Source organism: Dendrobium catenatum, unplaced genomic scaffold, assembly GCF_001605985.2.
Source record: "Dendrobium catenatum unplaced genomic scaffold, ASM160598v2 fragScaff_scaffold_483, whole genome shotgun sequence".
NCBI lineage: Eukaryota > Viridiplantae > Streptophyta > Magnoliopsida > Asparagales > Orchidaceae > Dendrobium > Dendrobium catenatum.
This window is the reverse complement of record NW_021318945.1, coordinates 408,706-480,794: the sequence shown is the minus strand read 5'-3', so window position 1 is coordinate 480,794 and position 72,089 is coordinate 408,706. Positions and strand designations below refer to the sequence as shown.

The window sequence follows — 72,089 nt, the reverse complement described above, 5'->3', positions numbered from 1 at the left end:
TATGGCCTATTTTAATGAAATTTTTCAAAACACGAGGTTGGATTTTCATATATAAGATTAGGGGATATCACAACCCGACCTGATATGATCTGAAACTGTACAGGTCATATTGTGTCCAATTGTGGCAAGATTAACCTCAAGATCTGGTTGGATTAGAGACTGAAATAAAACTTTCAATTTATATATTATAGAGAGCCAGTGCGGAATGCAATTTAAAGCGGAAGACTACTGAATCTTAACATGATTTTCTATATCATCCAAAATATATAATTTGAAATATATCTACAACAGCGCTTGGCAACAGAGAGAGTTGTAGCAGTTGAAAACAGTGAGAGTTGTAGCAGTTGAAAACAAAGAGAGTTGTAGCGCTTGGCAATAGATAGAATAACAAAATAAAAGTCAAACCTGCAAAAATCAAAACTAACAAAAACATACCTACAACATAGATCGTAGTCAGCTATCCGAACTACTCAGGTCACTCCTTACCCTTCCCCCGGCCTAAAAACAAAAGCAAAAACAGGATGAATTAACACAGCTCAATAGACTATCATAACCTAAAACAGAAATAAAAAACTAAAACAAAAAGAACTGAGAATATTGTGTTAAATCATATACTAAAATTAAAGACAATTAAATAAATAATGAAATGAATTGAATTATAATCAAGCACTTTATAACAGAATACCAACTCGATTGTCCATTGGCTCCAGCATAACAACACTTCGATAATTAACAGAATCCTACATCAATCACCCACAGGCGCTAGCATGATAGAATCTCACCTCGACCGCTCGCTTTTCTTCAAGAATGCCTCTGGACTTTGCATTCATCCCTTGAAATGCTCCATTATTTTTTTTTTCTAAACAAACCCCTAATCAATAAGGGTATCAAAACAGTTCAACGGGTCAAGTTCGGGTCCAACCCAAATTGACCCAAGTCTAAATGGGTTGACCCTAACCCAACACGTTTTTGTAAACAGGTCATGAATTCCAACCCGGACCCAGCCCGAGGGGGTTACTAAGTTGACCAGACCTGACCCGTGAAGGCTTCTTCCTCTTCCTCGAATGATCTAGATCTGTCAGGCTTGGAGGAAGCTTCCACGATGGTGGCAGCTTGTAAGGAGATTTACATAGTGGATGTCGGCGCCTTAGATAGCGCATAGAGTAGCCCGTCGTGAAGAGCCTGATGGTTTCCTTGTAGGGGTACTGCAAGAACCCAGGCCGAAACCGGATGGTCCGGACACGAGTGCGGGACATCAAATGTGAGGCACCATACGTGGACGAGACGATGCGGAACACCGAACGTGACACGAGACACAGAATGTAGGACTGGTGCAGAATGCAGCCCTAGAAGCTGAGCGGCAGACCAGAACCCGACTCGGGACCAACTCACTAGCACAGATATGTGGCCCACATGTCAAATCTGAGTTGATTTTGGGTTGTCAGGTCAACCCGAACAAGACCAGAATTTAAAAACGGGTTAGAAACTTGAACCTGAACCCGACCTATATGGTAAACGGGTTGACCAAAACCTCAAATTTTTTGTGTCGAGTTCGAGTTGGTTCAAGTTTTGACACCTCTAACGATCAGAACCCCTTGCTTGACTTGTTTAATATTTCCAACATCACCAATATATTTACTTACCTAGGCACCCCTATTGCTACTAGAGTATATTACATTTCTTATTTTCAATTTTTATTAGATAAAGTTGTATCTCTGCTAGATGGTTGGAAAGCCAAGTCCTCTTTTGCCAGTAAAGCATAATATCTCAAGTTCATCATCTAAAACTCAATTGCTTATAGATAAGAGTCAGTCATACCTAAAGCTTTATTAAATTCCTCAATAAAATTTGTGGAAGAATCTGATATTATGGTGAAATCAATGCAAAAAAGCTATGTTTGATATCCTGGAAAACCCCTTGTAAACATCATAGTGTTGGTGGGATGGTTATACCAACATGTAAAGACTTAGTCATTGCATATATTGTTCTTTAATATGAAAATATCTCTCCTCTGATTGTCTACTATTTGATTGGTGGAAAATCAAATATGTATCGGAGGCCTACTTCCTACGCTGTAACTGAGGCTTCATTTGGGATGACTTTTTTATTGAGAAGCAGTTTTATAGAATTTTGTACTATATATGAAGATGCTTTAAGAAGCAAAAAAAAAAAAAAAACCGTCCCAAATCAAACCTTTTTTTTTTTTGGTAAACCCGGGGCTTAAAGCCCATATATTAAGAAGCATAAAACCAAATTACAAGTAACCTATGAAAAGAAAACAAAACAACAAAACTGAACAAAATACACAAAAATTGTAGCAAGAACCCAAAAATGGACAATAGGCATAACATAAGACTCATAATGTAGGCACAGTCTCATTCATCAAATGTAATCTGTATTGAGTAAGATGAATTCCAGGAGGTTGCACTGGTTGCCCAATAAACCAAAAACTGAATCAGTTAATCTGGCCGTCGCAGCACATCCAACCTGCCAACGAAATTCCACAAAAGCGAGCCAGGTTGCCACGTAGGCCCTCCAAGGCTCGGAGAGACTGGACTTGCTCATCATTGTCTGTATGCCGATCGTCCACCCATCTTGCCAGCTAAAAAAAACCTAAATTTTACAAGTCTCTCTATGTTGGGGCTAGAAAGTAATAGGGTTAAATCCATATAATGTATCTTAGGCTTCTTTGTAATTACCTGTTACTTATTTTGTCTTTTAGTCTATATATACTTCACCTTGTAACTTTATCACATCAAGTAATACAATTTACATTTTTCCTATCTGCTCCGTTCATCCTCTTCACCTCTTCGTTCCCATTCTATTATGGTATTAGAGCAATTCCTGCTCGATGGCTGATCAAGAATCCGTCGTTTCTCCCACCTCCGCCCCTCGCTCCACCTTCGGCGACACCTCCGTCTACACAGCGATCCCTCCTCTCAAATTCTTAATCTCAAATCTTAAAACTCTTGTTCCCAACTCCTTGTCGGCAGACAACTATCACGTTTGGCGCATTCAAATTCTTTAGCACCTCTCCGCTAATGGGTTTGCCGGTTTTCTCACCGGAGAGACTTCTTGCCCCTCCGACACTTCGAGCGATGATTTCTTCAAATGGAACCTAATTGACAAGAACCTTATTTCGGCTCTTTTCTCCACTATATCCCCTGCCATTCTTCCCTACGTTCTGACCGCCTCCAACGCTCACGACATATGGCAGATCTTGGAACGGCATATGCAACCGAATATTCGCTCTCGTGTCATCCAGCTCAAGAACGAGCTTCACAATATCAAGATGAACAACTCTTCAATGCAGCAATATCTAATGCAGATCAAGAATCTGGTGGATAACATCGCCGTTTCGGGTTCTCAGATCGACACTGAGGATATCCTAATCTACATTTTGAATGGACTTCCCTCCAGCTACAATTCTTTCAAGACTTCTATCCGAACGTCTCTGCATCCCATCGATCTCGACACTTTGTATTCCTTGCTATGCAGTGAGGAAATCGCTCAACAGAGGGAGCATCAGAAAGACGTTGCAGCAAATCAAGATAATCCGGCTTTCTATGCTAATCGGTCCGTCTCCAACAAAGGAAATGGCTCAAACCGAAATTTCAAGAACAGGAAATCCGACAACTCCAACTTGCCGGATCTGTCTTACTCCCATTCGAACCAATCTTCCACCAGATCCGATCGCCCAACGTGTCAAATTTGCGGCAAACAAGGTCACATTGCCCTGAATTGTTGGCACAGGAATAATCCTAAATACGAGCCTACATCAACTAATTCGCGTGCTCATCTTTCTCATCAAACTCCGACTTCCACCAAGGATTGGATTCTTGATTCCGGTGCAACAAGCCATCTGACTTCTGACCTCAACAACCTTCAAAACAACTCAATCTATCACGGTCCAGATACTATCTCCACAGCTAATGGTGCTTCTCTTCCCATCCAGCATGCCGGACAAGGAATTCTTCCTCTACCGGATTCGGCTCGTAAGCTCTATTTATGAAAATTATTACATGTTCCGTTACTTACTCACAATCTCCTTTCGATTTCTGCTTTAACCCGAGACAATAATGTCTCGATTTCCTTTGACGCTAACGGCTTCGTCATTAAGGATGGACAGGATCACCGCCCTCTTCTTCATGGTCAAATGCGTAATGGACTCTATAGCGTGCAGAACATCATCCCGGCGTCTCCAGCTGCTCTGCTTGCCCGACAGCAATCCACCCGTCTCTGGCACGCTCGACTTGGTCACCCGCACATCGGCGCTCTCTCCAGCCTCAGACACTTATTACCTGCATCTGATTTTGATTTTAATCTCTTTCATTGTAATTCTTGTAGTATGGCAAAATGCCATAAGCTTCCATTTAATAAAAGCTTGACTGAATCTAAGCATGTTTTTCAAATAATTCACTCTGATGTTTGGGGCCCGGCTCCTACACAATCTTTAAACGGTTTTTACTACTACGTTATTTTTGTTGACGATTTCTCCAAATTTACTTGGCTTTACCTTATGCGTTCTAAGAATGAAAATTTTTCAAAGTTTAGTCATTTTTGCTCTATTCTTAACAATGTCTTCAACGCCACACCAAAAAATTTTCCGCTCTGACGGCGGCGGTGAGTTCAATAGCAATCAGTTTAAATCGTTTCTCGCAGAATGTGGCATTCTTCATCAAACTATCTGTCCTCATACACCCGAGCAAAACGGGCTCGCCGAACGAAAGCATCGTCATTTACTAGATCTTACCCGTGCCCTTTTACACGAAGCTTCTCTACCTAAACAACTGTGGACTGAAGCTGTCACAACAGCAACTTACCTAATAAATAGACTACCATCCAAAGCCATTTCCAATCAGATTCCCTACAAACTTGTCTACGGTACCAATCCGACGTATGATCACCTACGAACCTTTGGTTGCCTCTGTTACCCGTGGCTTCGTCCGTATGTCTCCGACAAGCTCTCGCCCCGCTCTCAACCTTGTGTTTTCCTCGGCTACTCATCTCATCAAAAAGGGTACAAGTGTTTTAATACTAGCACTAATAAAATGCTAATCTCTCGTCATGTTACTTTTCAGGAACATATTTTTCCATATCAACAATCGGCGGACAACTTTTCCATATCGCATGATACTTACGCTCAATTTGTCTCACCACTTCTGCTCACGCCCACACTACTTACGCACACTATGTCTCAATACAACTCTCGGTTAACTCAACACACTCCTAACAATACCATGTCACCTTCAGCCGAGCCTACTCCGATCTCTCCAACTTTGCCTGGACCACCTCTGCCCTCTCCTACTACCCGTCCAACACATCATATGCAGACAAGGGAAAAATCTGGCATACATAAACCTAAACAGATTTATGATCTTTCGGCTATTCAGTCAAATCTGATCACTCCCACTACATTTGCTCAAGCCTCCAAAATCCCGCATTGGATGTCAGCTATGGAAGAAGAATTCGCAGCTCTCATGCGTCAAGGCACATGGTCATTAGTTCCACCACCTGACAACACTTCTATTCTTGGCTGTCGGTGGACGTTTAAAACTAAGACTCTACCAAATGGATCTATCGAGCGTTACAAAGCTCGACTGGTTGCGCAAGGCTTCAATCAAACGCTCAGCATCAATTACACTGAAACTTTCAGCCCTGTTGCGAAAATGCCAACTATTCGGGTTCTTCTTACTCTGGCTATTCATCGGCACTGGTCTATTCTTCAACTCGACATCTCAAACGCCGTTCTCCATGGCGATCTCACAGACACGGTATACATGCGACAACCAGCTGGCTTCATCGATCCCAAATATCCGCAATATGTATGTAAGCTACACAAATCCTTATACGGTCTTAAGCAAGCACCGAGATTGCGGTTTCACAAACTCACATCTCTTCTTCTTCAATTCGGGTTCAGGTTTAGTCGTTCCGACCCCTCTTTACTTATATTTCAACAACATAACGTTCAATTATACTTTCTAATTTACATTGATGACATTCTTTTAACAGGTAATGATCATTCCATGATTCAGTCACTTATCACCTATCTCCGATCGCATTTCGCTCTTAAGCAACTTGGCAGCGTATCACTATTCCTTGGAATTCAAATTCTTAAAACTTCCTCTGGATAAATTCTCAATCAACGACACTATGCTATTAAGATACTTCAAGATGCCGGTCTTCACGACTGCAGTCCTGTTCCAACCCCAATGACGCCGACTCAATCTACCCAGATACCTGACAGCGAACTCTTTGCTTATCCTCATCTCTACCGCAAAATTGCCGGAGCTCTACAGTATTTATCAATCACGCGCCCTGATATTGCTTTTGCAGCTAATCAAATCTGTCAATACATGCATGCTCCGACAAACTACCATTTCCAGCTTCTCAAGCGCCTGCTCCGGTACATCAAAGGCTCACTCGACTACGGTCTACCAATCTCCCCAGGCAATCTCTCACTCCGTACGTATGAGGAAGCTGATTGGGCTTCCGATAGCTCCGATCGTAAGTCGGTATCTGGCTTTTGTACATATCTCGGCAATACTCTTATCTCTTGGTCTGTTAAGAAGCAGACCACAGTCGCAAAATCATCTACTGAGGCCGAGTATCGCTCTCTTTCTGCTGCTGTCTCCGACGTCCTGTGGCTGCGACGCCTCGTTCAAGAACTTCAGCTACCACAGTCGTCTCCTACCACCATTTACTGCGATAATACCTCGGCGATTAATTGCTCTGGCAAGAAATCCTATTTTTCACGCTCGCACCAAACATATTGAACTGGATTATCACTTTCTTCCCCAACACATCGACAACAGAGCTATTATCATCAGTCACATATGTTTTGCTGATCAGCTCGCCGACATCTTCACTAAGCCTCTTGCTATCATCAGATTTCAACTCCTACGCGACAAACTCATCCTTCCTTTACAGACGGATCAGTTTGAGGGGGGATAATAGGTGTAACGGTTAAATCCATATAATGTATCTTAGGCTTCTTTGTAATTACCTGTTACTTATTTTGTCTTTTAGTCTATATATACTTCACCTTATAACTTTATCACATCAAGTAATACAATTTACATTTTTCCTATATGCTCCGTTCATCCTCTTCACCTCTTCGTTCCCATTCTATTAGAAAGATCAAGCAATATGCTACTAGATTCTCATCATATTCATGGATGGCCTTAGCTGGTGGCTTTTAAAAAGTAATGATCTTCATTGCTCGCAACATTTTCTCTCTCTTTTGTGTGCCCTATGTAACTGCTTTACCTAAAATGCAATTCATCTACTTATTGAAAGCGATATCCTCTTTTAGGGTTCTCTGCAAGATTATTTATAGATTATCTTCTTTTCTGTTAAGGCCTAAGATCAAGCAAGTTTTTTATTTTATCGATGATTTGGGCTCTACTTCTGGTTTTTTATTACAAAAAAATTATTAGAAAAATGCTTTAAAAACAGTAATAAAGTCGTCCCAAATGAAGTCTAATAATAAATTTTTGTACTAAAAAGCTGCATTGGAATACAGTAAGAAAACTGTCTCAAACGAAGCCTAAGAGTCGATCAGAGAAAAACTCTGTTGTTGATGGCACCGATTCTTCTCTAGACGAGGATGTATAGCCATGTTGACAAGTTTTTGTTGTCCCCATGGATGGTCTTCATTCTTCCTAGGCAACTGGGAGACTTTTTGTTCCTGTCATTTGTGATCGTGATGCCATGATAATTATTCTTTGCTCTCAAGAATTTTTGTACTAAAAAATTAAAAAAAAAAAAGACAGTTCCAAACAAAACCCGAGTTTAGTTCTCCCCTTCTTCCTGTTTTTTCCTTGTTTTTTCATCTGAGACATGTCAAGATTTTTAAATTGCAACTCTTATAACTTCTTTTGGTCTTTTGGTTTTTTGTGAGTTGTAATTAAGCTGTGGCTGACTTGTAATTATTTTATAGCAATTATATTAGGCTTTATTCTCATCTTCCCCAAAAAAGAGTTTTTCCAAAAACTTTTGACAATTAAAATGATTATAAGAATTTAAAGTGTAATAATAAATTAATTAATTAAAAATTATATTACACTCATATTAAACTAAAATTAATGATTATATAATTTAAAATTCTACCACAATTTCTTTTCCTTTCAAAATAAATAATAACAAACACTAACAAAATTGCTTTGTTTTATCTCGAACACAAACAACTTACACTGCCTTACTATGGCTTCGTTTGGGACAGTTTTTAACAACTATTTTATTTCTATTTTTAAAAAATTATTATATTAAAGAATAGTAAAAAAAAATTGTCCCAAATGAAGCACACGTCAAAGTGAGGGACTATATTAATTATTGAAAGAAGTTTGCGATTGTAAAACTCTTATGATTAGAGATTTAGGCTTTGTTTTGGACGGCTTTCTTGCTATTTTTTGAAGTAGCTCTCTAATATAAAAAATAAAATTTTTATACTAAAGAGCTGCTTCAATAAGCAGTAAGAAAACCATCCTAAATGAAGCCTAGGCATCATTTGGAACTACTTTAGAAGTAAGATCCTTTGTTTATATTCAACATGTTCATATAGATTGTGTGGAATGGGAGAAGCGTTAAGATGGATTCCTGCACTTGTTTACGTGAATTTTGGATTTTAGAGATAAGTTGAGCCTTTTCTAGGAAATTGGCTAACAAAGCATGAAAATAAAGAAGAAAAGAAGAGAAAAGCCTCTAGATGCCAGCAATTTATGCGACAAAGAAATTGGACAATAATATATAATGCATGAAACAACCGAGACGTTTAAGGGGATATTTAGTTGCCAGTATTTTAGAACTCAATAGCATCTTAAATGCAGTGCAAATTAAATCTAGTGTATTTGATATTTAATGTGCGAGGCAGCTGCAGTGATGGCATCTACTCTCTGTTTGATGTCTGAGAGATATTGGAACATTAGTTTGTCCTGCATTTTAAGTTGATGTAGCTCGTTTTTTAGCTGAAGGATACGAGAATGGTTCGTCGCCTGTAGACAGCGTTCCAAGGTAGACCAAATCTCATTACAGGTTTGAAGGTTGAGGACATAAGGTATTAGAGACTGTGAGATGGAGGAGAAGAGAGCAGCAGCCAGATTTTGATCAATTAGATGCCAAGAGAGATAGACTGGATTGACTGTAAATGAATCATCTGTACAATGTTTTGGGGTTGACGAAGAGAACCATCTAGGTATCCGGTGTAGCAGTTGGCACCGAAGAGTTTCAAAACCTGAGAATGACAAATAGGATAGTTGGTAGCTATGAGCTGTACATTTAGCATAAGATTTGACATTAGCCATTAAAATTTTGAGCTAAGGGGGAATAAAAAGGGTCGTGGTGGGGGAGGAGGTGGGAATAGCTGGGGTTGAAGTTGCCATTGAGAGGATTGGAACAAGAACTCATTTGGGGGAATGTATTGATGGAACTATAACAGATTAACGAGAAGAAGAGATGTTGAGCTTGTTCGGGGCATGCATTAATAGGATTGGCGATGTGTGAAGGAGAAGAGGAGTCCATGACAGAAGCTCGTTGGACGTGGCATCAATTAGGTCGGCGGCAAATGAAAGAGAAGTCTGTGTTAAAAGCTTGTTAGGGGAAAATGAAACAACGTTCAGGATCTCAATAAGCAAATATTATTGTTTTATTCGGATGCTTTAGAAATACACCAAAAATAAATGTAATGATCGTTTGTGAAATGGGTGATCGGGTTCGGGTTCAAAAAACCGACCCGTTTCAAAAATCGGGTCGGGATCGGGTTCTCATAAACCCGAAAATGACCCGCCCGCGTCTCTACCCGCACTACCAGCATCCAGTGCCCGGCATGTCGTGTCACTTCATGTATTGCCACTACTGCTGTCGTTGTGCTGCCGCTAATTTGTCGTCGGCTTTGAATCAGAACTCCAGGAACTGGCGACGAGAGCTCAGCTCACTCTTTTTCAGCCAAATCTCCTAAATCCGGGTCGGGTCATGTCAACACGACAACCCGTGCGGGTCACATCCGGATTAAAATAGCCGCCCATTTGCAAAAATGGGTCGGGCTTAGGTTGACCTGTTTAGAGCCGGATCAACTCGGGTTCAACCCGAACCCGACCCATGGACCCGAATTGACACCCCTAATGACGGCTTAAATGATTATCCAGTGAAAACTAAGATAAGTCATTGCATAATTGAATTTTTTTAGCTGAAGATAATTTTTATGAACATCTATTACATTAACTTGTTGCATTATTACTTTTGCAAGCATCTGGCAGATAAATTAATGGCCAACCTGAGGAGTATTATAGATTCACAACTTATTGTTAATTAGATTGTCAGAATTTGCAATTTGCAAGCTTCTCGAGCAGAATCCCATGATACACGGGATATCCCATTAAAGGAATTCTATCGTGGATGCCCTATCAAAGCTCACAAATGAATTAGAGATTCGCAAATTATTGTTAATCAAGTGGTCAGAATTTACAATCTTGAAGCCTAAACTACTGCCATATTATTAGTACACGATCAAGCTCTCGAGCAAATTCCCATCGTCAGTTTATACAGGATACTGCATGAAAGTAATTCTATGATGAATGTTCTGGCAAAGCTCACAAAAAAATTAGCTTCTCCAAAAAAAGAATCAATCCCTATAGAAGTACAAAACCGATAGGTTGTGTCCAGCAGATTTAGAGTACTTGAATAAAAGATATCTTTCTAAGGGTGAGATTGTTCTTACTACGTACAAGGAAGCGGCAACTTGGAGATAACAACATAAACTTTTAGGGATCTAGGGAGAAATAATTATTTCACCCCTTAAACTATAGATCAATGCTTTTCTCCAATATTGTTTTCAATTATAAAATTAACCAAACTTAATAAACTCACATTCAATCAATTAATTACACAAAAAAAAAGTAAGATCTTCTAGAGCATTTAATGAATTAATGTTCCTTTCATGTTGCAATGCTCTCCTAATCAATATTTTTATAATAATAACAACATCAAATCTTTATCCCACTGCGTAAGTTCAACCTAACCAATCTTTATAAACAAAAGAATTTAAACTTGCACTAATGCTACTACCATATTGATGCTATAATCTAGTTCTACTAGTATAATTTACCAAATCTTCTTAAGCCCAACATCTATAATTTAACAAAAAAAAAAGTTTGAGCCATTGAGTTTGTCAAGGAGTTCATCCATAGTGAATGCTTAATGCTATTACAAGCTGCAATTTTTTTGGTTGTGCAATTGAATACATTTAGCTGTTGGGTTAGCTTAGCCACACAATTAAAATTGATTCTCATTCCAAACAAATTTCATAGTAAGTGTTTTGTTTTGTAATTGGTTAAAGCATCACCGAGCCCTTCTAAACATCGCCGACTGCGACCTTTGCTAATCCATTGATTGTGCTATGGAAGAAGGTAGATGATGGTGGTGAATTTGATTTTAATGTCCGATTCAAAATAGCTTTGCAAGAGAGCTGTATCAACTTCCGGCAAAATATTCATTAGTTGCTCAAAACATTGTGGATAGTCTTGAATTGAATATGATTTTGTAAACTTCATTAATTCACCCTTAAGGTCTTAGTACTGTGCAATAGAGCAAAACGTGCATGGAAAAGTTGAAAAAATTACTTCCATGTAGAAATATTGTTGATTAAAGCTCCAGGTGAATGGAAGAGACAAGACATAGTTTATCTGAATTAGAGAGTTCATGGAACCCATAAAATTGATCGACCATAAGGATCCAATTTTCAAGATTCTAGGTTTAAAATTTTGGCATTCCAGTTTAACATGATGAAATGGATTAGACTTAAGATGCAAGAAGGCAACCAAGATGCAATCGAAGAATTACCAAATGAAATCGCAATGGTTTCATAGATTACCTGGTGGTGTTTGGAATCCAATATTGCTAGCTTTGATTTTGATTTCTTGTCAATAGACTGAAATTATTCATCGTGATGAGTGAGACGAGAAAGGCAGTTGGCTAGGGTTTTTGTGGTTGAGCGGGTGTTTTCGGCCATGGCAAAGCAAGGAGGCTCAACGGAGAGCACCAATTAAAAGGTTTCTCCCCCTATTACGACCTCACGATTTACTATTCTGGTCAGAGTTCGGAGGGCGTCCGGAGACCAATAAAAAAGCGCCACGTCACCCCAAAAAATGTACCGCGCTCGATACCGAGCTCGGTACCCGAACTCAGTACCGCTCGGTACCGAATGCTTAACCGGATGAGAGAACCGTCCAGTGTCCGCACAGAATAATAGCTACTAAAAAAGAGGGAAGAAAACAGATAAGGGAAAGAAGAGTAACAATAGGGAAGAATTATTTTCTTATTACTCTCCGAAGACTATTACATTATTATTTATACTACCCTAGCACATCTTAATCAGCTAATATGACTAACTTGAACCAAAAACCTGCTAGATAAATTAAGACTTATTAAACTCAATTAGCATGTAATAATACAATAATGCTGAAGTTTAAGAGAGCTCCTTATGCCACTATAGCAAGTAATGCCTGCTCGATCGGCTTGGTGGTGGTTGATGTGCCGTAGCACTATGGCAAGTAATAAAAGTTATATGTTTCATATGACAAGCTAATCCACCACATGCCAGTATAACACGCTCTTATTCTTTATGCATGAACAAATTTCTGATCTTTTGGCTTTATTTGACACTGTGCATGGTATTTTCTAGTTCAACTAGTAATCTACACTGCACCTTTTGAAGTATATGAGCAAGCTGTTCAGCTAATCTTAAGTCATAAAAGGAGATCAAGCAAGAAATAAAAACTAAAATAAGAGGGGAGGGGGGATGCTGTCATGAAATAAGTCATGCTTAATTTCTCATGAAAACCCAACCGGGCTTAACTGAGTTGGTGGGCGAGCGTGGTTGGGAACCCCCAACCCATAATCGATTACTCTCTCATGTGGCGCGACTCCTTAAATTGGGAGATAATAACTATGTGGCCCTGCACCTATGGGGTTGGTTGCTGGTAGGCCCACCGAGGGATTAGTTACGCCGCCATGCACGTCCTTTAGGGGTGGCAGCGGGTAGATACTTCCGTTCCTAAAAAAAATTATCATGAAAGGCTTTCAAAAAGACCATGCCTAAAAAGGAATATTTTCTATATGTTCAATGTTAAATGTTTATAACGGCTCAATTAGTTGTTCGGAAAAAAAAAAACTGTTATAGAAAAATTACTTTATTCTCATTTACTTTTGTGTGTGAAATCTCAATCAGTACCTTCGAGGGGTTTTGAAGGGTTGTGCAAAGTTCAAACTAATATTACTTGATTTCTAACATCTAAAAGAATCTAGCACATTTCACCATTTTTATAATAAGTATTCTAACTTCAGGCAGCCCTAAGAACAATCCTGTTTTGTAGCTCATAGTACATTTGAAAATCCAAGCAATATCAAGGAGTGTTATTGAAATTAAGAAGGTCATCAAGAAATATAGAGCGCAAAACTGTCATTTAAAATAATTAAAAAAAGGCAATGAATCTAGAAATCAAGATAATTCCATTGGAGAGGTCTCATAAAGAATTTTTGGTAGCCTTTCCACAGGTAGAAGAAGAATTGGACTAAATAATAACAAGAGACATACACCATCCACTCAGAATAGTAGAAGAAGATACCATCACTTAGTCTTCTTTTTTCCGGCTACCGCTACCTTCTTACCCTTGAGCGTTCTGCAATTGTTCTTCGTCCTCTGGCCCCTGCACGGAAGCCCCATCTGGTGCCTAATCCCCCTGTAGCATCGGATCTCCTTCAACCTCTCAATCGCCAGCCGATTGAAACGTTTCTGCTCCCCAATTTAGTCGCCAAATATCTTAAAATGACGAAAAAAAGTAGTCCAAACAAAGCAATTGAAACAAAAATGAAAAAGATGAAAGCTTACGAGGTCTCCCTCGATCATATACTTGGAAACTTCATCACGGAGTTGGATGAGCTCATCTTCAGAGAGATCTTTAGTGATTTTATTCTCCATTCCGAGGTCGCAGAGGATCTGACGAGAACGGCTTCGGCCGACGCCGTGGATGTGCTGCAGCGAGAACTCTACGCGTTTGTTGTTAGGTATTTCCACACCTCCGACTCGAACGCATTGGATTCTGATCCCTCTGAGCTGAATCAAAGAAAAAGGAGGAGGTTGAAGAGATTAAGAAGATTAAGGAAGATGCGATTGAACGTTTCGGAGGGGAAATGGGGTTAACCTTTGGAGAAGTTGAAGAATAGTTAGAGAGGGAGAGGGGGAGAGAGGTCGGGAGAGACGAAGAAGTGTTCTCGCCTCGGATGAAGGTGGATAGAGAGGAAGCAAGCGGAAGCATCATCGCCGAGAGGGCCGCCATTTCCGGTGTCCCTGCGCCGGTAGCTTGAGCTCAGTCTTTGGTTTAGTTCTTTCGGATAATGGCCGCAAGGATGTGTAATAGGGTATCGTGTGGTATAAGTGTAATATTAATAAATGAAATTTTAGATATATAAAATTATAGATATAAAATGGTAAGCATGTAATTTTTTTTTTTTTTTGGAAAATTGCAAGGAGGTTGTTATAATTTCTCTCTAAGAAAATTTATGTTATTTACCGGTGTGTCGCGTTTGCTCATTTTATCCCAGAACAAAGCATATCATTTATTCCCGTCGAGATACCTCACGCCATCGTCCCTTTCTGTTCCCGTCGAGACACCTCACGCCATCGTCCTGGTGTCTGCTTTCTCGGCAATACCCTGCATTTCTTGGTAATACACTGCACGCCATCCCTGATTCTGTGTTTTGAACATTTTCGGTAATACACTGCCCGCCATCGTCCTGTGTTTTTCAACAAAATTCCATCCAGCTAGTGATATTTGTGAAGAAAAATCTTTCAAATAAAAATAGATAAGTTTTTTGTATTGCTGGAAGAACGAACTGAAGCTTGTTTAAATAAGTGATAATAGGAAAATTGTTGAAATTTTCTGATTAATAAGTATTTTAGCATAACTTATAATTTTTCTCATTTTACTTTTGTGCTAGATATGGATTTCAATAGTTTGTGTTATATTGTGTTCAAATATGGAGGATATTGGAGTGCAGTCAAGGGACGGAACAGGCTAAAATATGTTTGTGGTAACCAGAGAACTTTAAAGCTTCGGATAAGTGATGTCAATTTGTGCTTACTGAAAGAACGAACCGAAGCTCTATGCCCGTGGCTAAAGGGTCATGCTTATGACCTACACTATCACATTAATGGTACATCGCCTAAAAATTACATGCCCATTATAAGTGATATTGATGTAATGGACATGCTTTCCTACTCTTCTGGTTCCCATAGAATGGAGGTTGTTGTCGTTGTGAAAGAGCTTGAAGAAAATATGGGTATGACTTGTGATAGTGACCATATTGAGATGCATGATTTTAGTGGCAACAAAATGACAAACCATGATGATTTAGTTGGTGGAATTTCTGATGGTGTTATTAAAAGTCCTGATTTAGAGGATAATTCCCTAGTTGTGGGATCGCGTTTTGAGGATTCATGCAGTTTCAAACAAGTCATTCGTTCCAATGTAATAATACATAACTTTGATATCAAGATTAAGGCTAGTGACAAAACAAGAGTTATTGGTACATGCTCATATCGTGGTTGTCCTTGGAGGATAAGAGCTTCGTTATGTTCTGATAGTCATTCTTTTGAAGTGAAAAAATTGCATCCTATACATTTATGCCCAGGGGTGAATAGAGCTGGGAACAAGCAAGCAACTACAAGTTGGGTTGCACAAGAAATCCAAGACATTGTCAAAAGAAATCCTGATATCACACCAAAGGACATTAGTAATACCTTGGAGACTACTTATGGTTTGAGTTTACCTTACATGAAAATATGGCAGTCAAGGGCACTAGCAAGAGATCAAATGTTTGGATCAATAGATGAGAACTATAAGTGGGTTCCAATGTTGAGGTCTAAATTACTCAAAAGAAATCCAGGTTCTCATATTACATATCAATGTGACAACAACAACAAATCCTTCAAGAGATTCTTTGTTAGTTTTAAAGTTTGCATTGATGGTTTCCTCTCTGGTTGTAGATATTTAATTGGTGTTGATGCCTGCCATTTGAAATCAAAATATTTAGGTGTTCTACTATCTGCGAATTGTCTTGATGGGAATAATGGCCTCTTCACAATTGCAATTGCTGTTGCTGAATATGAATCGAAGAAGTGTTGGGAGTGGTTTCTAAAAAATTTGTCAGAAGCATTTAGTTCTGAAATAGAACATTTGGCCTTCATATCTGATATGGAAAAAGGGCTTGGTGAAGCTATAAGGGTTGTTTTTCCAAAAGCCGAACATAGGGTGTGCATGAGACACCTATGGAAGAACATTAAGAAATTCTTCCGCTGTGAAGATGGGAAAAAATTGCAGAAGTTGGTTTGGACAACCACAAATAGTTTTAGTGAGCACATTTTCAATGCATCTTTTGAAGACATCAGAAACCTAAGTCCTAGAGTATATTCATACCTGGTTGGCTTGACATGTAAATGGTCTAAATCCACTTTTTCACACCATATTAAAAATCATTACAGCACAAATAATATGTCAGAATCTTTCAATTCATGGGTTGAAGAGGCTAGGAGTAAGCCAGTTGTGGATCTAATCGACATGGTTAGAGGAATGATGATGGAGCAACGTTCCCAAAGGAAGTTAAATTGTAGTTCTTGGAAAGGGCCACTTGTTCCTTGCGTTGAGGAATACCTACGAGATGTCACAACAATGAAAGATCACTTTATTATTCGCCAATCAACTCCAACCAAGGCTGAGGTTGAAGGAAGATACGAAAGACATGAGGTTGATATTGAGAACCATATTTGTAGTTGTGAATTTTGGCAAGTGAGTGGATTTCCATGGGTGCATGGTGCATCATTCATTGGATCAAAACAGTACAATTTATGGCATAGCTATGTGGACGATCACTACTACACATCTAGGTTTGCAATTTATTAATGATGTTTTCATTTAAACAATTTAATTATTACTGTTTCCACTTTCCAACTTTATTTATCATTGCTACTTTCACTTTCTAACTCCATTTTATCAAGTAGATATAGAATAACTTATGAAAAAGCGATAGGAACACTACGAGGGAAGGATCAATGGTCGATACTTAGTGATGGAGAGGAGGTTGGACCTCCAATATCAAGTAGGCCTCGTGGAAGACCAAAGAAGAGAAGAATGAAAAACTTATTGAAAACTACAAAGAAGACAAAAATGAGTCATAAGTGTGGACGATGCAACTCGTGGGGACACCATAGAAGCACATGTAAGAACCCTTTAAATGGCGACGGACCTGGAAATGATGATGCCTTTGAAATGCCGACAATATCTTCTCCACGTGAAAAAATCCCGATTAGGCGTGTTGATCGTGGCTGATAATCAACTATTTCGTGCTTATATTTTGCTTCTAACTTTTGTATTTTAAAGTTAACGTGCTTTGGCTTTACCAAGTGTGGACAATATCTGCTTCGAGCATTTTGGCTTTACCAAGTTTTTTGTTACTTATAAGTAAATTCTGGCTCATAGATTTTGAAGCTTGTAAACGAGCTTCATTTTGAATCAGAATTAATATTATGCGATTTTTGTAATTCAAATTTTGGCTCATAGATTTTCTGACGTTTTAAGTATAAGCTTGTAAACGTGCTTTATTTTGTAGCTTAGAAGCAAATTCTGGCTCAGTTTTACTAATTCAAATTGAGATCTAAACAAAACTGTAATGAGCTTATACTACATTGTTCCATTTCAACTGAGCTTATACTCATTCTTAGAATTAAACAGGAAAAACGATTTTTGTTTTCCCATATATTGTTGCATTTCAATTGAAGAACAGAAAAAGCAATTTCTTTAGAAAAACAAACATATATTGCATTCAACTCATTCTTAGAAGTAAACAGGAAAAGAACACAAATATCTCATTTCAACTGAAGAACAGATATTGCATTAAACAAACGTTTTTACATTCATCAAAAGTTGGTACATTGATCAAACAGATCTGGTACACGGGACATAGAATGGATGGCAACAGCAACAAGTAAAATTATGATAACCAATAAGAATTTAATTTGAATCAACTCTGATATCACTGTGCCCGCATGTTTCAAGTGAAAGTCTGATGCTTTTGTGCTCCTAAAGTGATTGACATCTTCTACTTCACAATTCTCTTCGTCAATCCTTCGAAAAGAGTGACAATCATCTTCCGATCTATTCCGGGGACATCGATAGAACTTTCTGCCGCGATTATTAGCTTTGTAGCAAGTATAGATTTGACATTGCATATTGCAACGACAGTAGATTGGATTGTGTTGACCGGCTTGAACTCATATCGCAGATCAAAATTTACTCAAAGTAACAGAAAAAAAAATTCACCAAAACAGAATATCAAATAAAAGTAACATAAGATGTCAATAAAGGAATCATACAAATAAACTGAAATGAATTTAATCAAACAACCTTCAGTTCAATGTATAAAATTTCGCAAGAAACTAAAGCATATCAAGATGGAGAAGATTAAAGCAGGAAATTGAAGCCAAGAACCAAGCTTGAACAAATATTCGACGAAGAACCAAGCTTGAACAAGTTCGGGCTTTGACAAAGATTCGGCGAAGAACCAAGCTTTAAGGAGTAATAACGAGCAAAAGAAAATGTTCGAACACCAAAATCGCATAGCAAGATGGAGAAGAACATACCTGTCGGAACAGATTAACGAGCCGATCTAGCGAGAGGAAGAGGAGGTAAAGGCGTTTAGGGTTAATACACCAAAACGGCATAGCAAAATGAAGAACATCATACCTGTCGGAACGGAACGACGAGCCGATGGAGCGCGAGGAAGAGGAGGTAAAGGCGTTGTGAGAAGCTCGAGCGACGGTCGCGGTTTCTTTTAACGAGAGTGGAACGGAGTGGTACGTTTGATGAGAGTTAGGGTTTTTAAGTGGTGTATATGTAAATAGGAAAGTTTAGGTGTTAGATATGTAAGTAGGCTTGTTTTAAGTGTTATGTATGTAAAAATCCCTTTTAGAAAATGCATTCATTATGTTTTTTGATAAGATTAGCGTCGGAAGTGTACACCCAAATAGGCGATTTGATGCAAATTGGCCCATCTTACTACGTCGAGTACTCAAGTTCAAGTAGCCAAGGGATATTTATATCACTAACAAGTTCAAGTTGCCAAATTTATTTAGTTTAACCAGTATTATTAGCACACTCGCTAATGCTTTTTGCCTAACTTGCCATAGCTATTAGCCCGAGGTCTCAAAAGCCACTCTCTAGAACTTAGCAAGCCTTAGTCAAGTTGGTAGGCAAGTTCACATGAACTCGTCTGTAGAAATCAAAATTTGTATCCTAAGTGATCAAATAGAAACTAGCTATGTTCATTCCTTTTAGAACAAGCACCAGTTAAGCCCTACTTAAGCCCTACTATATAATTTTACATTTTTACTAGTTAATCTAGTTTTACTCAAATGTAATATTTCCTACAACATTAAATCTCAAACCAAATCTATAAATAGAGATTTAGAGGGTGAGGCAGATCCCATCATTTGCAAAAGTCTTACAATTTTGACAATTTAGTGAAATCTCAAAGCTTTGTAATCTAAATTCTCCTTTCTCTTTTAAACTTATCATGCTTTTGTTAGTGAAGTCGTGGTGTCAATCATGAACAAATTTGAATTCAATATGAGGTATGGAAGTTCAAAATGATTTGCAAAGCATAAATTTAACACTTCTTAGAGCACCGTTAGGAACAAATGAAAAATAATGATTATAATATAAACCATAAATAATTGGCATAAGGCTAATGATGATAATGCTGTGGAATTCCTCTCAAATTGGTTGTTAAATGGATAGATTCACATTCCTCCCTAGTTTTCTATACAAGTGGTTTGAGCTTTCTTTCAGTAGAAAGGATATATAAGCCAAAAGCCCAAACACACCGCATTCCCTTTTTCTTTTTTTAAACACATCGCATACCTTAGGCCTTGAACCCTTATTTGGTACCACTTTCATGCTGGAATCATTTATATTAGCCACCATATAAATTTTGAATTTCATATAAAAGACATGTGACACCTCTAAGATCAGAGTGCCATTCAAACTTGTCTAACCATATCAGAGGTCACGTAATGTATTAAATTTTGTATTTTAAACTTTTTTGCATAAGTTTAGAAATAATACGTATATATGAAAAAGTTCTACATGTGTTCTGAAGTGAGTTCTAGGGGTTTAAATGCTTATTTGTAAAATTTGGAATTTTTTTTAGAGTGCCCTAATGTCGTGCTTTCTAGCGCCCTGACACTTTGAATTTAAAAAAAAAATGAATTAGTAACTCAATCGAATAGTGGGGCCTAAGCATTTATCCAAATTCTACACTTAAAAATATATCTTTTTTTATTATTCATTCCACTCGTTTCATTTGTGCAATCAGTTAGTGAGAGAAAAAGAGGAATTTTTAGAGAGAAAAAAGAAAATTTGAGCCACTTTGATCCGGTATTTATTATCGGGTAGGTGTGTAAAAATGAGTTTTGGGGTTGGATTTTGGTCAAACTTGAAATTGACCTAAGTTCAAATGGGTTGACCACATCTTGACCCGATTTTATAAATGAGTAAAAAATTCAAACCCAAGCACGACCTGTCAGGTTACCGAGTTGACCTGATGTGATGCCTCATAATCTAAATTAAAAGAATTATTCAATTAATCTTTTAATAAACTATAACCAAAGCTATCTAATTTTATTTATAAAAAATAAACAAAAATAATAATTTTAGAATTCAAAACATTTATATATACATATATATTCAATCCCAAAAATCACATGAAATACTTAGGATCTATACAAATAATTAATCACATATTTATCAAGTCTTGAGTACAAAAGAATTGTTAAAATAAAAAGAACCTAAACCTAAAGGAATCCTAACCAGCCTCACACTCTTGATTCTCTACCCTGATCTGAATTATTTAACCACATATAATAAGCTAAAAAGTCCACAAGTCACCAAAATCTATAACTGAATTCAAAGTATTGCAAATGAGCAATATGCATGTCAACAATCAAATCATAACAATTGCATTCATATGATCATTGAATTAGTACAAAAAAAATCAAATTGTTTTGTATGAAATATATAAATAAGTATGAGTGTTAAATTACTAAAGCTATCGTCATATCAATACTACAATTAATAAAAAAATCGTATAAAGAGATAAAATAAAATTATTAATAAAGACTGTCGAAATCAAATCAATATAGTAAATTATATTGGAGTGTACACATGCTATCAATATATTTCATGTCAATATTAAATCAATATCTTAATCACATGCTCAATATATCTTATATGTCATGTGCTCATTGAATATATCATTCTTTTTGTATCAATAAATCAATAATAGTGTCAATAATAAATCTTTACAGTAATATGAATAATGTTTAAATAATATTGATTTCAATAGTCACACTAAACAAGTAAGAATTATAGCTATCACAATATTTTTCAATATCGGTGTCAGTATTAGTAATCGCTAGCTCAGTAAATTGACTCGTTACCCTTTTGCCCATCGGCACAGTAATCATCTCCTTATAACTTTCAATTAGAGTTTCACGTGAATCAATAGATGATAACATCAAAGCATATTATTTAAAGAAAAACTTGTAGGCTCACTATCCTGTAAAGGTCAATCAGTCTCTAACCATTAGTCAAATAATATTTACTTGTCTTTTACACATACACATTATTATCACATTATTATAATAGTAATAATGACTAGTTGTTTCTCAATCACATATACACATTCATTTTCAATGTATTCAATGTATTGCAGTAAATAAAACATATATTGAGCTTAATTCACAAAGTGTCAAAATGTCATAACGGTAGACAACAAAATCATACTAAGCAAAAATTTATATTTTTAGAATTTAACAAAATTATCAAATATTGCATAAAATAATATTCTTAAGCTTTGGTTGACCTAAATCACTATTTTTATATGTCAAAATAAATTTCCGAGAAAGCAAAAATAATTTTATTTTCAAAATCATCTGGTGAAAAATCTCTAATAAATACTGATATTTTTCATAAATCTCAGTCTCTATAATATATTAAAAGTTACTCGGTGAAAGCTTTACTAATACAAAATTATCATTATTTTTTAATAACGAAAATACAAATTTGATTATAAAAATATCAAAAATAAAAAATCTTTGAAATAAAAAAAATAAAACAATGTTTCTTTACAGTGAGATGAGTAAATTTTCTGACTGGCTTGACTGACTAAAATCATTGCACAACCTCTAAATCCAAGCTTTTCTTTTCTTTATCCTCTCTTTTCTCTCATTTTCTCAAAATGCTCTATGTTGCCAAATTATTAAGGGAAAATAGATTCTTAAATAATGCATTAACATATTTTAATATAATATAATATAATTATTTAATTTAATCATTTTTTTTCATATAAAATTCATATAATTATTTTGGGCTTTACAAATTATTGAAGAATATCCATAAAATAAACCATTTTATTTAAAAAATATTGGTGAAATCAGTTTTCAAAAAGAACACCTATCGATCTCAAAATCCCCACTTGTATCGATATATTTCTTAAGGATTTTCACTAATGTCCATGTCCAAAAATTACGAAAATATTATGTTATTAAAATACTACAATATCAATGCTACAGTGAAGACGGGTTGTGATTTAGACTTATATTGACTTCAAAATATAATATTTGGTAGTCAAAATATGGGTTATTACACCCGACCTGACTAGTAAACGTAGAATGAATCCAGCTCAAGCGAGTGCGTGGTACGGGAGTTAGCCTGCGTGGGGTGTGCGAAGTGAGACTTGCGAGGGGTGCGGAAGAGCGCCAAGTGCGGCCTACACGTTGTGCAGGCATGGGTCTGGGTGCAGGTCAAAGGTAAGCATGTGCGTGGTGGGAGTGCTACGGGTAAGCGGGAGCTTAGGAGAAGTTTTCTAGTCAGGTTTCTTGGTCATTCAGGTTGATTTTGAGTTTCCATATCAACTCAAACCCAACTCATATGGCAGACAGGTTAACCCAAATCCTAAATTTTTCACGTTAGGTTTCTGTTCGGCTCAAATATTGACCTCTACAATTGGCCCAGTTCTCAATATTATCTAGATCGAAGTAGAACATATTTTGTCTTTATTGATTTTTAAAAATAGAAAGTTTTCTAAATGTTTTGATTAAATCTAAAATTTTGTTACAAAAATGTGAAAATTTTTTTTACTAATAAAGCTTTCGCCGTGTAACTTTTTATATGATATAATGATCGAGATTTTAAACATTTTGAATTTTTTTTTTAGAATTTTCATATGAAAAATTTTGTAGTTTATAATATTTAATAAATGATTATCTAAAAAAAAATATTATAATACAATTAAAGTCTTAAAATAGTATTTCATATGATCTATAGTAATTTGGTTATTTTGTTTGAAAAAATATGCATTTTTACTTAGTAAGATTTCATATTACCTACCATTAGGCATTTTGACAAATTCTAAAATATGTTTATTCATTCATCAACCATTACAATGAATTAAAAAATGTGTTTAATTAGATGAGTTTTTATAAAGCATAATTAGCAACTAATTAAGCAGTTGGAGCGCAACTAAGATTAAAATTTTGAAGGAGCAAAAACGTAAAAAATGATTTAGTTTATTTTTTTAATTAGACTTTCTGTGATCGTGGATGTTCTTACTGGACATTTACAAGATAGTTTATCCTGGTGTATGCTTTTTGTTAATGATATTCTTTTTATTGATAAGATTAGAGATATGATGGAAAACTTGAATTATGAAGGCCAACTTTAGAGTCTGAAGCTTTTTGTTTGAGTAGATATAAAACTGAATATATGAAGTATAATTTTATTAGTAATAGATTTCCTGGAGGGGGATTGTGACTCTAGGCGATCAAGTCATTAATAAGCGTACACATTTTAGATATATTTCATCTATTGTTTAAAGTAGTGGGGAAATAGATAATGATATATTAGTAGAATTAAAATTGGATGAAGTAGAGGAAGTAGAGTAATGCATCAGTCTTGTTATGTGACAGAAAAATACCCCTCAAATTTAAAGAAAAATTCTATAAGATGATGGTGAAACAAAGTATTGGTCATTAAAAGACAATCATAAAATTAAGTGTTGTAGAATGAGGAAGCTCAGGTGGATGAGTAACTTTACTATTAGAGACAAAATATGAAACAAGCATATATGTGAAAAGTTTGGAGTAACTCCACTGGTACATAAGATTACAAAGAGTTGCATGCTGGCCTCTTTGGCGCCGGCCGTGCACACCACCAGTCTCGCCCCATCGCTTGCCTGCTCAACGCCTGGAGCGTGTCAGGTCGGGTCGACTCGGGTTTGGGGTGTAGCGGACCCGTGATCAAATTTCTGACCAGTTTTTAGAATAGGGTCCGATTCGGCCATTCGGGTCCGGTCATGACGGTTCATAATCGGATTGTAACCAACCCGACAAAAAAACGATTTTGACGCCCCTGAATCGGCTCTCATGGGCAGTCGGACACCGTTTTAATTCCGCCCAAAGTGAGAATGTCGTGCGGTGGCAGCGGCGGCGGAACGTGCCAATCTCTCTGCCGCCGAACCAAAGACGACGAACTCCAGCCTCCGCCACCGTCCGTATCAACAAAGGACGGTCGAGATGAGCCTGGTTCCAAGGTGGATCAATCGCTGTGCTCTAAGTGTGGGGAGGAGAAGCCGGCTTGGAACAGCCTCTGCTTGGCTTGCTTTCGTTCCTCCCTTTTTGGCAAGTTTAAGCTCGCTGTCACCTCGAATGCCATGATCTCCCCAAGCGATAAAGTTCTCGTCGCCTTCTCCGGTGGCTCCGCCTCCAGGTCTCGCTTCCTCTTCTCCTGCTTATTGTTTTTTAATCCTTGATTCAAATTGTTTAAGGGGTTTTTTTAACGGCTGTAGATTTGAGTTGAAGATGGAGGATCAGCTTGAAAATTAGATCAATTTTTATTTTATTTTATTGTTGCTTAGATCGTAAATCACAAACATGCTGGGCAATGTTTTGTATTCAAATTTTTCTATGGGTGATACTCAACCTCACTAGCAGATAAGCTACGAAGGTTAGGACTTGAGAACCTGTGGTAATTTGGAAAAGAAAAGAAGAAAATTTGGGGGAAAAATATCACTTGCTCCAAAATCCCTTTAGAAAATGCCAATAGATCTAAAATGTGCATCTTTATCATTTATTTGTAGGGATCCAATGAGTATGAAGAAGGCTACATCAAAAATAATAAAAAACTTATATTGGCACAATAATAAATAACTTCTAGTACTAAGTGCTTAGGACAAGTGTCATGTTCTAATAGACCCTAAATGGAGTCCTTTGGAGGCATTGGTGACCTCTTAAATGGAGTCCTTGGACTGCTTTAATATGAAGGGCTTGTCTGCTTAAGTCGCAGGGATAGTTGGACTCCATGGCCAATTGAGTATGGCGAGGTGAGCTTGCATCTTATCAGAGGGATCCTTACTTATAGTTTGGATGATAGATTTTGTTGATAACCCTCTGCCTGAGTGAAGATGAGTAGCTATGAGGGCATGCTTCTCGTTGGAAGGCAAATCTTAACCTGAATGGTTCGTCGGAACCATTGTCATTTCTTTGAGAAGTGACTCCTTTTTTATTATTTTGCTGAATTGGGGTTGATGGCCCCTAGGAGAGTCTTCTTGCTGAGATCTGTGAGATATGAGCTCTCCTATTATAATTTGTTAGCTACTTGTTATATAACTGTGAAGATATATGCAAGTGCACATTTTGTTCCTTGATTCACTTAGCTTTTTGGAGGGCGAGCAATGAAAAAGACAAGTAAATTAATAACGAACATTTATTATGGCTATTGAATGGTTAAAAGGAAAGTCAATGCAAATTTATTGTTTGATTTTTATTGTAGCCTCGATTGTCATGTAGATTCCTCATGATGATGGTGGTGTCTTACCACTTATATCCTGCTCCTATAAGAGGCGATCTCATGCTTGAGGCCCTTACACCTTTAACCTTTTAGTTGAACCACAACGTGTTATGTATGAGATAAGATGATCTTGTCGAGCTTATGAAGTTAAGTGTAATGCTTATGAGGGTGGCACTTTGCCTTTCCACGGGCGAGAGAATCGGGAAAAAGACAAGTGGACCTCTACGAGTATAGAGAAAGGTGCTGATGTGGGTCCTCATATAATCCAGGGATCAACTGGCCCATCGCCCATCCTCCAGTAAAGAGATAAGATCTTAGTTGCCGATTAAGAAATAAGATCACAGTCGTCGAGTTGAGGCTAACAGGGGCCATGTGAATTTCTCTATAATGGAATATATTCACTCTGCTCCCCTTATGGTCTTGCTAATATAATAGGATGTCCTTTTTTTCTTTTCTTCTTCCTAGATGAGTGCAAAGATGATTGCGTCCTCACATACTCCTAGGTAAAACAATAAATCCACACTTAATCTTAGACTTTGAAGTAGAGTCAACGAATAGAGGAGCTTGAGTTGTTGAAAGGCAGACTCACATTACTCACTTCAGACAAACTTCTTAGTGTTCCTCGACACTTTGAAGAAGGGCGAGCACCTTTTACCTAGCTTGGATATGAATCAATTTAGCCCTGTGACTCACTAATGAGTTGCTACACTTCATCGACGATCCAAGCTGATGGCATATTCAAAAAGGCTTTTATCTTGTTTGGTTTAACTTTGATGCCTTTAAGTGTGAGGAGGAAGTCTTGAAATTTACTGAGCCTACACTAAAGCTACACTTGGTACACTTTAGCATATTAAATCGCATGTTGTACCTTTGTAGTGTTGTGTAAGCATGAGTGCAGTCTTCCTAATCTTTAGTTTAATGGGTCTAACATACCTCCTCACATTGAGTCTATGGTAGGCGACTTCTTCATCAATACCAGACATCTCAGCTACCATCCACGCGAAGACATTGAGGTCTTCTCTAGGGACTTGGATGAACCACTCTTTCTCCGTCCTTTTAGTTTCTTTTCTATTTCATTATTTAGAGTCTTATAAGGAACATAGTTATGTGTTATTTTGGTGGATGAATCAGGATTATTGCTAATTGAAACTAAAATTTGGAGTCCTTCTAAAGATGTTGAGACTCGGTGGCTATTCATGCAAAAAGGAGACTTGCTAGTCTTCCTCAACATATTTCTTTAGTGAGTGGTAGTTTCTCTATTATACTTGCTATTTTTCTCATTTCTTTCTTTGGGATCTTTTTCTACCATCCCTTTATCTTTCCACTAAGTTCCACAATTTTTTCTACACAAAACCCTAACTTAAAAGACATCTTAAAGTGTTCGGCTAAACTTTACCCAAATAAGTTCTAATCTTATTCCAGATGCATTTGATCCATCAAAACCCCTTCAAAAATCGAGATCAACTCTAAATCTTATCTACATACACCCCTTTAACTCCAAGAGTTTTCCTAATTTTTTTCTAGCCTCAGCTCTTTTCCAAGCAAAGATTATGCCTTGGATGGAGTACTCTTACAACACCGGCCTAAACTCCATTGGCATATTATCTTAAAAAAGCATAAAATAAAATAAAAAACTCACTTTGAATATATTTTGTAGGCATGTGTATAAGTTATAATTAATAAAAAATAACATGAACTTAATTCTGAGGTGTGATGCAAACATTTGATAATTAATTATCTTTGGTGCTTCTACAATTGCTTATATATTAGTCAACATTACATCGTATATATCTTTAATAACATCAGCATCTATTTGACATTACCCCTTGCTTTCATAATGTTTACAAATCAATTCTCATTATATGTGATTATATTCTTTTTCAAGAACAATAAAATTCACATAAATATCTTCTCTTTATTTTCTAGTCTTCTCCATTATTTATCTTAACACCAAAAAAAAATCAATTTTATGATGGATCTTTATGGTATGAAATCAAATAAGTTCTTTGAAATTGATGTAATGTTTCTATGCTTATATTCCCTTACAAAACAATGCTTCTTCTCCTATTATTTGACATTTTTTTAGTATTTGAAATTCTATTGAAAGATTCATTAACCTAATTATTTTAATATCTCCCATAATTCTTGAAATCTCAATATGTATTTCATTTAGACGTAACGCCTTATTGTTATACATCTTTTTTTAGTTTGATTCTACTTCACTTTTTTGGATCATTCTATAATGTACTTCATTCTCTTCAAAAATAGTTTTATCCATAAACATTTTCATTTATTTTTTTTTTCAGTGATATTTTTATTTTTCCTTGATCTCTTCATCTTTAATCATGATCATATTATTTTATTTAACCATCGAACTTAATCAAAATTCCTGTCTCTTATTTTTTGCTCAACTATTCTATGTATCTCATTTTCTCATTCCTTACTTTTGATCTATTATTAAAAATAGTAGAAGTTACAGCCTATTATATAAATCATCAATAACTGTAGCTTTTATATTAGAATTCTATTTTTCTTATAATCATTATGAGTTTTAGCATATTTACTTTTGCCACCTTTTAAACGTGCATTTCTATTCCTTAAAAATTCTTTTGTACCTATTACTACCCCACAAAGTCTGTTTATCGCTGTATGCTTTATTATTATATTATAAAAAACATTCTACAATACTATTTAGCCATATAAGCTTAAGTTTTAATCACAATTTTGATTATCACAAATATAATTTGATTAATGCTAATAACTCTACTTAAGATTGGCACGGGTACAAGCTAATTCAATTTCACACGGGCTTCAAGCAAATATATGTATTAAGCACACTCAAATTAATTATGACTTAAATGAAGCTAGTCAAATAAGCTCAACTGTATCAAGATCATCAAACATTATGAAAATCATTTATTTATTTTTTGAGTTATAAATTACTTTATCGAAAGTGTTTATGAAGTTTAGAATAACTTCCAAACACTAAAATATAAAAAAAATTCTGAATAAATTTAATTGAAGGATTAATCAATTTAAAATTTATAACTAAAACTCAACAACTAACTCTTTATCCCACTATATGGGATAAAAAGTTATAACTAACTCCACATTTTTGTCTCAGATGTCTAATATGTCCAAATTAGTTTCTTGATTATGCAATTTTGATCCAAAATAGTCTCCTAACTACTCAAATTTTATCTAAAATAACATAATAAAATGACCAGTTTGGATTATATTTGTGAAATCAATAGACCAAATTAAACACATTAGATCTACAGTAGCCTCCATACAAATAGTCCAAGAACCAATTTAATATTTTTTTAACACTGCCGTTGCCAGGTCCCAAGTCCTGGATGAGAAAAGTGGAGGGTTGCGTTAGGTAGTCGACAGCCAGCGTAAAACTTGTCAAACAATAATGACATGAATCCTTTAAGAAATTGTGTTAATGCTAGGGCGTCCCCTGGAAGCGACGCGCTGTATGGCCTGAATACAGTGACAAGTGTGCAAGGGCCGCTGCACCGGCGCCAATAAAATGACCAGTTTGGATCATTCATACAAATAGTCCAAGAACCAATTTAATATTTTTTTATAACTAATTATATCATATGATCAATGATCGTATGTGTTAAGTTTGAATTGAACCAACCAAAATAATCAATTAAATTCAATTTAATTTGATCCATTTGTGGATCGTATTGGGATTATATTGTGTAATATTGTATGAGCTAAATTCAAATTAAATTTAGCATATCAATTAAGCAAATACATTTCAATTAAATTCAAATTCCCTATATTATGCTCTTTTAGTCTCAGATTATCTAATATGTCCAAATTAGTTCCTTGACTATTCAACTTTGATCCAAAATAATTTTTAACTCCTCAAATTTGATCTAAAATAATCAAATAGAACAACTAGTTTGTGTCATATTTGAGAAATCAATGGACCAAATTAAATATATTAGATAGCTGAGACTAAATTATCCTCATACAAATAGTCCATGAACCATTTTAATATATATTTTTATTACTAATTATACTATATGCTGTATGATCATACAATACAATTTGCATTAAATCTGAATTAAATCAACAAAAAAACAAAAAAAAATTGATTTAATTTGATCCATTCTTGGATCATACTGGGATATATTGTGCAATATTGTATGAGCTAAATTCAAATTAAATCTAGCATATCATTGAGCAAATACGTTTAAATTAAAATCAAAATCTCTATATTATATTATTTTAGTCTCATATTATCTAATATGTCCAAAGTAGTTCCTTGACTATTTAACTTTGATCCAAAAAGTCTCTTTAACTCCTCAAATTTGATCTAACATAATCCAATAGAGCAACTAGATTGGATCATATTTGAGAAATTAATGGACCAAATTAAATATATTAGATAACTGAGACTAAACTAGCCTTATACCAATAGTTCAGGGACCATTTCGATATTTTTTTTAGAACCAATTAAACCATAGGGTGTATGATTGTATAATACAATTTGTGTTAACTCTGAATTAAATCAGCGAAAACAATATAATAAATTCGATTTAATTTAATCCCTTTGTGGTCGTAATGGGATATATTTTGTAGTATTATATGAGATAAATTCAAATTAAATTTAGCATATCAATTAGGCAAATACGCTTTTCAATTAAAATCAAAATCTCTATATTATGCTATTGTGCATAGTCAAAATTTTAATTTTGGACCAATCTTTCTCTTTATCAACCAGACATCCAGTAACCTTCTTCAAGGCCTTGAAAACTCTATGCTCTAATGGTTATTTCTTCAGTTTGTATGCTAATACTATTTGCTTCTACTGCTAATGCAAATATTACATGGTTTGGTCCTTAGTAAATGCAATGTCATTGCAATTTATGTACTCATCTACTTGTTGGTACTTGAGTCAGTGGTTGTTTTTGGCATTTCAAATTTTAAGGACATAACTTAGTTGCATGTCAACTAGCATCAAAGCTTACTTGCAGGCACACATTTTTCTTTCAATCAAACTCGTTTACCTGAATTTCATGGCTTTTTTGGAGGAGAATAGTAGGGAAGTAACTTACGACAAATATGTAGGTACAGCTAAGCATTTTGGTGATGATGGCGATGATGAATTTGGGGATGTTTTTCCTTATGTAGCTTTCATGCATGATTCTTCATCATCTTAACTAGCTTGACTTCATTTTAATTTAATTTATTTTCTTTTATTTTATATTAGGATAAATCATTGATTTATATAATAGCATTTTATTAGCTCTTAAGGCTTTATAAAGTTGTTTAGACACGAAAAAGACCTATAAATAGGACTTTGCTTTGTACTTTTTGTTGCATTGAATAAAAATTAGTTTTTCTTGTGTAAATTTCATTTGAAAGGCTTGGTGGTTGTTCTACTCTTTGGTGAAGCTTGGTGGCTGATCCCCTAGGGCTTTGGTGAGTCCTTAGTTACCATTCTTACTTTTGCTCATCTTTTTCGACACAAATTTCATCTCCTCTATGTAGTCTCAAGCCTAGCGTTTCTCAACCCCAAAACCCATTCAACCTCTTCTAAACTCTTTCAAATATTCATTCACATCCCTTCTAACCTTTCAAGGCTTTAACTTGCAATAATTTTAATATATCATTGCCAAAAATTCAATGTAGAGAGACAATTTAATGTTGTGAGCAACTAAATTAAAATATTATAACTCCTTAACTACTAATTCATAACTCATTAAAACACCACCAGTAGTTCCCTAATATCTCAAAATTTTTATTTGGTGTTTTTCATTATTTTTCTACAAGAAAGGGTTGTTTTTTGATAACCTTGAAGTTTCAGCTCCAAATTTGTCCTAAATCTGAATTCCCATTTTACCACCACCTAATTAACCCTCCCATCATAGCCCTAAGGGGATGCCAATCAAGTTGTTGGTTTCATCATAAAGATCCTATAGGCTTTGCACCAATATATCTCATATAGCTGCTGTAAACTTCTCTTATACATGAACTTCTCTTCTTATGTGCATTTTTTTTATCCACAATATTAAACATATTTGGTTGATTTCCTTGTGTAGCTGTCTGACGTTTTTTTGGCTAAACTCAAATTTAATAAGTTGTAGGGCTTTGGACCAATTCCTTTAAAAAAGTACTAACAAAGTTCTATTTGAGAAGTGCTGAAAATAGCATGTATTTTTGTGTTGCTGCTAACATGTCTATGTTATGGTAACTTTTAAAGTTTTGATTCTTGGTAACAGGGTTAAGTTCTTAAAGTTGACTTATTATAAGTTATGTTGCTAAATTTCATTCCTTGTTGCTACAGAGTTGCTCTACAGTTTATTCATGAGCTACAATGTAAATCTTTGAAGAACTGGGATGCAAGTAAATCTCAAGGCTTACCAGTATTTGCCGTAGGGGTTGCTTTTGTCGATGAAAGCGCAGTTGGTCTTAATCCATCAATTGGAATGTCCAACATAATTGAAGAAATAAATAGCGTTGTATCTGAATTAGCTCCTGCTCAGAAAGAGTTGCATGTGACATCTATGGAAGGGTTATTTTGCAAGAATTTTGATGATGGAAGGAGTTGTTTGAATGAGTTGTTGGATAGTATTACAGATGCAACTGGGAAAGAAGATTTCACACAATATCTGCGCATGCTTTCTTTGCAGAAGGTTTATTCTCAATTTCTTAACATCCACATTTACGATACTGGTAGTCAATAGTCATTGATCTTTCCAATGTGCCTACAGATTGCTTTGGATAACAATTACACAAAACTATTGCTTGGATCCTGTGCTTCAAAGATGGCACGCTTGATAATATCTGCCACCGTTAAGGTTTGCTAGTGTCCAGGGGCGGATCCAGTTTCTTTTTTCAAAGTGGACAATTTTTTTCTTTTTTGTGGGGATGGAAAAAGACGTTTAGGATTGATAAAATTAAGACAATAAAGATTTTTTATGGGAGGAAAAATACCCAAAATATTCAAAATATTCTAAAAATTTTCCTCTAAATATTTAATTTTTTTTCCCACCCTGAGCACATGGGGGATCCGCCCATGCTAGTGTCTACCAGCTTCAGGCTAACTATATATTTTTGTTTAAGGTAACTGAAGAAATTTCCGTAATTAACCAGGTCTAGTAATGCAATGCTGTTTTGTTATAAATAATAGATATTTTTTGGAGGATTATATGGTATTTTTTCTCAGGGTCAAGGTTTCTCTTTACCTGCCAACTTGCAATATGTTGATTCAAGGTGGGAAGTACCTGTAGTGCTTCCTCTTCGTGATTGCCTTGCGCAAGAGCTTGCCATGCTTTGTCATCTGGATGGGTAGGATTTCCTACTTATATCTCCCAATTTTACTTTCTATTGGCACATTCTAACTGATTAGATAGTTTGAAGACTACACAGCTATTCAACGGTCCTGTCGGAATCAATGGCCTGGTATCATCATTTGTTGCACGCCTACAGGTATTAAGACCTTTGATTTAATGCGATATAAAAGGTTTGATTGAAAGCACAGATCTTTATCTTTAGTTTTGAAGTCTAAGGTTTCGTTTGAGATTGCTTCTTAAAACAGCTTTTAGTACAAAATTTTTAATTTTTGTACTAAAAAGCGGCTTTAAGAAGCAATGAAAAAGCCGTTCCAAACAAAGGCTAAGATAGCTGAACTTTTGGCATTTCTCATTCACTTACACCACCACTTAAAAGGAAAACACCCTTCAATTTGCAGGAAGAAAATCCTTCTCGAGAGCGAACTATAGTAAGAACTGGAGAGAAGCTGAAGGTGTTCTCCTTTAACAAATTTACTCAAGATGGGTATTATGATTTTCTACCATCCATTATTCGCCCCAAGTTTCAAAATGTTAATCACGAAGAATCAAAACCTGAATTTCTCTGCCCAATCTGTGGGAGCCCGCTAAGTGATTCAGAATGGAAGCATCTCAAAGAAACTCAAGGAATGTACCAAACTAGTATTGAAATGTTTGCTTCACAATGTTGTCAAAGCTGTCGTTTTCAGATACTCCCAAAAGACACAAGTTCTCTTGAAAAGTTCTATTCGCTTTTACCTTTGTCAATAACAAATAGGATGAAGAATCAAGGATGTGCTGATCAAAGATGGTTAAGGTGAGAAGTCAGAAATATGCCCTATTACATTTTATGTTTAACATTTTCCTTCCTCATAAATGCTTTATTAATTTAGATTAGCTGCCTTTTCTACTACAAAAGTTTTGTTCCCATTCCATTTTCATTCTCCTCTCAACTAAGATCATAAAATTTAAGATTTTGTTCTGTCAAGTTGTGGAAACTATAGAATACTCGATTAGGGGAAAAATTATTCTGTGCGGAAGCTGAACCCCGTCCGAATACCTAAGCCCGCGGCTCGGTACTCTCAGTACTGGGGTACCGGGGCTCAGTACTGCTTGGTACCGTGGCTCGGTATCGCTGACGTGGCTCATTCTGGTTGGTATCCAGATGTATAACTGCGTTCGGAGCTATAGAATTTTCTTCATTTCAAGGATATTTCTGATTAATATTAAAGTTTCAAGTGTTAAAATATGTAAATAGAGTAGTATAAGGTGGTATGTATGTAAATCTCCCAAAAAAAATCCTTGGGTGAATAAATTGAATGTTGTTTATCTAATTTATCATTAATTTTCTTCATTTTAGGGAGCAGATAGAGGAGTTCCTTATCAATGACGAGGATGATAGCAGATGATAGCACTTGAAACGCCATTTTTACATGGTAATAGTTCTTCATTATTTCCTTATCTTAATTTGCTGACCGTTCATAGTTCAGAAAAACAGTGAATATCACGTCAGGCATATCTAAAATTACAGTTCTACTTCATCTTTGATGCGACATATCGCCAGCCAATTTACAAGGTCCATGTTTAAGGATAAATGACTTTATATTTTCTTTATTTTAATTTTTTATTTGTAATGAGTGCATCATAGTGCAGTGTAAGGATGTAAAAAAATAATTATTCTCAAAATTTTAGTTAAAGTAGAAAATCTAATATTGGCACGGCACATTGTACTTGTATTTACTTTCATTTTATTATTTGATACAACAACAACATCAAGCCTTTATCCCACTACGTGGGGTCGGCTACATGAATCCTTTTTCTCCATTGTGTCCTATTAAAAGTCAAATTCTCGTTTAAATCTAATAAAGAAAGGTCATTCCTAATATTTTCTAACCAAGTCTTTTTAGGTCTACCCCTATCTTTCTTAATACAAGTCAAATCTAATACCTCTACTCTCCTAACCGGGTCATCGGAAGGCCGCCTTTTTATGTGACCAAACCATTTAAGGCGACTCTCTCTAATCTTATGGTTTTATTGTTTGATAAAACCATTAAATACTCATCGTGAATTCACTTATTCTTTCTGACAAAGGCAAAAGTGAATCAGGGAACTAAATGTATACTCATATAAGTTCATATAGGTGTTTCATAGATACCTAATAGATTTCAACAAGATAACTCATTGAAAGCAGTCACATCATCCAAGGCATTCACCTGTAGGAGATTGACTTAGACAAATCAATCTAACTGAGGGGTCATCCTATGCAAGTATATCAGAGAACTAGTATAGATTCTTCCAAGCACTAGAGAGACGCTTATCTCGACAAAGATCGATCTCAGCATGCCATTTTCATTGACAAAGCTACCAAGTTTTACTAATATACTTCAAGCTAGATTCATGAAGTGCACATCTCTAGAGTCTGTAACTACAACCTCCTGGACTCGGATAGTCCTCAGCTTGCGGTTATCATCGCCTCATATGACTCACCCTTCATGTCTTGAAGTCAAAGTTGGGACTTGTCTGCATTTTTCGAGGACTCGCCCATACTGACCTGCCCTGCATGTCCTTTTTCGAAGAACTTGACTAGTACACTCATTAGTGAAGACTCGCCCAAGTGATTCACTCATAAGTTCATAATAAATATTAGTGCTATAAAAAGTTATGAAAAATTTACACACACACGCAATTAGAATGTAATGTTACGACCTTCTAATGTAAGATTAAAATCATCCATTTTGTTAACATCATTAAATTATTTCAAAGTTTAAGGACCGTTTAATGATTTGAAATTAAAATTAGGGGTGTCAATTCGGGTCAATGGATCGGGTTCGGGTCGAACCCGAAATTGATCCGACATTATTCGGGTCAATATGAACCCGACCCGTTTTTAAAAACGGGTCAGGTATCTGGACTCGAATCCGACCCGATTTGAATCCGGGTCAACCTGACTCGACACGAATGACTCGGGGTTGACCCAAAATTGCTAGTTTTTTGGTCAAAAATTGATTTTCGGATAAAAAACGGGTCAATCTCGGGTTTTTGAGTCAAATATGAGTTTTCGTGTCACTTTCGGGTCAATTTCGGGTTGTTAGGTCAACGTGAACCCGACTCGATTTTTAATATAGATTGATTTGTTGAACCCGAACACGACCCGTTTTGGGTTCGGGTTGACCCGAACCCGAATTTTTTCGGGTCGGATTCGTGTCGTGTTTCGGGTCGTGTCAAAAATTGACACCCCTAATTAAAATGAGTTTTCATTTTTATATATTTCATGTGTCTAATGATTTTAAATGGTAAAATATATTGATAAATTTATATTTTTAAAGGCTCAAATATCATTGTTTTTTATTTTTTATAATTAATTAAATTAAGATGAAGATTAATTTGAATATAATTCTTTTATTGTAAAGCATATAGAACTCTGCATCTAATGCCTATTAACTCAAAGGTTCAAATTCTCTATATTTACTACTGAAACTGCACCTGTCCAGTTGCCACATCCTAACCATTCAATTCATTTTTGACGGCTGACTTTAATTTTTTAATCTTTGTTTTTCAAATTTATTTTAGCAAAGTTATTTCTGAGAAGAAATAGAAACGAAAATTATGTTTAAAAAATAATTTTGAAAAAATCTATCATTTTTCAGTTATTTGTATGGAACTTCTTATAATATGATCGTTTCTTTCATAAGAATAAAAAGTTAAATTAAGATAATAATAATAATAATTTACTTTCATAAGAATAAGAATTTAAATTAAAATAATAATAATAATTTAATATATTTTATAAATATAAATACTAATAACAAAATTTTGGAAATATAAGTACTATAAAATCTTCATAATATTTTGATTGTGCTAGTACTTATTATGATAATTTAGCAAGAAGATTTCAAGAGAAACTATAATATGTGCTACTAGAGTTTTAAAAATCATTCACATAAGCATTTGATAATTATTATAAGTGTATGATCATAAAAGTCTATATATGTAATTAATAGGTACCAAAATAAATTCAGCACCAAAGAGCTCAGCCAGGAGTACTCACCAAAATGAGTCTCACTCTGAGGGGCATTCACCAAAGTAACATTTGGGATGGGCAGACATTCATCCAAGTGGAGCTCATATAATTGGTGTTCGTCCTAGGAAAACTCTTTCGAAGAGACATGTTTTGAGTGAGTTCAACTGAAGCTCGTCTCATCAAGCCTTCACTCGAAGAGAAACTCATTCTATGAGGACTAGGATCTCTTAGCGATCCTTACCATGTAAGAATATTCACTTTTAATAGATATTCTCGTACAAGTTACATAAGGCACACATAGATATGAAGCCCATGGGCACTATCAACTAAGTTTATCCTAAGATTACAATTGCGCAAATTCATTGATTGCTCTAAGAGGAGCATTGTTCATTGGGAACTTGTCTTTACAAACTTGTCCAAAGTACTCACCCAAGGCACTCACATAAAGTACTTTCAGGGGCATCCAAAGCCACAACAAAGACTAATGATATGAATACTCTCCAGTCTAGTCATATGCTGAAAATCAAGAAGGTAGCTAAGTTTATCAAATAAAAAATAATGAAGACTACAATCATCCTACCCAATTCATCAAGAAAGAAGTATAAAAACTCCTAAACACCTACTTTATTAGTGATGTACATTATCGAGCATGAATCTTTGATAGAGGATGTGTGTCAACTTCATTAGTGATGTGCAGTGATGGTGTAGAAGGCAAAATGAAAAATAGAGGATGCGTGTGAACTTCACAAATATGGACTTGAGTAGCCCAATAATTGATTTACTAGTTGGCTCGATGGTTGGATTTCTAGTTCTTAGCTTTCTTGACGCATTCTTTAGCTACCATCAAATAAAGATGCTCCCCAATGACTATGAAAAGGCATCCTTTGTTATGAGGCAGATTTTTACTACTACAAAGTGATGTTTAGTCTAAAAATGACATGACAACTTACTACAAAATGGATCGAGTTTCGAAGACTAGAATAGGAGAAATGCCTAAGAATACGTGGAAGATCTATTAGTAAAGAGCAAGTCATCGAAGTAACACATTCAAGGCCTAAATGAAATTTTTGCTACATTACAATGGTATAATATGTGGCTCAATCAACTGAGGCTTTCTTTAAGAGAAGATTTTGGCTAGTTCATAGGTTCCTCTTAACCCAATAAAGGATAAAAGTGAATCACAACAAAGGGAAATAGATCTTGAAATTGTCGTCACCCAAAATTATGAGAGTTTTATAGTGACACATTAGGAAAAATTGAAAGACTCAATCCCTTCATCTCAAAGTTAGGCAAGAGATGCTCACCCTTCTTCAAAATATTTACAAGTACCAAGTGCTTTACATGCAGTGAGGAGTATGAGATAGCCTTCCAACAACTAAAAATTCACTTATCCTCACATCTATTAATACAAAGCCCTCAACTAGGAGAATACCTACTATTGTAACTAGGAGTTGGAAAATTTGTCATTATCTCAATTCTGGTTAGATAAGAAGGAGAAGGAAACGATCCATTTACTATATGAGCAAAATATTGAGTATAAAATTAGGATATCAAATCAGGAAAAAATTGGCATGGGCACTAATAATCTTTCCTTGATGACTCTGATCTTACTTATATGTCCACTTAATTTATGTTATCATTAAACATCCCCTCAAAGTCATGCTAACTTAATTAGAGCATTCTGATAGGTTTATCACGCTAGTGGTTAATCTAAGAAAATTTCAAATCACCTATACTCCTTAAAAGGCCATCAAAGCTAAAGCATTAGTCGAATTCCTCATGGACTTCAATTGTTTTAATACATATATTTTCAAATTGAAAGTGAAAAGAAACTTATTCTAGTACTTCAGGATAATAGAAATACCAAGGGAAACATCAAAGAAGATGAGCTGCCATAGGTCCAGGCGGACTACTTGGTGAGTATGATTGATCCTTATGTGTAGACCTGTCAATATTGGACCCGACCCGAAAACCCGACCCGAACCCGGCCTGAAAATTTCGGGTTCGGGTCAACCCGAACCCGAACCCGAACCGGGTCGGGTTCGGGTTAGAGATTTTGACCCGTTTGTAAAACCGGGTCGGGTTCGGGTTGACCCGGAAACCTGAAATCGACCCGGTTTGACCCGTTTTTAATTAATTTTGGAGGATTTTAATGAATTTTTATGAAATAAGTAAATAATATTTCAAAAAATTATAAATATTATTGCCCAAATTAAATTAATCTTGATTTATTTTAAATTAATTGAAGTAAATCTACCCTTAATTTGATTTAAATTTAAATAAAATGAATTAAATAAAAAAAATTTAATTAAATATACCCGAAGCGGGTCGGGTCGGGTTGACCCGGACTCGAAGCGGGTCGGGTTCGGGTTCGGAAAACCGACCCGTTTGCAAAAACGGGTCGGGTCGGGTCGGATTGAACAGTGTCGGGTCAATTTCGGGTTAGACCCGAACCCGACCCGTGACCCGTTTTTGACAGGTCTACTTATGTGGATTATCGAAAGGCAAGGAAAATTTAGCCCAAGATAATAGATTCAAAATCAAAGTTGCATAATATCTTCTAATTTCATATGAGTTATTTAGAAGATTGGCAACCTCATTAAAATTGAGGTGTGTGAAAGAATGGGAAGTAGAGAAAATATTCAAGCAAGTGCACTATGACGAGTGAGGGAGCCACTTAGGAGGAAGAACATATGACCATAGGATCCTCATATAAGGGTAATCTAGTTGAACCTTACAAATGACTTATAGAATTTTCAAAGAAATGCCTCATATATAAAAAAATATCCTCTAATGTAGCTACAACCTTCCCATAAGCTCCAGCCAACAATCAGCCTGTGGTTATTATACATTGAATGGATCTCATTGGATCATTTCTCCCCTCTAATGGGCAAAGAATGTTCACCCTTATTATGGTTGACTACTTCTTAAACTAAATTAAGAGAAAGAAATTAGCAAAGATGACTACCAATGTCATGAATAATTTCCTTTGGTCTAAAATCACATACATGTATGGCCTATCTCATAATTATTGTTGATAATATGCCATAGTTTTCCAATAAGAATGTCAAGAAAATATGTCAGTCATAGGGATGTTTCCTCGGACTTTTTTTAGTGCATCATCACAAACCTAATGGACAAGTCAAATCAACAACAAGCATATTTTGAACCTTCTAATGATAAAGGTGGAAGGACCCAAACCCAAAGTAAATTGAATAGAAGCATTACCTTCAGTCCTTTGGGCACTAAGAAATACATAATCCTTACTGATTGGACACACATAATTTGTACTCTTCAATAGAATTGAGGCCCTACTATCAATTGAGTATGATCTACATAGTTTTTGAGTGATCACTGTCATGAATTTCAAGGAAGAAAAATTAGCAAGTTGGAAGAAAGAAATAAAGAAGGCATAGAAGTTGTGTTAGATTTATTTCTTGAGCTTAAAGCTCAAAAAATATTGAAGCATGAATGGATAAAGAGGAGAATGATGAGGTACTATAATGCAAATGTCAAGAATAATATTTTCCACCTTCACAACATTATGCAAAGAATAGTGAATGCAGTAGCTTGCCATCCCATGCTAGAAGACTTGGGTTGACCTAGGAAGCACCATATATTATTAAGCAAATTAGCCTTCAAGCATACCAATTACAAACATACTAATGAATTGAAGATTTTTTACCCCTATGAGAAGTCATTATATAAATATTATATCTTCTATTGGTTAATAAACTATTTTCATTTTTTTAACCAAGTCCCATTCTATCTGGCGATTCATCTATGTAATAAATGAATAATAAAAAATAATGATAAAATCATGACTTGGGAAACTCACCCCATCTCATTGTACACTATGGGAGCTTGCCTTACTTTCTCAAATCTAAAAAGAGAACTCAATCACTCAAAGGAAAATAAAGTAACTTGTCCTAGGTTGTCGAGAGTCCAAAGTTGGTTAAATTTTAGCCCTAATAAGTGACAAATCTCTTAAAAACTTTCTAACTTAACGGATATATAACTCAGCCAAAAAATAAAAGAGGATAACTTACCATGTTAAAGATTAACATAGTCTTGATCAAGGTTCAAATATATGGGCAACAAGACTAATCTCTCTAGATAAGTCGAAACCTCTAGGTATAACTTAAAGGAGAGTAGAAGCCCCAAGAAAGAAGGATAGGGTATGCTTGGAAAGGTCACCTAGGTTTAGCTTATAATGCCTCTTAAAAAAATTTATTTGTTTGGGTTAAATTACGGACTATTATAATCTTTTCACCTTAGAAAAATATTATCCCCTATATTTCCAGGGACAAAATAAATCAATAAAAATAGATTTGATTCATAAATCCATCAAAATAAATCAATGCGAGCTTTTGATTTTAAAATATGAGACTTATTATAAGAGTGTATAGTGAGAGTAAGATTATTTTGCTATCCTCTTTCAACTTAATCATCCGGTTGAGTTTATGAGTATGTATTAAGCCTATTTTAATTGAGATTATAAGGCATCCATGGGATCTTAATGGTTTTCTTCAGTTGGTTTATTCAGTATGGGCTAGAGCAACAATCTTCTTCCTTATTTTACTTAATTTTTACTTATTTTTACCTATGATTTTCACTGCTTGTGCTCGATGGATGAACATATGATAGATGATGATTTGATATCTTTGATAAATGTATAAGATATATTATTCATTGGTGAAAAACATAATATGAGATATAGTCAAAGAATATATATATTTTTTTAGATAGTCAAAGAATATTGATAGCAATTGCTCTTTGAAATCACCTCAAGATTATTTAAAAAAAAATGAATTAGATATATGATGATTTTCTTTATATGAATCAATAAAATATTATAATTTTTTGTTATAAATTATTGGAATACTAAGAACTTTATCCATGTGATCTTTAAAAAAAAAAAAATTCTTTTAATGTTTTTAATTTTTAATTTTCTTTTATTTTTTTCTATCCATGTGATCTTTGCATTCATCTTTCTTTATAATTTCTCTATTTGTTGTCGAATCTATCATCTATCAAGTTCGCTTTAAAATAGGAATACTGTAAGTGGTACTTTTTAACTCTCTAGGCACTACATGTTGTCAAATATCTTCTCTATCCTCAATAACTAGTCCTCTACTATCAATGGCTCTACAACCCCCCTTGAATAATAGGAGTTTCAACTTATCGAACATCTTTAGATGCATGTCCCCTTCTAACTCATTGTGTCCCACATGTCTAATATGAGAATCACTCATAGCATGTGTAACCATGTTGGCTAACTACATCAAACTATCATAATTCACTCGAGTTGCTGCTGCTCTTTGTCCATTAACCCTCAGATCTTGCATGCCCCTACACAATGCAACAAACTTGTCACTCGCAACAGAGGAGTTGGATCTTAACCCTGAAGTCCCACATGCCTCTACCTTGACCCCAAAGTCCCACATGCCTCTACACAATGCTAAAACCAAATTACTCAAATCAAAGTAATTAGCCCACCCTAAGCCCTCCACCCTCTTCTTCTCTTACTTGAACTCAACCTTGACACATGCATGCTCTTCCTCTAAAGCTTAGATGTGATCAAATATAGCCTCCAAGAGAATTGGAAAAGGTACAACGACATTAGTGTTTTTGTGAATAGGCAAAGGGGTAGGTTCACATAATTGTGATAATCTTGAAAAAGACACTCTTTTTGAGGCAATAGAAAAAATTGAACAATGAAGCTTTATTTACTTTCTCATTATTAAGAAGGATATTAAATGCTTTCGAACTTTTTTTTTTTCCTTTCCTTTCACAAGTTGCTTTTCAAAGGAGTAAGTAAATTGAAGAACTAAATATATGCCAATGACATCTATGTACTAAACTCACATGTACTAAACAAGTTTACCTCTGAGGTGCTCAACCAAGATGGGCGCTCACCTAAAACAAGCTATATATCTTGAAGGGCATTTGTCAAAATAAAGTTTGGAATAGGAAGACATTCACCTTAATAGAGTTTGTAGTACAAAAAGCTCACCCGAGGAGAATCTAATAGAAGACACATTCCGAACAATTTCAACAAGAGGCTCACCTCAACAAAACTTCACTTGAAGAGGCACTCACACTAGAAGGAATAACTCTCAATAGTCCTGCCTAACTAAGACTATTCACCTATAGATATCCTCATCTAAACTATAAAAGGCACACATACATATGAAGCCCACAGTTAGCTCCACTATATTTGTCCTCAACTCACGACCACACTCACTTTAAAAACTAGTTGCTTTCCCTAAGAGACTCACCGCTTGTCTAAAGCGCTCACCATCACAATCTCATAGTCGAGGTTGTTAACATAGCCAAAATATCATCCACATATAAATTTGAATCCAACAATAAGAACAATGTCAGATACTTTGCTTGCAAAGGAGAATAAGCTACTATACAATTATTAGTCAAAACTACTAAAATTTTCCTCCAAAAAGGCCAAACAAGAAGTCCTATAAAAATATCCTTTGTAAGCTTCAATGCATAATATCAAGCATCCTCTTCAGAATAAGGTAACATCACAGAATCTGAAAGTCACATAGATAATACCAAAAATAACAAACTGCTGCTCCAGGAAAATAAATAGAAAGATCACACACAACTAAAGAAGATAATGAAATAAGCCAAAATGCATAATAATATTTACACTGTAATACAACTTACAAAATATTTTATATTTGAAAAATTCTGGTCAAGATGGTCTAATCATATGTAAAAACTGATTCCTATGATGCACCATGGGTGAAAATGTACAAGTCCTCTATATTCATGTGGTCATAGAAACTAGCACCTGCCTCAAAAGTTGAACGAGAAAAAAAATAGTAAAGAGGAGAAACTAGCGCAAAACTGAACCTAGGCTTCGTTTGGGACGGCTTTCTTATTGCTTCTTAAAGCGGCTTTTTAGTTAAAAAATTTAAAATTTTGTACTAGAAAGCCGCTTTAAGAAGCAGGAAGAAAACAGTCCCAAACGAAGCCCTAACCTCAGCTAAAAATCTGAAGGCTTCTGCTCCTTAAAAGTACCAACTTCTTTGAAATCTTTTAAATGGGGCTTTGGTAGAGCATAGGGTTGATGGGTAGTTGTACTTGAATGAATGCCACCATTAACGTTATTTGGAGAGGAGAGCTGGTGATAGTTCCCTGCAGAAGAATAAGTGCCATTTGTTACAGAGCCAGAAGAATGATGGTTCCCCACAGCAGAGTGAAAGCCATTTAAGATATTTGTTGACGGTCCTGCGAAAAAGCCATTTGTGGCATTCATTGAAGAACCTGAAGGGCCTGGCAAAGAATGATTCGAATGTGGAAATAAACTGTGGGCAACGTCAGGCGCTGAACGTGGTGGGAGTCTGGAAGCTGTGGGTTCAGAAGTTTCTGCATGGGAGTGATTGGTTTCACTAGGGAAAGAATAAGATGGAGTTAGAAAACTGAAACTTTTTTTTTGACTGGTTCAGAAATTCTTCTGATCAAATAATAAATTTTTTCAACTGAAGTGCCAAGGAAAAGAAGACTGAGCTGAACATATCACTAATGAAGCATACTAACCCATTAGTAGAGTGTCTTCCCTTCATCGAAGGTTCGCTTTTTGCCCGAGGTTTATCTCGTGGGCTGTACGTTATCTCCTGAGAACGTTATGTAGGTTTTATGAATAAAATTCTTACATTTAGGCTTCGTTTGGGACGATTTTCTGACTGTTTCTTAAAGCAGCTTTCTAATATAATAATTAAAAATTTTGAACTAGAAAGCTGCTTTAAGAAGCAATAAAAAAGCTGTCCCAAACGAAATTTTTGGCATGGAACATAAAGCAATAAGATAAATTTTGGTGACCTGAGGCTTACATTAAGTTTGATTCCTGCAAAAGCATGAATGGAACCATGGAGATTGTAATGATTTGAGTTCCGAATAAAGGGATGATCAAGTAGCATATTTGCTGTTGGCCTTTCTGCTGGGTTCCTTCGGAAACAACGCTGCAGAAAATCTTTACCCTCTGATGACAAAGTCTCAGGTATTGGTGGATCTTTATGCAATACCTTAAACATTGCAGCAGCCTGTAGGCATAGGAAACAAATATTATATGCTGGTCAAAAACTAATGAAAGGAAAAATATTCCAAAGACATCTAAGAAAGTATTGTACATTAGGAATGAATGATCGAAAGGGTAAAGAATGAAATAACTGATGAGGTTGATATGGTTAGTAATAAAGTCGCCGTCATAAAACTAACTATTACAAAGATATTGTAGTAATAGTGCCTATGCATGCCAAATTAGATAAAAGAAAAGTTTTAAACCTACAACAACAACAACTATAATAATAACATTAAGGCTTCGTTTGGGACGGCTTTCTTACTGCTTCTTAAAGCAGTTTTTTAATACAAAATTTATATTTTGTTCTAAAAAGTTGCTTTAGGAAGCAGTAAAAAAGCAGTCCCAAACGAAGCCTAAGTCTTTACCCCACTACGTGAGGTTGGCTACATGAATACTTTTTCCCAGTGTCCGATAAAATCTAATAAAAAAGTAGGCTATTTCTAATACTTTCTAGCCAAGATGTTTTTAGATCTACTTCTATTTTTTTTTTAACATGAGTTAGATTTAATACATCTATTCTTTTAATCCAGTCATCGAAAGGCCAATAATTTTGTTAGGATGCAATGTCAATCAACAGCCCAACAATGTTCTTATTAGATTTTATTAGGATCTTCCTCTAAACAGGACAACAAGTAAATGGCAGGTTGGGCTGGTAGGTTCTTGTACTTGGATGATATTCCTGTTGGCAGATCCTCGCTGATTGGAAATGCCTACAGCTTTCTCCCATTCAGAACCATGATTTTGCGCTGAATGGTAGGCTGTTGTAATGCGGCTGATTTTTGGTTGATTTCTACGCATTCTACCTATTGTTTACGTAGTTTTTTTAAATTAAATCCTATTGCTTTATTTAGATTTCTTTCATGCTAGGATAAGTTAATTTCTGTCTTTTACTTTTGTAACCCTTAGGGCCAAGTTTCAGCCACTTGATGCAACGAAAATTTCCACGAATTTGTATCTTCTTCTTTTCTAAAATTCTTTTGCAACTACAAGAAGGGCCTAATAGGGTCAAGCAAAGAGGTCCAGAAGAAAGGTTCTTCTTCCACCTTAGAAAGGCACAACACCGCTCAGGAAGTCTTCATGGAAAGCTCACCTCTTCAAATTACATCCTACCATCCTACCAAACTCATTGAGAAGAACTTCCAATGATCTCACTCAATTCAAATGGTGATTCGAGGAATAGGGCATGTTAGATTCTTGAGTGGTACCATTTGCCAACCTAAAGTAGGTGACCCTTTACTTTTCAATGTGGGATACTAACAATGCTTTGGTGATGTCCTAGCTCATCAATTCTATAGAACTGTACATGATCCACAACATAGCACAAGCAATTTGGGAGAAAGTTACAATATGGTATTCAAATCTTGATAATCTTTTCAATTCTATGAATTATGAAATCACTCGCATTTTTTCAAGCAAGGAAGCATGAGCATGACTGAATGCTTTGCAACACATAAAAATTTTGACAAGAATTATAATTTATTTACCCAAATAATTGGTGTGGTGAGCGTGCAAGTATATCAAACTTAAGATGAAAACAAGAACATTTCATTTCCTCACAGGCCTATATATTTTTATATGTATGATTTTTTAATTAATTTGAAAAAATAATAATAATGTATTGATATCATCGTGCAAATTTTCTATTTCTCAAGTATCTTGATTATTATTATGAACAACAAAATTTGTAATATGTATTTCACCTTCCTGAGGCAACTCGGGCAATATGGAGGCCTTTTCTGATAATTTCAATATTTTAGATGTATCAGCATCGTCCGTTTCGTGAACGGGCGATGTTTGAGTGAGCTTTATGCAATGTCCACAGCCATTGTCTATCATGTCTATCATGTTTGATCAAATTATGAGTAAGAGAAGCTTCTTTCGTAATTTCATTACTCCAAAAATGCAAATGTAATTTTGATCAAGTAATTTTGACCGCACTTCATGCATTTTGAACTGATACGTGTGATGTCCTCTAGTTGGCTAACATTCTCATAGTATTCACTGGAATTGGTCATGAGACACATATAAAGGTCAATAATAGTAAATGTTGTGAGGTATGATCATCTATCCTCTTCAATAAAAGCTTTAGTTTCCAACACAGTAGAAATTGAAAACCCAAACACTGCATGAGGCCATTAATAAATTAAAATGGCAGCATGTAATGGAAGATGAGATTCATTCTACCCAAAAGGAAATTCCTATTGAATGTAAATAGGTATTTATTGTCAAATGTCAAACAAATAGATCCTTTGAGATATAAAAAGTATGGATGGATGCACAAGGGTTCATCCGAACTTATGGGCTTAAGTACTCTAAGCATTTCACTATTACTGATAAATTTAACAATATTCAAGTCCTATAAAAAATAATAAACCTAGACTAGTCGCTTCATTAAATAGATGTCAAGAATGCATTGATTGGTAACTTAACTAAAAAATTCTACATTGATCTTCTTCTGGGCATTAGTGACCCTCAGAAGACATGCTCAATATATAAGTTGAAAAATATCTATGTGCATACTGAAACTATGGTTTAAAAAATCATTTGAGGCACACGCCTCAAGGAGCATCTCGAACTGAGGCACATGATGAGCGCCTCGATGCTTAAGCCTCATTGGCATACCTTTTTAAATGAGGCTTAACACCTCAAGGCATTTTGTGTGCAGAACCATTCCTTGGCCCTTGATCCCACAGCACCGATCTCCTTCCATATTCGGGTGGCTGATTTAGGAAGGATTATATTAGGGTAATTATTCATGATTTTATATTTATTTGTTTCTTTATTAACATATCTTGTATAGATCAATAAATAGGGATAGTTTTGAATAATGAAATTAGGAAACATTTCCCCTCTCCAATTCCCTGAATTTAACATGGTATCAGAGAGAGTCATTCAGTTTTCTTCAAAAATGAGGGCCTGAGAGAGGGAGAACTAGTTCTTACATTATGTTCCTACTAAAGGTCAATAATAGTAAATGTTGTGAGGTATGATCATCTATCCTCTTCAATAAAAGCTTTAGTTTCCAACACAGTAGAAATTGAAAACCCAAAGACTGCATGAGGCCATTAATAAATTAAAATGGCAGGATGTAATGGAAGATGAGATTCATTCAACTACCCAGAAGGAAATTCCTATTGAATGTAAATGGGTATTTATTGTCAAATGTCAAACAAATAGATCCTTTGAGAGATAAAAAGTATGGATGGATGCACAAGGGTTTATCCGAACTTGTGGGCTTAAGTACTCTAAGCATTTCACTATTACTGATAAATTTAACAATATTCAAGTCCTCTCAAAAATAATAAACCTAGACTGGTCGCTTCATTAAATAGATGTCAAGAATGCATTGATTGGTAGCTTAACTAAAAAATTCTACATTTCTTCTGGGCAGCAGTGACCCTCAGAAGACATGTTCAATATAAAAGTTGAAAAATGTCTATGTGCATACTGAAACTATGGTTTAAAAAATCGTTTGAGGCACACGCCTCAAGGAGCATCTCAAACTGAGGCACAAGATGAGCGCCTCGATGCTTAAGCCTCATTGGCACACCTTTTTTAAATGAGGCTTAACACCTCAAGGCATTTTGTGTGCTGAACCGTCCCTTTGCCCTTGATCCCTTAGCGTCGATCTCCTTCCATATTCGGGTGGCTGATTTAGGAAGGATTATATTAGAATAATTATACATGATTTTATATTTATTTGTTTCTTTATTAACATATCTTGTATAGATCAATAAATAGGGATAGTTTTGAATAATGAAATTAGGAAACATTTTCCCTCTCCAATTCCCTGAATTTAACATGGTATCAGAGAGAGGCATTTAATTTTCTTCAAAAAAGAGGGCCTGAGAGAGGGAGAACTAGTTCTTACATTATGTTCCTACTCGCGTGCGTCCAGGGCAGTTGAGCAAGTGAGAGAGCTTCCCCTTTGTGATATTCTACGTGCGACTCTCGTACATGCCTACCTGGGGGCCGAGCCGAGTGAAGAAGATGATTAAGAGGGAGTGAGTAGGAACTGCGTGGGTGTGTTAGAGCCAAATCGAGCAAGGAATGAGTGGTTGAAGAGCTGTTGTACACGCCATCAAATCCTCCACTAGAAGAGCCCCTCCTTGTCCCAAACCCTGATCACTACCCTCAGATATGGGAGATGTAAAAGAAGATCGAAGCCTAGTTTTGTATAGTAGAAGTCGACCTCCTAAGATCTCAGCCACCAGGATCAATCCTTCAAATTGAACAAAGGACACTTCATAACCCACGTTTCATACCTTCTACACTGTCGTTGATGGAATCGTTGCGGGTCGAATTTGGACTGAAGTCGGTTAGCTGGATTCAAAGTTTGGCGATGGAACGATCCTGATATGTGGAGTTGCCCAGACAATGTATGCAGTGTTGAAGAATATGGTTTTCTTGGTGGTAAGGCAGCTCACTGCTACGGTCCAGTGCGTGCTTACGGTGACCAAGAGTTGGTGAGCATGCAAATGGTGAGTACGCTACTTCCCAAAGTAGGGAGTTAATCATAGATGTCTAGAGTGAGGCTACAGAGAGATTAGAAGCACTTTATCCTACCCTAAAGAAGCTGGCGCTTGTTGGTTCTCCAGGTTCTCACAAGTGGCCTTTATTGCTAGAATTCTAAGGAATAAATGTTCCCACCACCAGCACTCATTGCTACAATTTTAAGGAATATAGGTTCCCACCACTAGCCTTTATTGCCAAAATTTGAGGAATGCAGGTTCCCACCACCAGCCTTCATTGCTGGAATCTGAGAAATGCAGGTTCCCATCACCGGCCTTTATTGCTGAAATTATGAGGAATATTGGTCCCTCTACTGGCCTTCATTATCGGAATTCTAAGAAATATTGATCCTTCTGCTCCCTTCATGCATCCAAGACCAAGGAAAGATCAAGCGGGAAGGCTCCTCTTACGTGCAACGTCCAGAGTCGGCCGAGCATAAGTGAGAGAAGTCAAACGAAGGACCTCTGTTTACGTGCATATGGACAGAGCAGAGAATATAAGGACAACCAAGAGTGCAAGACCTGCACTCCTTTCTGCGATCAGACCAGAGGGATCAGAGGCCCTGCATGCGCCGTTATGGGGTCAATCGAACAGGAGTGTTTGGGTGGAGTCGGACGACTGATTTGCATTGGGATAAAGGCTTGGTCGATCGGACGAGAGGAGATTTGCATGCAAAGTGCTGAGCTGCTTGAGACATTTTTTTTTATTGTTGTCCTGGAAGATTGTTGCAATCCTAAAAATAGATTTTTTTTTCCTACCGTCGTACCTTCATTGCTAACCTTTCGTTGTAATTGTTATATTATTTATAACCAATGCAGCCTTCATTGCTACCTTGCTTAATATAGCCTTCATTGCTACCATTTGCTACCGCAATGTCTGAAGCTAATTTCTCCCAATGTTTTGACCAAATGGATGACTCTATGGTGCACCAAGGGACTTGATAACTCTACTTTTTTGGGGCTAATTACTAAGCTCTAAATGACAGATCTATATTCCCAAGCTTGAGGTAGAGTGTTCAAATCTCAACAATCCCTTAACCCTTGATCCCACAACCAGGATGGGGATCCGTGGGAGGCTAACCTGGATCATGCTGATCTCCTTCCATATTCAGGTGGCTGATTTAGGAATAGTTTTGTATAATGAAATTAAGAAGCATTTTTCCTCTCCAATTCTCTGAATTTAACAATATATAGATTACTTTATTATACAAAGAGAAGGAACCAAATAGCTATAGGATGAATGACAAGGTCGAATAGTAGTGTAATGTTTAATAAAAATTTGAAAGAAAAATACTTCAAATTATAGAGGCGAATAACTAGTGATAATGAAATAAATTATTTGATTGTTAATGATATAATATCTATTGATTAATAGATAATAGCAAAAAATAGTGAAAGATTTAAAATTCAAAATGCGTTTGATGATGAAAAGAATAAAGACATCAATGTTAATATTAAAATGACTACTAAATTGGTATTAACTTCTATTTCACAATTAATTTAAAGAGAGTAGCAAAATTGAGTTCAAGCTTCAAAAAAACAAAACAAATAGTGATTTAAATATAGTGGACTACTTTGTTTTGTTATTAATTTGTTGTTTTATTTTCTATTACATTAAATCCAATGTTCATTAATATGGGAAGTTAAAAAATATATTATAATTGAAGAAAGTTTAGAAGAAGATAGTGAGACAGAATTTAAGAATGATATAATTATTACACACGAGAGCTATTATGAAGAAAATGAAAGTAAGGATGAGCCCGCCATGGATCCTGATCTTTATAGTATATTTAAATTTTAAATGAATGTTTACTCTGAATCTCATTTCAAACTTTCATTTTATAATAACATTTCATAATGAGATTTGTAGTTTACATATTTATGAGGATGAATCAAATAAAAATGTTGACGTTCTCTTTTATTTTTATCATTTTTATGAATTATTTGTAAGTTCAAGTACTTTTTATTTTTTTTAGTTTTGAGGCTTACACGTCGATCCGCCTCGATTCCCGATTTCACCATTTACAACTTTGACTCAACAATCACTTAAAGCCCGATTTAAAACATTTATCAAGGCTGTCTACAAGGATTTAAACAAGCTCATTTTGATCACACATGGTTCTAAAAACAAAAGGATGATAAATCCATCATAAGTTGGTGATATCATTATAATAGAAGGGTACAAAAAGTTAGCTAAGGAGTTCAAAATCGAAGAACTAATCCTCTCAACTATTATGTCGGAATGATGCTTGCTAAGAATAAATTTGATATTACCATTATGTTCAAAGAAAATATGCTCTAGATATCTTAAAGAAACTGATTTGACTTAAGAGCAAACTTGCTGACATTCTAATTGCTCCTAACACAAAATTAAGTGATCTTAACACAAGCAATCCAATCAATAAGGGAAGACATAAAAAATTGATTGGGAACTCATCAATTTATCTCGGACCTGACCTGACAATACCTTTGCTATTATCATGGTAATTCAATTCATGTATACATCTTATAAAGAACACATAATTACTACCATAAGGATACGCAACATTTTAAAAGGAACCCAAAAATGGTTAAGGGAATCTAAAATAATAGAATCCTATACTGATGCTAATTAGGAAGGTTCTATAGTTTTCAAGATATCTACATCAAGATACCACACTTATGTATGGTAGTGCATAAGCTAGACTCAAATCCTTAGCTAGGGGGATTAGTCAATTAATCTACTATAATGTACACTTAAGAGGAATTTTAAGTGACTATCAAGACTCCAATAATATTATATTATGATAATAAGTTTACCATCAATATCAGTCACAAGCCTTTCCATCAAGATTGACCTAAATATGCGGACATATATCAACACTTCATTAATAAAAAATTCAAAATGGAGACCTATGTGTTTCATATATTCCCTCTTCTGGTCATAGTTATTGCATTCTAACCAAATGGTTGGCAAGGTCCTTATTTAAAAAAAAAAAGGATTAGCAAATTTGGCTTGCATGATGTTTACCAATCAGCTTGAGAAGAGTGTTGAATGGTTCCACGCTTATTCCAAACAAAAAGGAAGAATTATTGAAATTTATCTTCTACTGAACATAGACCTTTCTCTAGATAGGAATCCAGCATGTAAATGGCAAGTTGGGCAAGTGGCTTCTAGCCCCAAGATGGTATTCCAGTTGGCATGACTATGGACAGAGTTGGCGGATCCTTGTTTGTTGGCAAGTCGGTAGCTTAGAAGCCCTGACAGTACACAATTTTGAGCTGAATGAATAGTTTTTGTCATGTGGCTGATTTGAAGCTGATTTCTAGGGATTTTACCTAATTTATTTAAGAGAATTTTCAGTTATAACCTATTGTAATATTCAAATTTCCTTTCATTGGGGTGAATTAATTTCTTTCCTGTTTTCACCAATGTAACCCTCTATTTATAAAACTACGTTCTGCTCGAATTATGCAATAAAGAATTCCTTACTTCGTCTCTCTTCTACTCTTCTAAAGCTTTTTTTCTAACAGAAATACATGGACAAGATGAGTCATAAGAGATAAAATCCATATTAGACACTATGTGCCAATGTGCCATTAAAAATAGATGTTTTGTATTGATATAATAACAATAACAACAACATCAAACCTTTATGTCACTATCTACAGTGGGATCAGACGTTCTGTATTGATAGTTAAATAAAATTACTAAATCAAAGACAAATTTTATTTTCATGCTAAGATAGATACTCCAACTAAAACATGTCAGAATACAGTTTCTGTGTAATAAACCTTGCAGTAAATGTAGTTGATTTTGAAAATTTTATTTTGCAAACAAATTTGTGAATAAAATTTAAAAATGAAGAAACTTCACCAAAATTACTTCTAACCAAATTCAGAGAAGTTACTGTGGATATAAACATTTTATTTTACTTCAAGTTTTTCACCCAATGGAACAGCCCTTTAATGCGGAAAAGTTAACTTTGACTGCAGCAGAGAACCAATGTTCAAATTTTAACATCCGATCTTTCAAGAATATTGCATTTGTTACGCAACTACTAATTAAGCAAATCTCTGCGCATGAATTTTAATTAGATATTCAATATAATATCTTCTGTTAAGAAAAGATGAAAGCAGATTAGAGCAGCATAAACCAAAGTTGCATGTACACAGCTTTGTTAGAGATTCAATTGTTGTGCTTAGAAAGTTCAGTAGGATTACCCCCTCAAGTCCACTCCAAGGATGTTTGCCAGTAAACATTTCAATAATTGTACAACCAAGGCTCCAAATATCAACAGCAAAATCATAACCAACATCCTTGGCCATTGTAGCTTGTACAACCTACATAAAAAGGTTGGAGAAAAAGTTCAGACCATTTAGGTAACTAACTTGATTGAAGAACTAAATCTAGAGAAAGTTTGAAACATAAAATATCATGGGACTTTATCAAGTATATCAATAACAACAAAAAAAATGCATGGCATCACACTGAAGCCTCAGATCATGATTTTTTGTCTCTCACCAATGGCAGACCAAATATATGACTGGAAACCTAAAATTGTCATTATATATCAACAAAACCCACACAATTCTGTATCATGAATAAATAAAACATTAGTTAATAGATTCTAGTTACTTGACTGTTTTTGAATAAAATTTATTCTTTTTAGTATAAAGTACCATTGTTAGAGCACCAAGGGCTAGAACATTGAACAAAAGACTCCTGGTAATAATCTTTGGTTCCTAGACAGAAATTCCATGTGCTCTAATCAACAAGATCATCCTAAAAAAGCTTGCTTAGGAGTTCTCAAATTTTATCTATGCTAACCATTGCATTGAGAAATAGATGGGAGACAAAACCAACCTTCTTAATTGTTTTCATGCAAATTTTAGCATTCTTATTTTGAACTGTTCTTACTTTCTAATATAATAGGTTTAAAACCTCATGCTTAACTAATAAAAAATATTTGAAAAAATATTTGGAGAATGAGGATTCATAAATCCAACCCCAAATGGTTAGATTAGGATAGGGCTAATGATCACGATGAGAATTGACGTCTTTAGCATTTATCATAACCCTGCTCTTTAGTTTCCTCTGCTAAGGTTGCTCCTTGTTCACACAACACAATACTACAAAAGCAACTGTTACGTAATTCAAAAAGTGCATAGATTATTGTTTCAGAGGGCATATCAGGAGCTTGTAGTTAAATTACCACTAATGCATTCGAGAAGTCTTGGGTTCCTAATCTTCGCAAATATATGATTAAGGTTGCATACAATAAAAACTTCCCAAACGTTGCATGAGTGGGAGTTCCATGCACTTGGAATGCCCTTTTTAGATTATTATTTTGGCCATCTAGTACTCACTAAACTTCTTAGCACTATAATCTAAAAGAACTTGAAACATTTTTGCCCTTGAGATATCCTTTAGCAGAACAAAACCTTATCTTGCAAAAAGATATTTGTCTAAGGGAAATAATAAGAGAAGGGCATCAATAAGATCTAAGGTTCCACTAAAGGATGCAATTAATTATTCTCATACACAGATGGAATAAAACCATTTATGAACATCCATTAATTCAAGAAAATAAAATAAACATGAACCCCATAGAAATCATAGTTGCAATGAGAGATAAAATAATATGCTTGTCGAAAGAATACCTCTGGAGCCATCCAGTATGGTGTCCCCTTTAAGGAAAGTGCAGGCGCAGCTCCACTTAACTGAAACAAAAAAAAAAAAGGAAACAATGTTGATGGTGCACATGTCCGCTGCATAATCAGATAAATTTTCTGCAATGATACGAAAGATGACTAATGTATATACTATGGCAACATTCCTTTCAATCAATGCAAGTAATTGACACAAAACAAACAAACAAACACAGTTAATTAAAAAAACATTCAAATTATTATATAGTCTATGCCTCTTACATGAAATTAATTGCATCCCGCAGAAAAAAAAAAAACCTATATTTTGTTATGATATGCTCTTCCACTCGTCTATAGCTTTTATGAGGTCACATCCAACCTTGTTTGTTTTGATTCTTACAGTTATACCACACCAATACATATTAGGTAGTTAGTTTTTAAGGTTACCAAATTTTACTAGCTCACCTCACCATATATCGGTTATCTTTCGAATGCTATAAGCATCAGAAAAAGCCAAAGCATTAGATATTATCCTTATTCATCAATAAACCATTTGACAATTTATTGTTGAGGTCAATTTAGTCAAAGTTTCCATGTCAAGTTACAACTTTTTTTTCCAAATCAGTTGCTGATATCAACGAAGTGAGCATTACTCTCCATCTTAGCTCAATTAGGTAAACAGTTCATCTACTTGTAGGTTGATCTGCATCCAATATTATCTTCCAAGAGCATCTGGATGTAATAGTGCAAGTAATTTTCCTTTGAAGAATGGCATTTCCCAGGCTACCTGATCACAAAATAGTGGCCATCAATGAAGCCCTATAAACAACTATTTAGAAATCATTCAGATTAGCAGCATCTCTGTCACCTGCTAAGACTATAATAACGAAATTCACCAATTGTTCTATTTCAGCTATATAAGATAAGATTGCTGAATTTCTTGTAAACATTAGTCATACATATGGAAATTGCATCACCACATCAAACAATGCACATATACTATGCTTTGCCATACAAATTGTACCAATATTCATGTTTAATAAAAGAGAAAATGACCAAAATAATCCCGAACTCTTTTGAGGGACCAATTTGGTCTCTCAACTCCTTAAAAAGAGGCCTTTTTTTTCCTAACATCAAATTTTGTGGTTAATGATGTTAAATAAAGGGGTATTTTAGTTATTTTTTAATTAAATTATTTATTAAATATAATTTTCAAGTAATAGTAATTTTTAAAAAAATTTATTAAACATTTCTTTAATAAAAAATTTATTAATAATTCTAGTTTTAATTTAAAAAATTATTAATAATTCTAGTTTTTAATATAGGATCATTATAGACTAGAATTATTACTAATTTTTTTGTTAAATAAATGTTTAATAAAATTTAAAAAAAAACACTATTACTTAAAAGTTATATTTAATACATAATTCAATATAAAAATGACCAAAATATTCTTTTATTTAAAACCATTAACCCAAAAATTTAATGTTAGGACCAAAAAGACCACTTTTAAAGAAGTTGAGTGACCAAATTGGTCCCCTCAAAAGAGTTGGAGACCATTTTGGTCCCTCACAAAGAGTTGAGGGACCATTTTGGTCCTTTTCTCTTTAATAAAATGGTAATAATAATGAGGTATAAATCAATCTACATGATTAGATATACGAAAATTAAAATAAGAATGGCATTTAAATTAAATCATTATATTGTATCTTTCTTCTATTGTTTGATTCATTCACCGTATTTTGTACTACAATTTATATTATGAGTGTGTGTACATGTAGGCGGGCAGACAACTAGATATTATATTGTGATGAATTCTACCAAACTTCTTAAGAATAAAACATATAATATTGATTTCAAGAAATGCCCATTAACACGTTTTTGGTATTATTTATAGAACATTATTTATTTTCCACATAACTATGATGCATGGTCAAATTGTCATTAGTTATATGAATTACAAATTGTTGATCTCCTATTATATCGGAGTAGTGTGTATCAAAATCAACATTCTAGAATTTTAATTTTGAAGATCCACAATCAAAATCTAGCTAGAGAAATGCAAGTTTCCATGCAAGAAAATTGTGTACACTCTCTCTATACTTGCACATTTCTACAAAGGTATAAAAGTAATCAATATGGCATTACAAGCAGTTGCCATGCTGAAAAGTGTTATTATCATTACAGAAGAAAACTATCAATTAGATATACAAAAGAAAATATCTATAAGATAAATCATAAGTACCAAGTACCAAAAGTTATCAATGTAAGGAGACATGGGATGAGTAGAAAAGTTAAAAAATTGAATCCCTGAAGGAAAAAATAAAAGGGATCTCCTTTCCAATGGCCATTAAGGGAACTAATTAGTTTATGAACATTTGAAGCCTATAGAAAAAATAATGGTCTTAAAGTTGGAGATAACATCAAACTAAGCTCATTCTAAGGAAAACCACACGTTAATAAAGAATGAAACAAAATAAGATATATTTCAAGCAAAAAATTTGTCCTTTGAAAATCTTTAGGCAAAGGAGTATCATAGATAAACCTAAGCGCAACATCTAAAAGGAAATATAACAATTGTGAAACACATCAAAACTAATATGATTAGGGAATTGTGTAATAGTTAAAACTGTAAGAAATATAGCCTCTTCCCAACAGTCACATCTTTATACAATTAACCTTAAATAATGTATGTATATTTTAATAATCATATTCACATCGATTGCCTATGAAGTTCAAAATACTCAATAGATAACTGAAGCTTTTTTTTTCCTTACATTTCTTTTTAGTTGGTTGGGGTACTGATAGGAAATACTTGAGTTCTTAAGTAATCCTAACCCAAACCAGTAAAAATTACAGCAGCAAACTGCTGTCCACAGCAGAAAAACAGCAGAAATACAGTAGGAAATAGGGAAATCGGGAAGAAAAACACAAGTAAATGCTTGTATTTCAATAGAAACCAAAGAAAACAGCAAAGATACACTTTGTTCTTCAATTCGAGAGGAAGAAACACTCTCCAACGATCTCCGGCAAAGCCAAGAGCCCAAGAACACCAAACCCTAGATCTCAAAATAATTCAAATTCAAGATGAGCCCTAATTCTCATCATCTCTCCTAATTAAAGAAAAAGGACAATTACAAAATACCTAAAACAGCCTTTCAATTCAAAATTTCCCTCCCAAAATCGCATTAAGCACAAGTGGGGCCCAAAGGGGGTTCCGCCCCCCTTGCTTTTTCCGCCCAGCCAGGCTTCCGCCTAGAGTAAAATTGGACCGGTCCCTATTGGACCGGTCCAGCCGGTCCATCCTGGGCCGGTCTAACAGTACTCCCCTCCCAAAAACTCACCTTGTCCTCAAGGTGAAAATCGGGGAACTGTTGCTTCACAATTTCATAAGGCTCCCAAGTAGCTTCGTAATCCGGAAGATTCTTCCATTTAATCAACACCTCCTTGTTTCCCTTTTTATCAATCCTCACTCCTTGTAGCTCCATAGGTTTCATGACCACCTCTAACTCCTCTATCAAAGATGCTGGTAGCTCCGTACTATCTACCTGTTCCCCTAATGCTCTCCTCAGCTGTGACACATGGAACATCGGGTGTATGCTAGCAGAAGAGGGAAACTTCAGACGATACGTCACTGCTCCGATCTTGTCCAACACTTCATAGGGACCAAAATATCTTAGCGCCAATTTCTCATTCCTTCTTCTCGCTACTGTCTTTTGCCTGTAGGGTCGTAGTTTTAGAAATACCTTCTCTCCCACTTCAAACTGCATGTCTCTCCTGTGTGAATCCGTCTGCTTCTTCATGATATGTTGGGCCCTCATCAGATGCTTCTTTAATTCTTCCAGCACCCTGTCCCTTTCCTCCAGGTACTGCTCAACTGTCGAGACCGGTGTACTTCCTTTCCCGTAGTGCACTAAGTGTGGGGGATCCCTTCCATACAACACTCTAAACGGGGTCATCTGAGAGGCAAAATGGTACGATGTATTGTACCAATATTCAGCCCAAGGTAGCCACTTTGCCAACATCCGCGGTGTTTCTGAAGCAAAACACCTCAAGTAGGTTTCCAAACTTCGGTTCACCACCTCCGTTTGCCCATCGGTCTGTGGATGGTAGGCGGTGCTTCTCTTTAGGACCGTGCCTTGCATCCTGAACAGCTCTCTCCAAAACTGGCTGAGGAACACTTTGTCTCGGTCAGACACAATAGATTCTGGAATCCCATGCAGCCTGACCACCTCCCTGATAAATGTCGCAGCCACTGACACCGCCGTGTAATGATGTCGTAAGAGAATGAAGTGTGCATATTTGCTGAGCCTGTCCACCACCATCAGAATGACCGTGAATCCTTCTGACCTGGGTAAGCCTTCGATGAAATCCATGGACACTTCCTCCCAAACACTGTTTGGAAGTGCCAATGGTTGTAGTGAACCTCCTGGAGCCATGGCCATGTATTTGTTTCTTTGGCAGACCTCACAACCCGCCACCATCTCCTCCACATCCTTATGCATCTCCTTCCAGTAGAGTTCCGTTGCCATCCTGTATGTCTTCTAAACTCCTGAGTGACCTCCAACTGAGCTGTCATGAAATTCTTGCAACATATGGGGAATGTGTATGGAAGTTCGTGGCATCACGAACCTCCCCTGATACAATAGTCTCCCCCCTTTAATGTATAGTAACCAGGATGACTGCTCTTGTCCTTCTCCAAATCCTCCCTGATCTTCCTCAGCTCCTCGTTCAGCATACTTTCTTCTTTGATGGCCCCCCTAGTCTACTATCAATGGCACCGACACAACCAACTCCTGAATCTCCCCAACGCATCTGGATAAAGCATCGGCCGCCTTATTCTTCAAACCAGGCTTATATTGGATCTCAAAATCATAGCCTAATAGTTTGGATAACCACCTCTGATGCTCTTCGGTCATCATTCTTTGCTCTAACAAATACTTCAAGCTCCTTGATCAGTTCGTACGATGAAGTGTCTTCCCAAGAGGTACGGTCGCCACTTTTGGATTGCCAAAACAATGGCCATCAGCTCTCTTTCATACACTGACTTCAATCTAGCTCTAGTTGAAAGCACTTGACTGAAGTACGCTACTGACCTGTGATTCTGCATCGGCACCGCCCCTAGCCCATATCCTGAGGCATCTGTCTCTACTACAAAAGCCTGATCAAAGTCTGGAAGAGCTAGAACAGGGATCGTCATCATGACTTCCTTCAACCTCTCGAACGCCTGGGTGGCTGCCTCTCCCCAGCAAAAATTGTCCTTCTTCAGCTGCTCGGTCAAAGGCCAGACAATGGTACTGTATCCCTTCACGAACTTCCTGTAGTATCCAGTCAATCCTAGAAAAACCCTCAATTCCCTGAGGTTCCTAGGTAGCGGCCATTTCTGTATTGCCTCAATTTTAGTTTGATCCGCTGCCACTCCTTGAGATACCACATGTCCCAAGTATTCCACACTTGCCTGAGCAAAGCTGCTCTTCTTCAGGTTGGCTTTCAACTGGTGCTCCTGAAGCACTTCCAATACCACTCTCAAATGCTCCCAGTACTCCTCCACAGTCTTGCTGTGCACCAGGATGTCATCGAAAAAGACCAGGACAAACTTCCTAAGGTGCTGCTTGAATACCCGATTCATCAAGGATTGAAATGTTGCAGGAGCATTAATCAAACCAAAGGGCATTACCAGAAATTCATAATGCCCTTCATGTGTCCTGAGCGCTGTCTTTGGAACATCGGCCTCCTTCATTCTGATCTAGTGGTATCCAGATTTTAGATCTAGCTTAGAAAACATCACTGCACCATGTAGCTCATCAATCATAGGAATTGGGAATTTGTCTGGTACAGTGCCTTTATTCAGAGCCCTGTAATCCACACAAAATCTCCAACTCCCGTCCTTCTTCTTGACTAGGAGGACTGGACTAGAAAAAGGGCTGTTGCTGGGTCTGATAATCTCTGCCTCCAGCATTTCTCGGATCAGCTTTTCAATCTCATCTTTTTGAATCTATGGGTAGTAGTAAGGACGAACACTGAGTCGCACCTTCTTTCAGAGTAATGGCATGCTCCAACTCCCTCTGAGGAGGTAAACCCTGGGGCGGGTGAAAGACCTCGCTGAACTGGTGTATGAGCGGCTGTAATGCAGAGGAAACATTGCCTTCCTCCTCCAATCTGACCCCTTCCAGGCGGTGCAACTCTACTAAGTAGCCTCCCCCCTCTTCTTGAATGGTTCAGATGAGGGATTTGCAAGAAACCCCTACCTTGGTTAGCCCGGAATCACCCTGAATCGTCCTCTTCCTACCCCCTACCACCAACTTCATCCTCAGTGTTCCCCAATTGATTTTGGTCTCTCCCAATGTCTGCAGCCATTTCATCCCAAGGATGACATCCGTACTCCCCAATTACAAGGGAAGGAAGTCTTCCTTTACATGGATCCCTTGAATCTTCAATACTACTCCTCGACAGACTCCTCGACCCATCTCCACCTTCCCGGTGCCCATCATTACCCCGTAACCTCCGGTATCCACTAGCTCCATCCCCAACACATCTACAATCTGGGTGGAAATGAAATTGTGGGTCGCTCCACTGTCTATCAACACCACAACCTCGCGATCAGATATCTCTCCCTTCACCTTCATAGTGTGACTCGAAGTGAGTCCCACTACTGAGTTCAGAGAGACTTCTGCTACATCTAGATGCAACTTCTCCTCCTCCTCCTCTTTAGTCCTGCTCCCACCTCCCTCCTCGTCTTCCTCGTCTTCACAAACTAGGAGAACTTGAAGAGTTCGGTCCTTACATCTATGCCCTGGCATGTACTTCTCATCACAACGGAAGCACACCCCCTTTCCCATCGGCTCGGAAATGCTCTAATAAACAATCCTTAAACTCTCTCCAGTTCCTGAGAGGCTCTCTCCTGTCTCGCCACTGATACCAAGCCAACGCCTTCCCTTCCAGACACAATCCTGCCGCCGTCAGCTTCTCATCATCTGTCAACCCGTTGACTGCAAAGTAACATTCCACCTTGTATATCCAGCCATGGCTATCTTCACCCTCAAAGATGGGCATCTTCAACTTCCTCACCTTCGGATCTCTTCCGTTACCTCGGTACTCTCCATACCCTCCCATTCCTCTAAGATGAGGTGCTCCCCAAGTGTCCCGGTCCTCCCTCCGGCGTTGGTATCCGAATCCGTCGTCATATTCCCCTCTTCCCCTTTCAAAATCAGCACCTCGACGCTAAAATTCAGCACCTCGACGCTGAAATTCTTCTCTTCTTCCGCCAAAATCTGCACTTTCATCATATTCCCCTCTTCGACATTCAAAATCAGCACCTCAACGCTGAAATTCCCCTCTTCTTCCGCTAAAATCAGCACCTCATCGATCATTCCCCATGCTCATCTCCTCCCTAGAAAGTGGCTCTAGAGGTGGCATGTCGTCTTCTCCCTCAAGGATCTCTACATCCTGATTCCTCCTACCCCTCAGCGGGTTCGGATTTCCTCCTACACTGTGGTCTCCGATAGTCTCTCTTACTTCCGACGCCGTCGGATTAGTCTTCATCTCCAATAATTTTTTCATCATTTCGTCCATGGCCGTGAATTTTCCCTCCAACCTTTCATTGTTGGTGGTGATTTGATTTTGAAAATAAAAAAATCTTTCCTCCAAATCGGTTTTTAATTGACCGACTTCGCCTTCCAAGACGTCTACCTTCTTCCCGGCCATCGTTCTTCAAACGGATCCCAAAAAAACTTCTTCCGGAAACGATAACTTGCTAAAATTTCAGAATTTCAGCAGCCGGTTGTCCCAAATCGCCGCTCTGATACCAATTTGATAGGAAATACTTGAGTTCTCAAGTAATCCTAACCCAAACCCGTAAAAATTACAGCAGCAACTGCTATCCACAGCAGCAAAACAACAGAAATACAACAGGAAATAGGGAAATCGGAAAGAAAAACACAAGTAAATGCTTGTATTTCAATAGAAACCAAAGAAAACAGCAAAGATACACTTTGTTCATCAATTCAAGAGGAAGAACAACTCTCCAACGATCTCCGACAAAGCCAAGAGCCCAAGAACACCAAACCCTAGATCTCAAAATAATTCAAATTCAAGATGAGCCCTAATTCTCATCATCTCTCCTAATTAAAGAAAAAGGACAATTACAAAATACCTAAAACAGCCTTTCAATTCAAAATTTCCCTCCCAAAATCGCATTAAGCACAAGTGGGGCCCAAAGGGGGTTCCACCCCCATTGCTTTTTCCGCCCAGCCAGGCTTCCGCCTAGAGTAAAAGTGGACCCGTCCCTGTTGGACCGGTCCAGCGGGCCCATCCTGGGCCGGTCTAACAGGTACATTTTGCATAACTTCGATTTTAGAATGTGATCAAGTTTGACAGGTATCACTAAACCCTATTGGCAGGCACTTACCCTGATACTAGCGATTGCAATAGAATAAACACTCAAGTGTAGCAAAAGTCATGGAAACCAAAGAAATGTCCCAAGGGGATGTGTTCGAATCAACATTTACTGCAGATATAATTCATGTGAATAGAAAAAATTCTTTTTTCCTCCAAAATAATTCACTTTTTGCTTCTTAGGCATTGTATCACAAATTGCTGTCCTGACATAAAAATAAATAAATGCAAGCAACAATAACAAAACAACATCAAATATCTCTTAGAAATTCCGAAGTTACACAACTCACATGTTTTGCCATCCCGAAGTCTGCAAGCTTTACCACACCATTGACATCAACAAGTAAATTCGCTCCTTTAATGTCCCTGGAAAGATCAAATAAAAAAAGGACAAAAAACTTAGAATACACATAGAAAGAAACATTCAAGCGTCAACATCTAAATTGGTACTCTTGCCAAAAAAAAAACACTTTACTAAAAGGACAAATTGAAGAAGGGAATATATCAATGAATTTCTAGTCAGTAAACAAAGTAAACTACAGATCATCATCATTAGATTTTTTCTATTTAGGTACACTTACGAATATTGATTCTTTATTCATTCTTATAATAATAGCAGAAAGCCAACATTCAAGATAAGTTAATACTTAATAGGAGTGAGACGTATATTCTTGTTTTGATGATATTTTTATTTATCTTTCTCTATTCTATATTTTTGTTGGTCTGTCTGTGCTAGTGAATTTAGTTAAATTTCATAAAATCAAGTTTTTTTTATACTCATGTAATTTATGATTGACATGTAAATTTTTGTGATCCTAAACTTTTATGCTAAATTTTTTATATAGACAACTATTAAATTATTGTTTGCCTAAATTTTGATTGTATTTTGGTTTCATCAAACTAAAAGAATGATTAATAATTAATGGAAAATTAACAAGAAACTTTGATTTCATGTGTGAATTCATGCATTATCATATAGCACCATTAGGAAACCCTGGGCACTAACATGTCATGCACCGGTAATCAGAAGAAGAAAAAAAAAGTAAAGGGTTAGCTGCTTTCTGCTAGTCATCATTTACAGACCTATATACCATCAGCAAAGAATGTTCAACATTAGGAAAAGAGAAGCTTTAATTTCTTTCAGGAACCAGCACAAAACACTAGTCCTTTATTTGCAAATGGCAAATTTAATTCTTGTACCTTTGTGAAAAATCATCCGAGTTTTGTCAAATTTAGGCCAAGAGGTCCTTTTCTTAGTACTATGCGGTTCTATTTTTAAATTAACTGAGTCGATTTAAAATGGAGAAATTGAAACAGTATATGAGTTATTTCCTTGGTGAACGTTTCTTGAGATCTAATGCATATCATTGGTCATGTATGATAAGGCAAATTCTTAGGATACTTCAATTGAGCAAGTTGACTTTATAAGAGGTCGTTGCAGGTTTAGAACTTTAAACACAAACATGTATTCTCAAATGTATCTTCTCGAGGCACTTGATGGAGTACAATCACAAGATGTATCTTAAATGGAAAACAAGAAAAATATACACACTGCACACAGTAATAGGACATAAATTTGATCTAAAAGTGCATCATCATTACAACTTCGAAGTGAAAAGAATAGTTTCATAAGTCAAATGAATGCAGAGACTAAACCACAAACGTTAATAGAAACTTCAAAGTGAAAACAAGAACCTGTGGATGTTATCTGTACTATGCAAGTAAGCCAGCCCCTTGAGAATATGGCGTGTGAAATTGCGAACCACAGATTCTGTCATAGCTCCACAATGCTCTTGAACATACTTGTTAATTGAACCAGGATATACATACTCTAGGTATATAAAAAATTGATCCTGAGTCTGCATAAATGTATAAAAATATGAAACAAAACTCGTAGACCATTGACAATCATCAGATCATAATTATGCAGACAGACTCACCAATTCACTTCCGTAGTACTGCACAATGTTTGGATGCTTCAATTTACTAAGAACTCTGATTTCCTACAAAAGAAGCAAAATCAATGAGTTGCTGCATGATAATCAGGGTAAATGCATATTATTTATTTTTTAAAATCATGAAAATATGAAGGCAAAGAAAAGCATAATCAAGAAGTTAAAATAAGATCGAATCCCCCTAGGAAAAGCATAATCATGCAACCTAAAAGAAGCCTTAGTGCTTCATTTCTCAAAAAGAGACAAATTTAGAATATACTGCAGCAGTTTCACAAGAAGTTAAAATCAATTTATTAATTATAAATTCACAGAATAGCATTTTAATTCATTGTCGATCTCCAAATTAACAGTCATTGTTTCAAGTGTAGCAAAGTATTCGTTCCCTCATAATGCTCTCAGTAAACAAGCCACAGTGACAGGCATTTGAGAATCTGGATATGGCACAAGGAACTAACCTGTTCCAGTTGCTTCAAACACTCTGCAGATTTAGGGTCATCAGGGATTATATTTACTTCTTTCATAGCACATAGAGCACCTGTATGCCTGCACAAGATCATAGTAAAATGGGTAAGAACGTGGCAAGAATAATAGGAAAATATGATATGACATCCATCAGGAAGCCCTCTGCCTCACCTATTGGTAGCCTTGTAAACATTCCCAAATGTACCACTGCCAATGAGTTTTTGCTTCTGCCATTGACTTGTCATTGAAGCCCCATCATTTTTTGATGCGTTTTGATGAGAAAAGCTAGGCTGCACCAGAATGGAAGGTCCGGGAGGGAGAGGCAAAGGGTGGACATTCACATTATTCTCATGCCATGCACCAGAACTATCTGAATACATCTTAGGATGAAGAGGAGATTGAGGTGCGCTTGGATTTTTTGACTTTGGGATAGAACTTTTGATAACTGGACTATATATTGGTGATCTATCAGGTGATGCTTGGGGAGATAAGCCTGCCATCATATCCACATAAGGGGCCTCAGTAGCAAAACAAAGCTGCAGCCCTTGTGAAACATTGAATGTGGAAGGGCAAACATCCACATTACTCAATCTCCGAGGACTAAGCACAGGACTTGAGAAGCCACTCGGTGGAGCACTTTTAGCAGGTATGTTTAACCTAAAGGTTAGACTTTCAACAGAGTTTGGATCATGAATTGCCTTCCTATGACTAGTAAAATTCCATCCCTTCATAGGTGGATCAATGTGCTCCGGACTCTTCTGAGTGTTAGGACAAGCTGGTCTACTGCAATGGCATAAGAACATTATTATAAGATAAAAACCATTATAATCAGTAGGAAGTCCTTTCTAATTGAACTTTATGTTAAAGCTTTATCTACGTTAGTACTATAGTCGTTAAAAAGAGAGGAAATCCTTGCAATTCTTGCCTATCTAGCAGCTATTAGTGTAATAACAAAATCTGGTACGAAAGAAAACTAACAGAAAATGTACCAATAGATGATGAAAGAGCACAACAGCCTCTAAGCTAATACTTTTGCCTCTACAGTAGCAATTAGAAATAAGTGACTTGTTTGATTCTGCCGCATTAAGCATGACACTTCTTTTGAACCTTTGGCTAATATTCAACTTTCAAAATTGGTTTACTTCAACAAAAAAGCTGTAAAAGAAGAGCAAGAAAATCGCAAAGAGCACTAAAACATAGCGTAGCAAAGGATGAATGTAAAGCCTACTAAAAACCAAAAAAAAATTTTCGTCATTCATATATGTATAGAAGACAAACTTCGGAACTCGTCTCTTCCTTTTTTTAGTAGAAAATTCATCAATTCTTCGCAAGAGTGACAAAAAGGAATAGCAAGGGAAGTGGAATTAACAGGTCAACTAAAGCATCAGAATATTCAAAAAGAAGAAAAACAACATACCTTCCGGCTGCAGCAGAAGCCCTCTCCCCATTCACCTCCGTCGCTATAGGAACACAGCAGTCCACAGCGCTACCACTCCCCTCCGCCTCCACTCCCCCACCTGCCGCCGCACCCTTCGGTGACGGCAAGCGGCAACCCGCACACGCGCTTCCTGCGGCACAGACCCCATTATTATGCGAATACTCGGGCAATGGCAGCGGGTGAGGGAGCAGCACGGGCGAGGACGATGACCGCAGAGGAACCAAATCAAGATTGCTTGGCGATCTCGACACCGGCGTGGAGCTCACGGTGTCTACGGCCGCGATACCTAGTTCGGCAACGGAACGCACCTTCCGCTGCCGCTCGAGCCGCGGCTGTGGAGACTCACCGCGCTTGCTCCACAGGAAAGCTGATGATTCCCTACGTGTGTTCTTAGATGGCGAGGCGCCTGCCGAGGAAGACGGAGATTGTTTCCGAGCCTGGGACAACGCAGAAGATGAAGAGGAAGAGGAAGAGGATTTCCACCAAGGCATCTCCAAGGGGCAAGATGGGGAGGAACAACATGGTAGAGAAGAAACGAGGCTGGATCAGAGAGAAAGCAGGGTTTATAGTGGAAGCATATGAGGAAGCAGGACAAAACTTAACCCTAGATGACCGCCGCACATCTAACAGTTCGTCGACGACGCAGCGGTGGAGGAGGAGATGAAAGGAGAGGAACGAGAACGACCGACCTCGTTGTTGATGCGGTTGCGAGGAGTTCGTTGGATTTTTGTTTCGATGCGGGGAGCGAGAAATACAGCACGCGTCTTGGGGCCTTTGGTCCGCCTGTAGCGAGGGGTCAAAAATGCGAACCTTCCTACTAGTTTTTGTTCCATCTCCTTCCACCTTATCTCTCCCTTGGTTTTCAACATGGGCCGCCCGCCTCTTTAATTATGGAGGGTGACGAGATACATTCGTTTAGCAGAGAAAATACTAATTTGGGCGAATGATGTGAAAATTTTGACTTCATAATCTTTTTTATCTAATATTTCTTATATTTTTATTTGATCAAAGAGATTTGAAAGTTTATCAACAATTAGGGGTGTAACTGAGTCAAGTCGGCTCGCGAGCTAACTCGAGCTCGACTCGGTAACAAGCTCGATGAGTCGAGCTTATCAATTGAGCTCGCGAGTCGAGCTCGAGCTCGAACAAACGTCCGCTCGACTCGTCAGCTTGTCAAGATACTCGCGGAGGTGACTGGGCAGAAAAAGGAAATCTCAATCGAGCGGGCGGACACGAAGATTCAAAGGTCGGGCGGGAAAACCAAAATTTTGACTTTATAATTTTTTTTATGTAATATTTCTTATATTTTTTATTTGATCAAAGAGATTTCAAAGTTTATTAACAATCACGGGTGCAATTGAGTCAAGCTGGCTCATGAGCTGACTCAAGCTCGACTCGGTAACAGACTCGACGAGTTGAGTTTATCGATCGAGCTCGCGAGTCAAGCTAGAACAGACGTCGGCTCGACTCGTTAGCTCGTCAAGCGACCCGCAGAGGTGACTAGGCTGGAAAAGGAAATCGCAGTTGAGCGGCGGACGCGACGATTCAAAGGTCGGGCGGGAAAACCAAATCGATGGAGCATGGGATGACAATGACGAGCTCGGGGCGACGAATCTTGAAGGCGGATGTGATGGCGAGCTCAGGATGATGGATCTCGATAGCGGAGCCTCTGGATGACGACGAACAAGCTTGAGACGACTGATCTCAATTCTTGACGTCAGACGCGATGACGAGCTTGGGATGATGGATCTCGACGATGGAGCCTCGGGATGACGACGAGCGAGCTCGGGACGACCAATCTCGACGGTGGACGCGACGACGACGGACCTTGGTACAGCAACGGACGCGACGATGAGACTATCGTGATGGAGCTCAGAACTGAGCTCAACGAACTCCTCGACATGAGACTAGTCGAGCTCAAGCTCAAATTTTGAGCTCGACTTGAGTTCGAGCTCGGCATTTGGCATGCGAGCTCAACTCGAACACCCACTCGCTCGAGCTCGACTCGACTCGACACGTTTGTACCCTTATAACAATTAAAACATCCTTTATATATATATAACTACATCTTACTATGATTTTGTTTGGGACAGCTTTGGACCACTATTTCTTTTTGTTTTTAAAAAAAAATTACTAAAAAATAGTTTTACAAAACAGTAAAAAAACAACTCAAACAAAACCTACCTCTCCCTCGAAACATAATAATTGATATATCATCAAAAAATTATCTTGACAAGGCATGAATCTCGAAGCAAAATCAAGTTGGAATCTTTAAAAATTAAATCTGGGATCATCTGAACTCCGATTTTAGCAAACTTATAGTCAAACTGAACATCTTGAAAATATGAACCTAACAACACCAAAGAAGAGAAGAAATCAAGGAAGAAAAGGAAGAGACTCCTCGACCGCCACCGTGCTTACACCCGACAGCCTACCGACGTCGGAGTTCTGCCCGAATGTCATCTAACGCAGGAGTTCTGCCCCGCCGCCGATTGACGTTGGACTTCTACCTGATGTCGGACCTCCACTCATCGTTGGATTTCTACCCGACGTCAGACTTCTACACATCATCAGACTTTCGCCAGACTTCTATCTTGCGCTAGAATTGTGTCCATTGACAGTCTTCTACCCAGCACCGGACTTGGACCTGTCGCCAGATTTCTATCCGTCACCAGACTTCTTCCAGTCACCAAATTCTTACTCAATGATGGACTTCCACCCGTCGTTGAATTCCTGTCGGACATCGGACTTATACCAGACATCGGACTTCTTCATGACGCCGGACTTCTCCCAGTCGCCTGACATTCATCAAATTTTTATTTAATGTTGGACTTCTGTCTATCATTAGACTTCTATCCGACGCCATCCTTCAGACCTCCATCGCCAGACAATGGTCCTTCCGACCTTCGTCGCCCACCGACTATGGTCCTTCTAACCAAACAAACACATCAATAGCGATTCTTCATATTTCTATCATATAACACACTCTATATGATGCATATTTGTTACATTAAGCCAAGGCCTTCCCCCAATGAAAGGCTTCATTTGTAATCAACTACAATACTAGTATATTCATTTAAAATGGGCTAGACTCCGTGGTTTTCCCCCTTTTCAAGGGTTTCCACTTAAAAAATTTGGTCTCCTATAAAAGATACACTCTCTCTCTTTATATGATTGTGTGATGGATCTTCGTACAAAGCTAAGACGTTAAACTTTATATTTCTCTACCACCGCGAATACTTCATGACACAACAATAATAATATGTTAGCTCTACCATTAAAAGTCTTATATTTCATCCTAAGCCATTGTTGATTTCTTTGTTTTTTTTTGTGAGTCTTTTTATATGATATGCAAGAAGATCACCACAATATAGTTGAAGCATAAAGTATTATTTTTTGACATCATTGCCCAAAAGTAAATATTTCAAATATGCTAATGATATTATGGGCAAATGATTGAAATGATTTATGTGATACATATTGGTTATAAGAAAATGTATCTATGAAAATTGAGTTTGAGATCATTTTGATCGCTATTTGATTTAAGAAAATATGATATAAAAGGGTTTTCATATGGACTATTCTATAAAAGAGATGAGAGAAAATATCTTGATTGATAGTTTGAAAAATGATTTTTAAAAAGTGTCTAGGATATAAGTCTCTCACAAAGACATGTTATAATATTAGGAGATGTTTATAGAGAGAAGATATATATTTGAGTATGTCGGCATCAAAAGAGACTTATGTCCATGTGTGAGATGAGACTCGATGAATGTTAAGATTATGCCACACGTACCTAGCTATATCATTTGAGTGGGATCAATAGAGGGGGCCATACTCCCTGGTAGAGTATGCCTCAGCATGGGTTCGAAGAATATTGACATGTATGGTAGAATATGATTTCTCCTACTAATGAAAGATATTAATTAAAGGTTATTTTTATTCTAGGGTTCTAGTTTCTAATGTGCATAGCTCCACTAGTTAATTACATAATGAGCACAATGCTTAAGGAAGACTTTTGATTAAGAGTTTATGTTCATGTCTTCAGGGTTCACTATGCAAGGGGTGTATGTGTATGTGGGTTCCCTAATGAAAGTAACTAACAACATAAGAAATAATAAAGTACATACAATAAGGTAAATGACATAGAGTGAAATGGATACTTTTTATTACATTTGAACAATAAATGATTTATAATGAATAAAATTATATCTAATAGCTATAAGCTAAAGAAAAAATTATAATATAAATCCAAGGGTAGGATTTATAAAGGAAATCATGCAAGCGAAAAAGAGAAAAGCTCATAGGAACATCGTTATTTCTTCC

The 72,089-nt window shown here is 36.5% G+C and overlaps 5 protein-coding genes across 5 annotated transcripts; 3 read left to right on the top strand and 2 right to left on the bottom strand.

The window, feature by feature from the left end:
- The first annotated feature begins 6,212 nt into the window (after window positions 1-6,212).
- LOC114579540 (uncharacterized mitochondrial protein AtMg00810-like) lies at window positions 6,213-6,776 on the top strand. The gene has a single exon (XM_028694408.1). It carries the CDS (start codon window positions 6,213-6,215, stop codon window positions 6,774-6,776), a length of 564 nt encoding a protein of 187 aa, XP_028550241.1.
- A 6,712-nt stretch (window positions 6,777-13,488) lies between these two features.
- Window positions 13,489-14,404, bottom strand: LOC110111078 (30S ribosomal protein S13, chloroplastic). The gene is made up of 3 exons (XM_020842777.2): window positions 14,196-14,404; window positions 13,883-14,107; window positions 13,489-13,786 (listed from the first exon to the last, which is right to left on the bottom strand). Exons 1-3 carry the CDS (start codon window positions 14,328-14,330, stop codon window positions 13,622-13,624), a joined length of 525 nt encoding a protein of 174 aa, XP_020698436.1. The 5' UTR covers window positions 14,331-14,404; the 3' UTR covers window positions 13,489-13,621.
- Window positions 14,405-14,993: 589 nt separating this feature from the next.
- On the top strand, window positions 14,994-17,378 carry LOC110111074. Its single transcript, XM_028694407.1, has 2 exons — window positions 14,994-16,936; window positions 17,051-17,378. The coding sequence occupies exons 1-2, from the start codon at window positions 14,994-14,996 to the stop codon at window positions 17,376-17,378; spliced, it is 2,271 nt and encodes a 756-aa protein (XP_028550240.1).
- Window positions 17,379-24,494: 7,116 nt separating this feature from the next.
- On the top strand, window positions 24,495-34,972 carry LOC110111070 (cytoplasmic tRNA 2-thiolation protein 2). Its single transcript, XM_020842763.2, has 7 exons — window positions 24,495-24,872; window positions 32,263-32,611; window positions 32,690-32,776; window positions 33,145-33,266; window positions 33,332-33,407; window positions 33,670-34,064; window positions 34,608-34,972. Exons 1-7 carry the CDS (start codon window positions 24,571-24,573, stop codon window positions 34,654-34,656), a joined length of 1,380 nt encoding a protein of 459 aa, XP_020698422.2. The 5' UTR covers window positions 24,495-24,570; the 3' UTR covers window positions 34,657-34,972.
- Window positions 34,973-43,871: 8,899 nt separating this feature from the next.
- On the bottom strand, window positions 43,872-68,617 carry LOC110111075 (mitogen-activated protein kinase kinase kinase 5-like). The gene is made up of 11 exons (XM_020842771.2): window positions 67,743-68,617; window positions 66,497-67,108; window positions 66,319-66,406; window positions 65,849-65,911; window positions 65,604-65,767; window positions 64,199-64,274; window positions 55,527-55,586; window positions 54,087-54,206; window positions 45,125-45,334; window positions 44,832-44,908; window positions 43,872-44,683 (listed from the first exon to the last, which is right to left on the bottom strand). Exons 1-11 carry the CDS (start codon window positions 68,252-68,254, stop codon window positions 44,278-44,280), a joined length of 2,388 nt encoding a protein of 795 aa, XP_020698430.1. The 5' UTR covers window positions 68,255-68,617; the 3' UTR covers window positions 43,872-44,277.
- Window positions 68,618-72,089: the final 3,472 nt, after the last annotated feature.

What these genes read in the sequence shown, in the direction of transcription:
- LOC110111078 (XM_020842777.2), bottom strand. Translation starts at nt 14,330, where the DNA reads ATGGCGGCCCTCTCGGCGATGATGCTTCCGCTTGCTTCCTCTCTATCC. An exon ending in ATTCTTCAACTTCTCCAAAG is followed by an intron (nt 14,108 to 14,195) that starts GTTAACCCCATT and finishes TCTTTGATTCAG; the next exon opens with CTCAGAGGGATCAGAATCCA. An exon ending in ATATGATCGAGGGAGACCTC is followed by an intron (nt 13,787 to 13,882) that starts GTAAGCTTTCAT and finishes ATTGGGGAGCAG; the next exon opens with AAACGTTTCAATCGGCTGGC.
- LOC110111075 (XM_020842771.2), bottom strand. Translation starts at nt 68,254, where the DNA reads ATGCCTTGGTGGAAATCCTCTTCCTCTTCCTCTTCATCTTCTGCGTTG. An exon ending in AGTACAGATAACATCCACAG is followed by an intron (nt 64,275 to 65,603) that starts GTTCTTGTTTTC and finishes TGATCTTTCCAG; the next exon opens with GGACATTAAAGGAGCGAATT. An exon ending in TTGCAGGAATCAAACTTAAT is followed by an intron (nt 44,909 to 45,124) that starts GTAAGCCTCAGG and finishes TAACGTTCTCAG; the next exon opens with GAGATAACGTACAGCCCACG.
- LOC110111074 (XM_028694407.1), top strand. Translation starts at nt 14,994, where the DNA reads ATGGATTTCAATAGTTTGTGTTATATTGTGTTCAAATATGGAGGATAT. An exon ending in GATCACTACTACACATCTAG is followed by an intron (nt 16,937 to 17,050) that starts GTTTGCAATTTA and finishes TTTATCAAGTAG; the next exon opens with ATATAGAATAACTTATGAAA.
- LOC114579540 (XM_028694408.1), top strand. Translation starts at nt 6,213, where the DNA reads ATGACGCCGACTCAATCTACCCAGATACCTGACAGCGAACTCTTTGCT.
- LOC110111070 (XM_020842763.2), top strand. Translation starts at nt 24,571, where the DNA reads ATGTCGTGCGGTGGCAGCGGCGGCGGAACGTGCCAATCTCTCTGCCGC. An exon ending in GCATGCTTTCTTTGCAGAAG is followed by an intron (nt 32,612 to 32,689) that starts GTTTATTCTCAA and finishes ATGTGCCTACAG; the next exon opens with ATTGCTTTGGATAACAATTA. An exon ending in ATGCTTTGTCATCTGGATGG is followed by an intron (nt 33,267 to 33,331) that starts GTAGGATTTCCT and finishes CTGATTAGATAG; the next exon opens with TTTGAAGACTACACAGCTAT.